This window comes from Oculina patagonica, chromosome 13, assembly GCF_052425735.1.
Source record: "Oculina patagonica isolate OP01 chromosome 13, crgOcupat, whole genome shotgun sequence".
NCBI lineage: Eukaryota > Metazoa > Cnidaria > Anthozoa > Scleractinia > Oculinidae > Oculina > Oculina patagonica.
Window position 1 is genome coordinate 9245564 of NC_135770.1, and position 57994 is coordinate 9303557.

General features: G+C 38.7%; 5 protein-coding genes across 6 annotated transcripts; 3 read left to right on the forward strand and 2 right to left on the reverse strand.

The window, feature by feature from the left end:
- Positions 1-1276: 1276 nt before the first annotated feature.
- On the forward strand, positions 1277-3391 carry LOC144634951 (kelch-like protein 40). Its single transcript, XM_078494001.1, has one exon. The coding sequence runs from the start codon at positions 1374-1376 to the stop codon at positions 3291-3293; it is 1920 nt and encodes a 639-aa protein (XP_078350127.1). The 5' UTR covers positions 1277-1373; the 3' UTR covers positions 3294-3391.
- Positions 3392-5087: 1696 nt separating this feature from the next.
- On the reverse strand, positions 5088-12861 carry LOC144635066 (release factor glutamine methyltransferase-like). The gene is made up of 2 exons (XM_078494136.1): positions 12770-12861; positions 5088-6369 (listed from the first exon to the last, which is right to left on the reverse strand). The coding sequence occupies exon 2, from the start codon at positions 6355-6357 to the stop codon at positions 5614-5616; it is 744 nt and encodes a 247-aa protein (XP_078350262.1). The 5' UTR covers positions 6358-6369; positions 12770-12861; the 3' UTR covers positions 5088-5613.
- Positions 12862-19883: 7022 nt separating this feature from the next.
- LOC144635018 (EGF-like repeat and discoidin I-like domain-containing protein 3) lies at positions 19884-46795 on the reverse strand. Of its 2 annotated transcripts, XM_078494087.1 has the most exons (11): positions 46505-46687; positions 43808-44040; positions 43616-43694; positions 41976-42078; positions 41784-41862; positions 26243-26317; positions 26099-26123; positions 25148-25473; positions 21324-21462; positions 20326-20651; positions 19885-20171 (listed from the first exon to the last, which is right to left on the reverse strand). In XM_078494087.1, the coding sequence occupies exons 6-11, from the start codon at positions 26312-26314 to the stop codon at positions 19926-19928; spliced, it is 1134 nt and encodes a 377-aa protein (XP_078350213.1). In that variant the 5' UTR covers positions 26315-26317; positions 41784-41862; positions 41976-42078; positions 43616-43694; positions 43808-44040; positions 46505-46687; the 3' UTR covers positions 19885-19925. The 2 variants fall into 2 exon arrangements, with proteins under 2 accessions (XP_078350214.1, XP_078350213.1); XM_078494088.1 differs by lacking the exons at positions 41784-41862; positions 41976-42078; positions 43616-43694; positions 43808-44040 and adding an exon at positions 46697-46795 and having other exon boundaries at positions 19884-20171; positions 46505-46583.
- Positions 34092-35759, forward strand: LOC144635043 (uncharacterized). The gene has a single exon (XM_078494112.1). The coding sequence runs from the start codon at positions 34164-34166 to the stop codon at positions 35097-35099; it is 936 nt and encodes a 311-aa protein (XP_078350238.1). The 5' UTR covers positions 34092-34163; the 3' UTR covers positions 35100-35759.
- A 2534-nt stretch (positions 46796-49329) lies between the features above and the next one.
- LOC144635091 (uncharacterized) lies at positions 49330-49976 on the forward strand. The gene is made up of 2 exons (XM_078494171.1): positions 49330-49650; positions 49771-49976. The coding sequence occupies exons 1-2, from the start codon at positions 49415-49417 to the stop codon at positions 49955-49957; spliced, it is 423 nt and encodes a 140-aa protein (XP_078350297.1). The 5' UTR covers positions 49330-49414; the 3' UTR covers positions 49958-49976.
- Positions 49977-57994: the final 8018 nt, after the last annotated feature.

The following is a 57994-nucleotide window of genomic DNA, read 5'->3' on the forward strand; positions in this document are numbered from 1 at the left end:
CGTGAATATTTCGTGGTTGAACACATCAGAGGTCACAACTTTGACTCGGTCGTCGACTCCATGCAGTTTTGCATTTTCAATGGCGTTTTACACAGCCGTTTCGTTGATATCCGTGGCCAAAACATGACATTTCTGTGAAGCTAATGCTGCCAGGATCGAGGTATAAGCCGCTCCACAACCAACCTCCAGGAAATCAAAGGACTCTTCCTCGGCTTTCTTCATCAAATCTCCTTTAAGCTCTTTGCAAGCGCAAAGAAAAACGGGATGACTTGGCGTATCTCGTGTTTGCTCCTACGGTAGAGCTTAAATGCGCTACAAAGAGAAGTGCATATTTGCAGGGGAGTTACAAAGTTAATTTCACTTCATGTAACAGAGGAATGTATATATCTGGGAGATTGCCCTATTCTATTTCTACAGGAAAATTCACGGCATCTTCGACGTCACAAACAGCGCGAATACATGCAAAATTGCGCGGGTTCTCGCGTGGATGTACCCGGAATTACGTGATCAGTGTCACGTGCGTCGCAAAAACATTCGAGTCTGCACAGAAAGTTGTGAACGAAAAAGAAGACAGTACAGTCAAGTTCTGTTCAAAGTTTAAATTTTGTATGGACAGTATCGTATAGCAAGGTGTGCAACTGCCGTGTCGAACTAAATTCGTCTCCTTAGTTGATGTAACGCTCAACATTAACTACCGTTGCAACTGCTGGAGCAGATTTCTGAGATTAAATTAATGATATATTAAAACATTATTTGGATTATTCAAAGCCATCGCGGTCTGATCAAAACTGCACAGTACCGCCAAAAATGCAAATCGTTATTATCAGTGTTACCAATGCAAGGCTGTTACACTTCTCTAAATTAAAGTAAACCACAAACCCACCTCTCCTTTAACGTTACACCATTCTCACCCTTCCGCAATCTGGAAACGAAACACTATTTCTTTTTGAAATAGCTGCTTGTTGTTTATGCCACGGGACAAGACTGCGACGGTTAGACTAGCGGGAATCCTGTTGCGCTTGGCGTAGCCGCAGACTCGACGACCGTGGGCGCCACGCGATCCTTGTCTCTTTTCCTTCTCGGGACTTCGGAAACCCGCCGCGATTGGGCAACAGACTTTTCCATTTTGAAAGAGTTTCCTGCTGGCTTATTAACCGAACAAAAAGATCGGATAACGTATGACATACTTACGAGTCGTGATGTCACATGCACATGACAGTCGCACGTGTAAAAATGTACTTAATTTACATTGTGGTTTCTGGTGGTGTTCTGATCTCGTCTTTGATTGATAGCAACGTGCGTAACAGCACGACTCAGCAACGAGTCTTATTTTTTAAAGTTCCGCATTGCATCATTTGGGAATTACTTGTAAGATGGCAGGCCTCATACAATCTGTTGATAATTCTGAGCAAGTTACTCCGAGTCCTGCAAAAGAAACTTTCAATGAAGTTTTTAAATCGCAACACTCGCCTGATCAGCCATGCGACGTTGTTTTGGTGGTTGAAGATGGCAAAGAATTCAAAGCTCACAGAAAAGTTCTTTCAGAGGCAAGTCCTTTCTTTGAAAAGCTGCTGAACAGTGGCATGAAAGAGTCTAAAGAAGGAGTTGTTCGGTTGGAGATGTTTAGCGAGTCTGTTACGGCGGCTACACTGGAGTTTATTTACACTGGTCATGTTCAGATATTGGGTGAAGACAATGCCCGAGACCTGATCGTTATGGCCGATTATTTGTTTCTTCCGACACTGAAAAATCTCGCTGAAGATGTTTTAACACTGAAGTTGAATACTTCGAACTCCATCTCAACGTATTATTTTTCTGAAAGATATCAATGCGAAGAACTTCTTTGTAAGACCAAGAAATTCATCCTTGCAAATTTCACCGCCGTGTACACAGCAAACCGGAAAGATATTTTGAAAATGTCGAACGAGGAAATTGAAATGTGGACTTCAAGCGATGAAATAAATGTAAGCGCTGAGGAAGATGTGTTTAAGATCATTCTAGCATGGATTGATCATGACAAAGGCAAGCGAAAGAAATATTTCGCCGAATTATTCCGTCAAGTTCGACTCGTTTATGTATCGCGTGACTTTCTAATCAGTGATGTCGTGACAAATGAGCTCGTGAATGACAATGAAGGCTGTTTGGACCTTGCAAAGAATGCTGTACACTCAATCGAATCTACAAATTTTGGTAACGTTTCTGTTTCACCCAGGAAGTCGCTTGAAATCCCTGCTTTGGTAGTGAATGGGGGCGAAGAATTGCTGTGTAATTTTATCGGCGAGAATAGCTGGTGGAAGTTAGGTGAGATACCATCTGATTATTACCATTTATATGCCTTTTTTCCTTGCAAAGGGGATTTGTACGGTGCTCAGTACTGCAATGTAAAATCAATTTCAATTATGGTAAGCTACAATCCATACACCAACAGTTGGATGCGATTACCGAATATAAGAGAAGGCACAGAGTGTTTGAACATATTTGTTGGAAATGACGAAGCGTACGCTTTGCTGTCTGATGTATGCTCATCTTGCCGAAACATAAGATCTTTGGAAAATGAACATGAACACAGCACTTTCATCTCAATGTATAAACCGGAGTCACAGTCATGGCCACAAATTCTATTTCTTGATGCTGTTTATCCGTTTGTGAGAGAGAAGTTTTGTATTGTAGCCAGTGAGAATTTTATATATTTTATTGGCGGCCTTGTAAAGGAAACAAACTCTGATGTTTTCCGTGAAAAGTACCTGAGCGACGTTGACAGATATGACCTTAGCAAACACCAGTGGGAGAAAGTAGCTGACATTCAAATTGCGAGACGACAAGCTCTAGGAGCTGCAGTGAACGGAAAAGTTTTCATTGCTGGTGGAGATCATCAAGGACAACGGTTGTATGATTCATGCGAAATGTACAATGAATCAACAAATCAGTGGCAGTTTATCGCGGGACTCAAGAAACCGGAAGCATTGGACGCTCTCTTAGCGGCTGATGGCAAGGTGTATGCTGTGAGCTGTCAGACCTATGGCGATGGTCGCACGCAACATGGTCGGGGGCACATGTTTACTCCGCCAAAATTCATTTTTAAAAAAATAAGTGTTGAATGTTACAATGTTGATAAGAACGAATGGGAGATGAAAACTGAAACAACTGTCAAGGATAGCTGGTGGGGTTCACCTTCCGCAGGAGCTTGTTCAGTAAGATTATTTAAAGGAATAACCAACATCCGTGGATTGGAACCTTTCGTTTCACATAGTCTTTCTCGCAAAGCAGACAAGCGGAAATGCTTTATTATGTGACAGAAAACGTCCTGGTTTCAATTTCACGGTTATAGTTAAGTGTGATTAAAAAGTTTATCTCTTTAGGGGAAGGTCAATGAAGTGTGTATTTTTTTTTTTTAATTGTTGTATTTCTATTAGTTTATCATCAACACGCGGCCTAATAAAGACGCTGACCTTTTCACTCCCATAAATGGGCAAAGTCAAAATTACAAAAAAAAAAAATGAAATTTCAGTTTGTAAAATGCTGAAAAACAAACAATACCACGTGAAAGGACTACGGAAGAGGTTTTATTTTAATAATTACGATGCAGGATTTCGTCCACAGACGCCAAAGTTAGAGCCACCTTCCAAGACTTTACCAATAACTCTGGCAGTGACAGTCGAGACATTCATCTCCATCCTCTGACTAACGCTTTATATCTCTCTAGCGCCTCTAACAGTGGCGGGTGTAAGGGAGAGGTCTGGGGGGCCAGGCCCCCTTGCCCCGTATGGGCGAAGATTTTAAGGCCCGAATGGCCGAAAACTTTTCAGGGCCTTCCACCTCAATTTGAGGCCCGAAGGGTTGGAAAATTTTTCGGGGCCCCACCTTAAAATGAAGTCTGCAGGACTTCAGATTTTTACAAACTAAAATTGCAGTCGTTTAGTTTGCTACGACTCGTGTTACTGATATAGGCACGACTTCAAAGATACACGTAATGACGAGCCGTGTGACATTAATACAAGTGCGATTCAAATGTTCTATACTTTATCTATGCATAGGTTAGTAGAATTGAAGAAGTGTAGGTTACGGTTCCTATTTTTGTAAGCTTGAGAGTAATGTTTCCTGGAATAAATGCTACGTGTGGATAAGAATGCAAATAAAAAATTAAATGACTTACCAGATGTTAAACTTGCGTTGTTTCGATGTCTCTGTGGTCCTGGAGTCGATGTTAGGCCATTTGGGCGAGTTTAATTTTCTGGGGTCTGCCTTCTACTAAAACGAAGCGAAATTTCGCTCAAGGTCACTGGAACACATCCAAGCGAAAGTTCGCTTCGTTTTAGTAGAAGGCAGTCTGGTGTCCGATTAAAACAGATTTCACTGTTTTACAAATTCATTCCCAGCTTACCTCACGCAAACAGGGATCTTTTGCAAAAGAGATACAGTATTATAGAACGAACTTCCACACTTCAAGTTGTATGTTAGATCTGTGTGTTACTGAATGCACACCTTGCACCTTGTGATACTTTGTGACGGCATACATAACAGGCGATTTGCATGAACCGAATTTTGTTGTTAGTCAGATTATATTTGTCTTGTGGGAAAATCTAGTGGAAACTGCCCATTTCAAATTCAAAACTACCAGATTATCCAGCCAGTTCTGACAAATGGAAAGCGTCCAAAGCAGAGGCGGCGGAGCATTCTGGAACGTGGGGGGGGGGGGGGGGGTCATATTTGGACCATTTTTTTTCGTTCTGGCAACTTTTAGATTTCTAAGCAGTTTCCAGACCGAAGATTTCCGAAGATTCTCCGATTGTTGTTCGAAGGCCATACGAACGTTTCCGATTGTTGACTTCCAAGGAAGTTTCTAAGAGTTTGAACTCACTCACGAGAAGGAATATCTTGACAAACCAGTTTCACACTGCGCTTGCGATATTTTCGGCACCAAAACGTGGGGGGGGGGGGGGCGCTAAGCCCCCCAGCTCCGCCGCCTATGCAAAGTACACAGAACAGGAGCCTTTTCTAAGGCAGTTCAGTAACGTTTAGAAGAGAGGAGCCTGGCGAGGAGGCAGTCAAATTTTCAATGCTTTAATACAATGCTAGAAAGATTTTAATTTCTCCTCAAAATACAAACTTGATGTGATAAATCAGCATATTCTCCCAAACAGTTTTCAGAAATCTATGGACAACAGAAATACCGTAAGAACTTTAATGTTAATCTTAGTGCTTCTGGATTGCTTAGAAGGGAAAGAAAACAACTCATATGGTATGAAAATGACTGAGGTTTTAACGGAAAAATACAACAAAACAATAGAAATACCCTCAGTAGAGTCCAGTTAATTACGCTATAGTCCAGAACGCGTCATATGAACGCCCAATCTTTTTTCTCATAAAACTTGACTAACACCTGGCCAAAAGATACCCTTAGGTTTAGTTTAAATGCTGATGATAGATCACTTGACATTTTTGTCATTTAACTGCTATTAAGAAGTTAAAGTAGTGTATTTCACATGTTATTTCTTAAGGAGGAAAACCGTGCCAAATTATACTTTCCCAGGAGCCCTAAAAAATCCTATGAAGTGAAGATGAAGAACGTAAACTTTAAAGTCACTTTCCTTTTCTTACATTTCATTGTGCATTTCATTCTTGTTTCAGAAACTCCACAATACATATATCTATTTCGTGTTGTTCGTCTGCTATCTCAAAGACAAAGCTTTTTGTTAAAAAGATTTTGTAATCCCATCCTGTTTCCTTCACTACTCTATCAAACAGCTCTTTTGATCCAATATTGAAAGAGAAGGTGACGAAAATCCTTCCCGTTTTCTTAAGATAGTTCTTCGCTTCAAAGAGGTAACGGCGAAAGCTCTCATATCCCGGATCAACTAAACTGCGCATGAGCATATCAACCTTGGTCCCAGGCTCTGTGTGATGGCCAGCCCAAGGGGTGTTCCAGTAGATCATGTCGAATTTTTTGCCAGTGAATATTTCGTGGTTGAACACATCAGAGGTCACAACTTTGACTCTGTCGTCGACTCCATGCAGTTTTGCATTTTCAATGGCGTTTTTCACAGCCGTTTCGTTGATATCTGTGGCCAAAACATGACATTTCTGTGAGGCTAACGCCACCAGGATCGAGGTATAGGCCGCTCCACATCCAACCTCCAGGAAGTCAAAAGACTCTTCCTCGGCTTTCTTCATCAAATCTCCTTTAAGCTCTTTAAGAAATTCCTTATTCATGACCTCTATGTAGTCAGACCAAGCGTCTGGGTGAAAAACCCCTGGAAAAACCAGAAACTCCTTTCCCGCGACATATGTTCGCGGCTTGGTTGTGGCCAGCGAGAGCATCCCATCTACTAAACATATGTGCTCTTCGACTTCGCTCATTGTACAATTCACCTGGTAAAAGAACGAGTAAATATGAGCAAATAATTTCAGGTTGAATTTTGCCCGTTCCCATTCCCACTCCCGGGCAATAATATTGCCAACGAAAAGTAAATTGTGTCTTACTCAAAAACGCAAAATTAACAAAATACAAAATTTCCGCAAAATCGCGAAATTTAAGTGTCGCGAAATATACGCACCTTAAAATCGCGAAATTAACGTGTCGCGAAAATTTCCGGTACCTTATCACATGAAATTTTCGCAACACGTTAATTTCGCGATTTTGAGGTGCGCATATTTCGCGACACTTAAATTTCGCGATTTTGCGGAAATTTTGTATTTTGAATCACTTTAATTTCGCGTTTTTGAGTAAGACACAATATACATTTCTGTGGTAGTATTATTTAAAATGCCCTTGAATTAAACAAAACGACTTCATCAAAGGAACAGTAACGTCAAAATTAACGAAAACGCAAGGGCGAGACTAAATCTCGGCAACAGCAACAACAAAGTTCTCACTATGTGTACAAGTAGGTCATGCTTGTAAGTGATGAGTTATTGTTCTTGAGTCAATTGACAACAACATCAATTTACATTGAAGATTCCTTTCTTCAGTGGTACTCAGCTTATTGTTTCTTGATTATTGACATAATGTGAGTCACTTAATTTTTCCATCCTGTTATGTTCGCGCCCCTTTTTGTTCGCGTCACTTTAATTTCGCGATTTTTATGGATTCGCGAAATTCGCGAAATTAACGTGTCGCGAAATTTTCATGTAATAAGGTACATCTTAATTGATTTATATGCAGCATTGAGACACACTGTTTTAACAGTAGAGTGTTTCTGTCGAGGAACTATCGGCTGATAGTTGCCCCGCGGAAATTTGATGTTCTTAAAACAAATATTAGCCCGAGAAGCGAAGTTTCGAGGGCAAATATGCTAGTTTTAAGAACATCAAATTTCCAAGGGGCAACTATCAGACCGATAGTTCCGAGACAGAAACACTCTATTGTCTTTATTGTTCACCACTAAATTTTCTTCCGCGTGCACATACAAAAACAAGCATCGTGAATTATTTTTACTTTTCAGGATAAAAAACTCAATTGAAAGCCGAAATTTAACAGACGAAACAAAACCAAACGAGAAACCCACTAAATGCAGTGAATTTGGTTGGGTGTTTTTGTCTGCAGGCAGCTTGTTTACAAAAAACAGTCACGGGCGGGCACTATCGATCCGGGCATTTTTCACGGGAGGGCACTATGGGCTGATAGCGCCCTCCGGCGGACGGGCACTATCGCGTCACGTGTTAAATTTAAACCAATCAGAATCGGAGAAAATTTAGTGGTGAACTATAACTGTCAGTAGAGTACTTCATTGTACATCTCAGCTGTATAGGAATCACTGTTTTCACACTAAAAATGTCTAAGGTGCCGTAAAGCGTTTTGTTTTTGTAACAACAAACAGGCAATACACCGATTCAGCGTAAGCCGGAAGTTGCATGGAAACGAGGCCTAAGGGCCCTCGGCGGCTAAAAACTATTAAGATTTTACTAGCGTGTGGGGCATTTCGAGTCGAAAGAAAGCATTCCCTTTACAAATTAGCCACGAATCTTGATCCCTATCAGTGCAAAAGTATAAAGAGAAGAAATGTTAATGTCTACCAGGCGACAGGCGAAATTCTAACAGCTTAGCGGTAAGATTTTGCTGCCAACTTCAATATTCCCTCGCCAGCATAGGCTGAATTTCATCCGTTCTCTCAGGTAGTTTACAATCAATTTTGAATTTTGTTGATCAATAAAATGAAACCACTTAAAAATCCAAAATACCTTTTAAAAAACAGGTTTTTCTTTCTATTAATGGCGAAACTCGCGTAAACATCACGAATACATCATTATAGACAGTACTGATTCTGTTAAAGAATTTGTTAGATTTTTTCAGTAGATGATTTGTGATTGGCATGAACTGTTTCAAGTGTAAATTGAATTGTACATGTATTTGAGTTGCAGATTCATACAGGTTAATAATAAAATAAAGCCAACTTTCATATCAAAAGAATTATATAATATAAAGTACACAACGTCGTTTTCGACGCCAATGGGTGAGTTGTGTGTATACACGGAAGGTTATTTAGTGTTTAAATTCATCGATGCTTTTTAATTAAACACACAGATTCTAGAGTGGTAGCAAAATGTAGCAGTGTACTCATAGCAGACTCGGTTGTTATTACCGGTAAAATTATACTGACCTGGAAGCTTACTCGAAGCTTACATGTAAACAATAAAATCTTCTCTTGCCGGTCAAATTCGATCCAGTTCAGAAATAAAGTCAGGTCCGTAAAATAATGGTAGTAACGAAAACGAAGACCCCGAAAACGAAGACCTAAGACCTAAGACCCATACGAAAACTAAGACCCATACGAAAACTAAGACCCATACGAAAACTAAGACCCGTACGAAAACTAAGACCCGTACGAAAACTAAGACCCATACGAAAACTAAGACCCATACGAAAACTAAGACCCGTACGAAAACTAAGACCCGTACGAAAACTAAGACCCATACGAAAACAAAGACCCATACGAAAACTAAGACCCGTACGAAAACTAAGACCTAAGACCCATACGAAAACTAAGACCCGTACGAAAACTAAGACCCATACGAAAACGAAGACCCGTACGAAAACGAAGACCCGTATATACGAAAACGAAGACCCGGCCAAAACCAGCGTTACCCAGAGTTGCGTGACCTTAATAATAGTGACAATAATATTGAAGCAGACTGAGCGTACTTAGAACGTACTACTGATCAAAAGTCTAGACTTGATCGAAAACTAAAACCTGATCGAAAACGGTTGCTTCTGCGTCACAGAAGAGACAGCCAAAGTCCCCCAGCAGTAATGCACCGTATCGAAATCTTCTCGCGCACAATACTTGCTTAAATAAACTTCGCTACCCGATTATTATTTCTCGCTTTACATCCGCGTAGAAGGGTGCGGAGAGAAAAAATTAATACAGGTGTCAAAATGTACTAACGGGAAACTGTGCCGATCTATCACCTCTTCACATCTGCTGAGCGGCAGTCTTTCGACTCTACTTAACCTAGCTAAAATCGCCTCCTTATAATACAACTGACAGAGCATAGTGCCCTTTCTAAACATCTTTGAGGCGTCAAAATAAATTGGACGACCAAATCCAATTTTACCGAACGGCTTACTTTGTACAAATTTATGTCACGAAATAGGAGTCTGTGTAGGCCTGTCATCTGTTTTTTGCTTAGTAAATAAAGTTTTTGTTAGTGCTTCTTATGTGTAGTCATATCAATAGTGACCTTTCATTCATTTGCCGGGGCCGACAGGCGTACTTGCCAAGATGTTTTAATTTTACTCATGTAGCGCGTAGCGAGGCGTACTCACTTCAAAATGTAGGATTTCGATGAAACTTGATCGATACGTTCTCAGTACTCGTCTGCTTCAATATCATTCCAATCCAACACTAATTCGTAGAGTACAAACATCGCGCAAAACGAGTACAAATGTCACACGATATTTGACCATATTTGTACTTGTCTCATTTCCCCGACCAAAAGATTAAAAACCTTGGCAAGTCATGTGTGACCTAGGCTCCCGCAGTGCTATCAGAATGGAATTTTCAAAAGGAACAGCATCTTTTCATTCCGTTTACGTGTTGAAGTAACTGTAACGTTCCATTTGTCGAAAAATTCTCACCGAAAACTCCATGTAAATGTAAAGCGCTCATTGATTTTCGATTTCAGTAGTACGTTCTCAGTACGCTCAGTCTGCTTCAATATTATTGTCACTATTATTAAGGTCACGCAACTCTGGGTAACGCTGGTTTTTGCCGGGTATTCGTTTTCGTATATACGGGTCTTCGTTTTCGTACGGGTCTTCGTTTTCGTATGGGTTTTAGTTTTCGTACGGGTCTTAGTTTTCGTACGGGTCTTAGTTTTCGTATGGGTCTTAGTTTTCGTACGGGTCTTAGTTTTCGTATGCGTCTTAGTTTTCGTACGGGTCTTAGTTTTCGTATGGGTCTTAGGTCTTAGTTTTCGTACGGGTCTTAGTTTTCGTATGGGTCTTAGGTCTTAGGTCTTCGTTTTCGGGGTCTTCGTTTTCGTTACTACCGTAAAATAATTCAGTGAAAGAAATCTGACATACCTGTATTTGACTGGGTTGACTGTACGCTTTTCGATTGTTGATTAATTATTATGATTGGGAAATGTTACAACAAACTGCGATACATGTTTACGTGATCTTTTCTGTCGAAACAAACTAACATAATTTTTAGATAACTGAAACTATTTGTGAGACATGTTTACGCGTGACTCTCTACGATTCTATGTCGATACATGCAACTTTTTATTCGGATTGAAAACCTAAGGGGCTCTCAAAACCAAATTAATTTTGTTCTTCAAAAGTTCCATTCAGTGAATCATAAGGTAGTTATTGATTAACAAAATCCAAAATTGAGTGTAGCCAGAGAGCGGCAAACATTCAGGCTATGCTGATGAGTAAATATAAAATATTCGATTCCAAAGAAGATGACAACAAAATCTTACCGGTAAGCTGTAAGAATTTCTTCTATAGCCTGCAAGACCTTAAATTTCTTCTTCTTATACTTTTGAACTAATAAGAATCAAGATTCGTGGCTAATTTGTAAAGGGAATGCTTTTACCAACTCAAAATGCCCCACACACTAATAAAATCTTTATAATTTTGAGCCGCCGAGGGCCCTTAGGCCTCGTTCACATGCAACTTCCGGCTTTCACTGAATCGGTGTATTGCATTACACACACAAACCATCATCACTTGATCACCGGAGTGTCCGTAATAAAGAGGTTAAGTTTATGATGAATTTTCTCTGGGTCGAGATTTAGTGTTCGCTGTCCGTATTAGAAAGGGTCCATATTATAGAGGTTTTTCCTAAAGAAAATATGTAAGAATTCTGTCGGGACATCGGAAATTGTCCGTAATAGAGAGGTGTCCGTATTAGAGAGGTGACCGCAAGGAAATGTTCGATTGTATATATTTCTGAATAAATTTTATGCTTCACCGTTCCCAAAAAGCTTGTTTGGATCAAGCGTCTTAAGTGCCAACATTATATTTGTTTGCCGGCGCCGCGCGCAGACGAGACTAACCCCTTAGCCAGGGTTACGTCTGCGACCCAGGCTAACATTTGTATGCTCAAGAAATTTGAAATTGCAAAACTTAAAACAAACCAAACTTTGGTACCTTGAAACTAAATCATTCCATTTGCGTGTTTGTAGAACAATGCACAGCTTTAAAAGTATTGTCATATATTGCTATCCTTCAAAGTTCAAAGGAACCTGTCAATGGAGAAGGGATTAAGAATCGCTCGAGGTGTTCTTCAGTCTAGTGATCAAACCAATAGGAAGCTAAGTAGTAATCAAAGCAATTTTAATTGCTAAATATTTTCAAGTGCTTTTTCACACAGTATGAGGTCAATGAGAGGTTTGCTTGTCTTTTAAAAGAAAGAAATGTGTATTTCGAACTTGCTGCCATTTTGACTCACCTATGCCAGTTTTTACGTTCGTCGACTAATGAATAGCAATTTTTTTTCCACAAATTGTCCGCGAAGTTAATTGTAAATTGACGACGCCACATGTCATCAAAGACGCGACAGGCTAACTGTTTTAGACATTTCATAATCAACAAGTTATGAAAACTAGGATTTGGGCTTCAACGTCTCTAACCTACTAACAGAGGTGAAATCACGCAACTCAATTATAGTCTCCAGAAAGCGCATCAGTATTTGATAGCTAGTTGTCGCTTTTACCCCTTGAAAGGTCTCAAAGACGAAGTTTATTAATACTGCCCGCGCCGTAAACCATAGACTTTAATTTCAATAAAGTTCTTCGTCCTCCATGTCCCGCCGGACGCAGGACGACCTCTCGCGACTTCGGCCGCCAGCTCGACTGCTTTGCGACCTACTGTACTTGAGAGGGCGACTTGTGGACTCGAGAGGTTGACTTGTGGCAAGTCTGATCTAAACATAAACCGATAAAATTTCCCTGTTTGTTCAAGCTATGCCACTAACTGTTTCCTAATTAAATCGCGCTAGGAATAGTAGGCTAATGGCCCGGGTGAACAGACTTCAAGTCCGGGGAAACTAGTCAGACGGACGAACGGCCACAAATCAGTGCACTTCATCGATGGCCAGCGAGAATTTATAGTAAATAAGGGAAATAAATTTTGGGGTAGCCTGAGTGGCAGGTGTTTAAAGCCGGTAGGGAGAGCGGAAAACGAGAAGTGCTAAGCGCTTGTCGCTTGCCCTTCTCTCTCCCTTTTGAACGCCTGCCACGCACAGTAATTTAAAGATGTCCGCTTAATATGATGTCCGATTGAAACAGGTCTCACTGTTTTACAAATTCATTCCCAACTTACCTTACGCAGACAGCGATCTTTTGTAAAAGAGCTGCAGTACAATAGAACGAACTTCCACACCGCAAGTTAGGTTAGAACTGTGCGTGTACGACTGACTGCACAGCATGTGACACAAAACCAGACATTATGGCCAGACATAATGTAATTTATGTCAAGGCATGGTGCTCACATGATAATCCGTTGGGTAAGGTTGTACCAGGGACGCTAAATCTAACCAATGAGATTTGGGGGCGTTGTCACGGTTTCGAGGGAACCTTATTACATGAAATTTTCGCGACACGTTAATTTCGTGAATTTCGCGATTCCAAAAAAATCGCGAAATTAAAGTGACGCGAAAAATAAGTGTCGCGAACATAACATGACGCGAAAATTAAGTGACTCAGTACGTCAATAATCAAGAAAGAATATGTTTAGTACACTGAAGGAAGGAATCTTCAATGTAAATGGTTGTTGTCGTCAACTGACTGAAGAAAGATAACTCACGGACTTGCGTTTTGTTGGTTTTGACGTTATTGCTCCTTTAATGAAGTCGTTTTATTTATTTTAGGGCATGTTTAATAATATTGCCAAGGAAATCTAAATTGTGTTTTACTCAAAAACGCGAAAATAAAGTGATTCAAAATACGAAATTTTCGCAATATCGCGAAATTAACGTGTCGCGAAAATTCCATGTAATAAGGTTATGCTATTCTTCCCCAGGCCGGGGGGGGGGGGGGTATGGTATGTGCCGCGGGATAGGGTATGGTTTTTGAGGTCATCGGTCATTAAATAGGGTAGTCATTTTTGCTCCTTTAATTTTGGAATTGTGTTCCCGGTGTGATCTTTAATTAGGGTACCTAAATTCTATCAACTAAAAAAAGCGCCCAGCTAAACGAAAAAAAAAAGCGATTTTCTAAAGAGTTGTGTTTAGCCGTGCGCGGTTGGCAGTTATTTGGATCGTCACGGAACGCTTCTCCTCCCCTTGAATAACCTGCTATCAGGCTTTCTTTTTTCGCGGCACCGCCGCGAGAAAAATAACGCCTGATCGCAGGTTACCCCTTGAATAGGGTGTCATTTTTCGATTTTGGGCCTTAAAGAGGATATCAATTTTCGCTTTCTTTATCCTTAAATAGGGTCAGGGTTTAAGAACCTTCGCGGCACACACCTATCCGAAATTTATGGGAGTACCCCCCCCCCCCCCCCGCCCGCCCCAGGTATTCTTCCTTCTCTCCTTTGCCATCGATAAGGACGGGATCACCTCAGAGTTTTTTTTATTGTTGCTTTGTTGTTGATTAAAATGCTTTGTTGTTTTGTTTAACAACAGCCTTGCTATTTTGCTCAAATGTTGTCGGGTATTTTGTTTCCCAAGTGCCAGCAGGCTTGTTCTTTTGCTCTGTCACGATTTCCATATCTGTTCATTTATACGGCTTTGGTCATGTTTATTTGTGCTCTTGCTTTACCATTTGAGTGTACAACCCCTTTTGTCCGCCCCCTTTTTGGGAGGTTTGGCCAATGCACTCGGTAATAGTGATTTTGCACGTTCATGTTTATGGAACTTGGCGCTCTTTATACTGTACTGCTCCATTGTTCATTTGAATTATTTGCTTTCTCGTATATATCTTGAACCGCCTCTCTTTAGTACGCCCCAAATACAGTACGATAGACAACAATGGTAGGTCATGTGGGCCACCTGCTGTTTGTCTTTCTTCTTTATTGCAAAATAGTGTGTCACTGTGTTTTTCGTTATTCTGCCAGTTACGTGTGGCTATATCCCGGAGGTGGGGGGGGGGGGGCACTCCCCTATATGGCCTATACGGGGACGTGCCGCTGGATACTGTTTTTTGACTCCTCCGGCCCTGAACAGGGTATATAATTTCAAGCTCCTCTGTCCTAAACAGGGCCTGAACCTGTCCTAGACAGCGCATGGCTGCAAGACTGTCGTCGATGATTATTTACATTGTTTTCGCTTTCGCTTCAACGAAAAGCATATTTTTATTTGCTGGGATCGGTGTTCGCATGTCAATGCGTCGAACATCGCGTACGGGACGCAATCACATTAAAGCGTAAATAATTGTCGATGTTGTCCTTTGTCCTAAATAGGGTCTTAAAATAGGAGGTGTTGTCCTACACAGGGTAGGTATTTTAAGTTTTTATTGTCCTAAAAAGGGTCAGGGTTTCAAACCCATCAGCGGCACCCCTATACCTAAACATAGCTAAAATACACCCCCCCTGGGGGGGCTATTTTTGATTCCGTAATAATGCCTCCGAAAAAACGTGCAGCGAAGCAAGTGTCCAGTCTCTCTCCCGAATAAGAGAGCCAAACGGGGAAGACCGGGAGAGACTTCGCCCGGACGAGCATGACGTGCCAATCGCCTCCACAGCAATTGAGCCGGCAAAGGGAGATTCTCGAACAGCTCAGGGAACCGTGTCAGTGGACGTTGATGCCATTTCGTCCACCATCTCGGCCGTTTTAAGCCAGGCCATTAAACAGCATTTGCCCCAGAGAATCTGGCTTCACTTATCGGCGGCAATGCCCAACAACAACAACTTTGGCGCAAGACGCCCCCGAACTTGTTGACAGGGGGGTGTTACGAAAACTAAGGCCCTCGAAAACTAAGACCTAAGACCCCAGGTCTAACCGTCTTACTTTTACGTACTACGAAAACTAAGATCCCAGGTCTTTCTTTTCGTACTACGAAAACTAAGACGTATACTGAGCACTAGAAACTGTTATTTTAGCTTTTGAAATGTTAAGACACACTGGTTGAGACACTTCGCGCGTGGTGTTTTCTTGGTCTTTCTTCAGTCATCACTCCTTTTGGCTCTTGGCTTTGTTTTTCTATGCGATCACGTGCGATGTGTGCAAGTTCGCAACAAATATCCCCGTCGAAAGAACGATAGGAATAGGTTAGGACCTCAATAAGGTTAAGCAAGCTGCTCCCATTGTTGGCCTAACTATGAACTAACTATAATAAGTTTTTTTTTTTTTAAGACACTTTATTTCAAACACATAGCACTACATTACAATGGCTGCGGTCACATCTACGACGTAACCAAAGTTTAACTATAGTTAGTCTCAAGTTACGTGACGTCATACCTAACTATAGTTAGTGCTTTCGGTCGTCTAAGCGGTCACACCAGTGCAGTTAACTATAGTTAGTTCTGATTAGCTTTTGAATTACTTCGAATTTAAAATAGTTCATCACAGCCCTTGTTGTTGATCAGTGTCTAGTTGTTCCTCTATTTTTTTCTATTTTTGCACAGCATCTCGACGTTGAAAAAAATGAAATGAAGTAAGGATGCTAGACGCCGAAGAATTCAAGCCAATTTCATGACCGGCTTCAAAAGTTTAGGAGAAGTAGAGGGAAGCTCGCATCCAAACGTAATGGCTCAACCTTTTTTGAAAATATTTTTACTGAAATGAAATACAAGTGGAATGAAAAATCACGCAACCCCGAGATGAGCTTAATAGGCCTTCGAACAACTGGGCCCTGCGTGTTAATAGAGGTTTTATCGGGGGAATTAGATATGCGAGGATCCTCGCGAGGTGCCAATGACCGAACCTCAGCGGTTACTCCCGTACCACCTGTCTGTAGTGTGTACTTTCTACGTTGGCACGAGACAGGGAAGCGTTGAGTTTATCAGGCAATCGTCTCCTCTGTATCACAACAGTTCTTAGGATATATTTTCAGTATATGTGATCTGAAAGTCATTATTATTTATTATTCTTTGGAAACAAAATTTTAACTTCAATTTTGAAGTTATACTAATTCTAGAGGGAATTAAAAATTGCACTTATGGAAGACTTCCATTAACTCTTAAAGTGCAGTGCTGTCGCCAACTGTTAACTGGAAACTTTAAGGGAGATCTCAAAAGGGTCGAGTTATCAGGTCCGGATTGTGAGTTATCGAGGGTTAATTGGAACAAAAAATGACTGGAGGTAAAGCAAATGTACCTCGAGCTACCAGGAGGTTCAAGTTATCGAGAATTCGAGTTATCTGAGTGAACGGGAGTTGATTGTTAAATGAACTCTAATTTAGTTTGGTTTTGAGTTAATGTAGAAATGAATATCTTACTACCAAAAAGAAGATTTTAAGGCCTAAAATGTAAACGTTTGGACTCCATGAAAGGTTGAGCAAAACCTGAATGAGGAGCATGTGAATGAGAAAGGGAGCCATTTGCAGTGAACATCCCATAGACCTCAGGTTTGGGGATATATCGTTACTAATTTCATTGCAGATTCATTGCGCCCAGTTTAAACTTGTTTCTCCTCGTACACCTGCCTACTTAATTTTGAATGATTCTGCTTATATTCATTCAAGGTTCTCATTCAAGATGGCCGGACAAATGCCAAAGTCTGTTCTTTCCTTTGGAGTTAAATATGAATGTATGTACTAACCATGTAATGCGATATTGCCCCTAGTAAGCACTTACATAAAAGTCCACACCACATTTATCTCCCACATTTATTTATTTTTTCCTTGTATTTGTACTAAATCTAAATAAAACTTAAATGACACCTGTAATAATAGCCTCAATATAATAATAGTAATCTCAATCAAATAAGCATAACTGCTTAGAACCTCTTCTTTACTGGCCTGTGTCATTAGTGTAGAGAATCACATCAGACACATTAGAGCAGCAACTGAGACTACATGGTAGTGACTAGAATGGATACTCCAAAATCAAAACTCCGATGGGAGACTGGAAACCAAGCACTTCTGTGTGCTTGCGGTTAGTTCCACCCCGGTTTGCTTGCGGTTAGCTCCACTCTGGTTTGCTTGCGCTTAGCTCCACTCTGGTTTTCTTGCAGTTAGCTCCACTCTGGTTTGCTTGCGCTTAGCTCCACTCTGGTTTGCTTGCGGTTAGCTCTCATTTCTTGGTGAGGGTAGCACAATATGCCGAAATAGGTTCCAATCTCCCAGCGGTTTTCTGATTTTTTAGTATCCATTCTAGTCACGACCGAGAGTACATATGGACTTCAATTATCCAAACTAGTGGTTATTATCTTCCCCAAACAGATTTCATGATTTTACCCCAAATTAATTTAATTGTTAACACAATAGGGTCAAATGTCCCATCTCTTTTCAAGAGTCGGAAAAAGTCCCATCATAAATTGTCCAAATTTGCACCCAATAAATTTCCAGCGTCAAAATATAAGGTAGCAAACACATACTTTTTTGTATTCCATTTCGATCGGGAATTCGAAGGCCACAGGTTTGTCAGTCGCAAGACTGTTACGTGCTACCCTCGTTAAACAAAGTCGATTTAGAAAGTGAAATTAATGTTAGAATTTCCCATATTTTCCAAAGCAGTAATGGTGACCTTTTCCAGAAAAAATAAACAACTTTCACCCTAAGAAAGCTCTTAGTCTCATTTTCCACTGATTCAGGTTAACATACACCATAATTTTATCTAGATGATTTTTCCATTAACTTCTCAGAAAATCATTTCTCAAATACAAATAAATTTCGGAAAAGTGAAGTTTGGTTAATTTGAAGATTCCCTATACTTTCCTTAAGTAAATGTTTGATGTTTTTTCTAAAGACAAAGTTGTTCTCAATTTCTTGTCCAATATTTTCCCTGAGAAGGAAAATAATGTCCCATTAATTTCTTCGCCGAATTTGGGTAAAATCCTATAATTTTTCCTATAACTGAGTTGTGGAAATATTTGTATTTTTCCCAAAAAAAGTCCCTTTCTGAGGACAAAAAGGTTTTATACGTTATCACAATTTTCACAACTTTTGAAATTTTCCCAAAATTGTTCCAAACGAGGAAAATTTCTTTGAATTTATGCAGAGTTCCTGTGAGTGAAAGCTACTCTTTTAGGCTAATTGAACCTGGCTTTTCTAGTTAAACTGAAAAGTGAAAATGTCCCTTCGAGAGGGAGTTATTTTGAATCTTAAATCTTGGCTCCATTTTAGCATTTCTAACTTTAGGAGAAGCGAAAAATTTGTGTATGGGAAGAGTTATATTAACTGCATTCAGCGCACGGCTCTAATTTAGTTGTAAAGTTTAAGATCTGAAGTTAATCCAAAAAGAGAGCTATCTTGGACCCAATTGCTAACTTAATTTTTAAAGTTATATATATACCAACTCTATGAGGAGTAAAACGTTACTCCAAAGGAACAGTTTTACACCCCTAATTCCAACTATAGGCATCTCCAGTTTTTAAGCTAAATATAGGACCTAAAATCACTCCAAAAACAGAAACTATTTTGGACATAAAATGTCTATTTTAAAATAGTAGTAGTAGTAGTAGTAGTAGTAGTAGTAGTAGTAGTAGTAGTAGTAGTAATAGTAGTAGCAGTAGCAGTAGCAGTAGCAGTAGTAGTAGTAGTAGTAGTAGTAGTAGTAGTAGTAGTAGTAGTAGTAGGAGCAGTAGCAACAGCAGTAACAGTAACAGTAACAGTAGCAGTAGCAGTAGCAGTAACAGTAGCGGTAGCAGTAGCAGTAGCAGTAGTAGCAGCAGTAGTAGAAGCAGTGGCAGTGGCAGTGGCAGTGGCAGTGGCAGTGGCAGTGGCAGTGGCAGTGGCAGTGGCAGTGGCAGTGGCAGTGGCAGTGGCAGTAGTAGTGGTAGTGGTAGCGGTAGTGGTAGTGGTAGTGGTAGTGGTAGTGGTAGTGGTAGTGGTAGTGGTAGTGGTAGTGGTAGTGGTAGAGTTGGTGGTGGTGGTCGTGGTGGTAGTAGTAGTGGTAGTAGTAGTACGTTAGTGTTATTGGTTAAAAATTCTAATTTATAATTGAATACCCCTCTTAACTTACTTGGAGTAAAACGTTACTCTAAGGGAACAGCTTTACGCCCCTTAATTGACGATAGTAATCTCCAATTTTAAAGCTAACTATAGGACCTCAAATCACCCCAGAAAAGAAGCTTTTCTGGACATAAAATGTAAATCCATTGCAAATTATCATTATTATTATCATTGTTATTATCAGTATCATTATCATCTTTATCGTTATCATTATAAATAACGCCGCACTGTTTCCATTTTCAGCATTTTGTACAATGTACAAGTGTTGTGGCAAGCATATGTGTGCAGCCGTCTTCAATAGAAACATGCACATAAAATTATTTTTTGCAGTTGTTCCATGACGCTGCACCACCTAACAGACAAAAAAAACGTTGCCAGCTAATGATTTGTTACTCTTGATTATGTATTCCATTGGGAGAACAGACTTAAAAGTATATATTGTGGCTCGATGATAAGTATCTCCGTGTTGGGCAAATGACAGTAACACCTATGGTACAAGTGAATGGGGGATGAGTACTCAAGTTATAAATACCTGGGCAGCCATACAGCTCCATTCTCATTGATATGTGATTGTGCCACGCTGCTGGCCTAAGTATTATGAACCGGGCGACAATTGGTGGGTTGAACTGGTGGTAAACAATAGTATCACTGTCCTGATTTGCATCAAATTCCTGAAATTAAATAAATGATAAGCATGCATTTCTAGTTGAATAGGAGATGTACTTTTAGGCATCAGAGAATGCGAAGAGGCAATTCTGACAGCTGCAGTAATCTTTACAACTGAAATTCTACTGGTTTCTCTAAATGGCATATGAATTGCATTACCTTGGGTGAATTCTGGCCTGCTTCCACGTAATAGTCAAAGTTCACTCCATCCTCGCTGTACTGCAGTTTGTATTTGGTTACCCACTGGTTGTATGCATTTCGTCCTTGTGTAGCTATACCTGTTACTTTGGTGTAACTGTCAAGATCGATCTGAATCCATTGGTTGAGATCATTTAGTAGAGCTGACCATCCTCCTGCTTTGCCTCCACCTGCCAGAAAGTTTAACCTGCCCTGGATAGCGGCATGATTTGCATTCCATTCTGTCGAGGATGTAATTTGAGCATCTGTAATAAGACCGCTTTCCATACCAAGAGGCTCTGCACATGCTGAATGAAAGGAATTAGGAATTAAATGTCGACTTGAAGTACCGCGGCAAGTTTGTCTAAGTCCCCGCGTTTATTTGAACCCAACTGCATGTAACAGATCTTCATTTAACGATGGGTGTACTAATTACAGTAGGTTCGTGAACCTAAACACGGTTAGGTGAGGTTCGTGAACCCAATGCACGGAAAACTGAGACAAGATCAGTCTGTATGCGCGACAACCGAGAACACTTTTGGTGCACCGTATGTTCCACTCAGCACCAAAGTTGTTTTTAATTTCGGTGAACCTAAGCAATTTCAATGAGAACAAATGTGACTGTCGCAAGTAATAAAAAATAAAATAACTGTTTGGTTCAATTTAACGCGAGGCGGAGGGTTAAATCACACCACTCTCGGCATTGAAACAAGGGATTACAATATGTCTGACAACCAGATTTATTTTCCAGAATACATGCAAAACAGTGAAATTAATAGTTGGCCTTTCTGATGATCAATTTAAACTTGTAAGATTTCACTATCTTCTTATAAAATACTTCTACAAACAATCATTTTATCATTTTGCCCTCCTTCCCTCGCCGTGTTGCTCACAATGTACTGAAGCTCGACGACTTTATTTTTGCCTTTCGGAACCGCTCATTATGTAAACAAATTAACAGTGTATGATAATGTTAATACCTGGGCACCCATAAAGCTCCATTCTCATTGATGTATGATTGTGCCACGCAGTTGGACGAAGCCTGATATAGCGTGCGTTAATCGGCGGAGTGAGTTGATGGTACACTTTAGTGTCACTGTCTTGGTTAGCATCAAATTCCTAGAAATGGAATAAAAAGAGATCAAGATCGATTACAACTCATTCACAGACTGGAAGCTTTCGTCAGGTATTTGGGTCTCACAACCTCACAAGCTTCTAGTAATTGGGAACCTGCGATGGAATAGCATCCCATCCAGGGAAAGAAGCACAATACTCTTAGTTGTATGCCACAGAAACTTGGATAAGCTCTGACAGTGTGGGTCAGTTTGGCCCGAGCTTGGTTTTACTTTTTGCAAGATAACGATTAATCAGAATCAGATGCCTAACTACAGGGCTGTAACTAGCAAGAGCTGAGTCAAGAAGAGGTATTTGTCTCGTCTAGATTTTGAACCAAAATTAAACAATATGTTTTGTTGGAAAAATAATCCCAAGTTGGACAAAATTAATTTTTTTTAAGAGATACCTTATGAAAAATGTTGAACAAAGAGTTTCAGAGCCGCTTGATTTTTAAAAATTTCTGAAGGGCATGCCCCCAGACAGAACCCCCTAGTAGCAAAATCTTCCCTCCTCTATGTTCCTGAACAAGAAGCTTTAGAAGCTTGAGAAGCTTAAAATCGGGCGCTTAATAATTAGCTATCTGTTTTGACTTGAACGGCAGGGTACAGTACAGTAAAAATCACTGGAAAAACAGTCACTTAAACCTATTCAGGCCGGAGGGTGGCTTTTGAGGCCCGCGCTGACTTTGGACGCTTTTAATTTTTTCAAGATTCAACCAAACGCTGCCAAACTTTGCGTGTTTATCTAAAATTTATCTTGCAATAATTTGGTAGGATTAGTTATTGGTGCCAGTAACTTGAAATCACCATGGCAACGTCATTTTGACAGGCTTGTTTTCCCAAATTTGTAATTTTCGTGTTTCTATTTAATAATGAAAATCTGGAATGTTTTCAAGATTGCATTATTACTTAATGACATAATGGTCTCAATTTATAAAAAAATATATTTCGCACAATACAAATAAACGATTGAACTAGACGTCTAGAAAATATAAATTTGTAACACTTAGCAAAGTGCAGCCTTTTCACAATACTTAATAAAGGCGGGGTTTTTACCTGAAGACCGATTTTTCCAATGCTTTAGGTGGCTGACGCATTTCAGTATTTTCCAGCCCTTACACTTTAATGGAACAGTATACAACTCCTAATCAGGTTACTATTGTCAATAGAGACTCAAAGGAAGTAAGTTTGGTTGTTATTTTTGGTTTTTTTTTTTTTTTTTTTTTTTTTTTTTTTTTTTTTTTTTTTTTTTAAAAAAAAAATGATCACAACTTATTGACCAATGATTAGGTATTTGTTTCATACCATTACTGTAATAGCAACTGGTGAAGAATAGTAGTACTGACACCAAAGTATAAGGGCTGGAAAACACTGAAAACCATTTAAGCCGCGTTTCAAGGAATCCAAAAAAGCTTTACTTATCCCATATATATTTGTTTTGCAGTATTTTGTTAATTTTTGGACGATTTTGGGGGATGTCTGAGAGGCGATAGTTTTTCTCAAAGGATTAGTAAAATTTAGACAAATAAGAAATATTGGAGATTTTATGTGATTTTAAAATTTGAATTTGAAGTTAAAAATTGGTGGACGGACACCAAACAGTCTCCTGACAACCCGGAGTGCTCTTGCGAGGGGGTCAGCTGTTTGGTGGTGTTTCCATTCTTATCTTCAATCCCTTCTTTAAATCTCTTAAAGTTCCATTCAAATTCAGGTAGAACCCCACTTTAAGTTTTGTTCTTGTGAGAAAACAACAGAAGTCAAAGGTTGCGTGATATAACCAAGCATGGATTTTAATTCTCCCTCCCTTTCCATCTCCTTAGCCTTTCACCCCCACCTGTCCCTCCCTTTCTACTCTCATTCATTCATTCATTCATTCATTCATTCTCTCATTCATTCATTTATTCTCATTCATTTGTTTACATTTCCTAACCAATTCAGTATCGTACTAATCTGTGCCAAGCAATCAGATAATAACAGAAATTTGCCTTACTTTTGATCTCCCATACCAAGACCTTAGAGTATAAACCGCTAATAAAACAAAACACACTTGATAATAATTCTCTGAGGTTATACACCTTGCAGTATTAACGTACTAACGAACTTGATAACAAACCCCATGTCGTACTAAGGATTTTACTGATCAACATAGAAAATAAGTTCACAATGGTTTGTTCCCAAAACGTTTTGTACTGTACAGAGGGTCTGTATATTGAGCTGTAACTTGTATACCGTATTGAAAAATTCAGAACGAACCGACTTCTGCCCACTACCATGATATCATGTTGAAAAATTAGCTCGTTCGAAACCGTAGCAAAGTCGTTAGAGACAGACAAGAAACAGCCGTTTACTGGCAGTGTTTGAAAATCCTGAATTTCGTCAAAAGAGCCAAAATAAAATTTTAAAATTTCCTTTATCAATATGGTTCTTATCTTTTTATTCAATTCTATGAACTGCTTTTATGCAGTACTGTCCAACAAAGATTTCAATTTCCTCAAAGTTTCGGGACAAATGGATACAAAATATTTCGTGCAGAATGTAATTTGATTAAGCGAATGTTTTCACGTCTATAAATACTTCAAGCAGTGAATGAAAAACCGTTTTGTTTTCATCGATGAGAACCACTTTCAAATAGTTAATGCATAAAAAATAACAATCAGATCAGAATACAATAATTATTAATGCAAGGTCTCGCTATTATGTCTCTGCAGAGATACTTCTTTTTTGCAAGTTCAAATGTATGCAAATTTCGTGTGAAATGTAATTCGATTCCATTGTCTTGTTTACAAACTCTTTCTTAAGAAAGTTGTATTTTCGTGAATAAAACCCATTGGCCTGTTTTGTTTTCCTGATCATGTTTGTCTGTGATTTTTACAAAACATGTGGTCTTTTTTTCGGAACTTTAAGTTGTACAAAAATTCCTATTTTGAACACAGATGTCACTTCCGGAATTTCTCATCTAAAATTCAATTGGTATTTAATTATAATTATTCGAAGTTTTCATTTTCAAGTCATCTTTTCACTCGATAGCTTTACTGATCTCGTAAAAAATTCCATTCAAGTTCACACCAATACTGTACATTGCCAATATTTTGCTGACGTCTTGAGAAGTGTCTTACTAACGTCACTAGTCAAATCTAAAATACTGTATATCCAAAACAAGTTGTGCAAACATTCTACTTTTTGTGACAGGCGACTTTGACGCCCAACTGTGCGGAAATGAAAATCGACATACTTCTTGCTAAATATATAAAAAAATAGTTTTAAAGTGGAGTCCGCCTCAAAAAAATGTACCGCCAGATCACACTGCTATTTGTAAAAACCAGCAAAGCGTCTAGTTTCAAAGTTTCCCACAAAAACATTGCGTGACATGAATGACGTTACCCCTTTTATTTACAAAAATAGCTTCAACTTGTCAAAGCAACTACAGTTTCACAATGGTGATTATTAGTACTTTACCCCTTAAGTTTTTTTCTCTGTCCTCCCGCCGAAGCAAAGAAGAGAACCAGATTGCAGATTAGCCCAAAAGTCGACCCAGTGTTCCTACAACGATTTACTGTCAAAACTGAAATGAAACCGATTGGCCCAGGCTATCCCCGTCATTTTTAGCCGACAGGAGACTATCGTCTAGGACGACCAAAGGGTAAACTATAAATCGGCCACGCCCGATTAATTACAATCGTAATACTTACCTTGGGTGAATTCTGGCCATGTTCGTGATAGAAACGATAGTGTAGGCCATCTTCACTGAACTCCAGTTTGTATTTGGTTACCCACTGGTTGTATGCATTTCGTCCTTGTGTAGCTATACCTGTTACTTTGGTGTAACTGTCAAGATCGACCTGAATCCATTGGTTGAGATCATTTGATAGAGCTGACCATCCTCCTGCTTTGGCTCCACCTGCCAGAAAGTTTAACCTTGCCTGGATTGCAGCATGGTTTACATCCCACTGAGAAGAGGCCGTGATCTGAGCATCTGTGATGAGGTGACTTTCCATGCCAAGAGGTTCTGTACAAGCTGTATTGTGTAGAGAAGAATATAGTTTTCGTACCATTATTAGTTAGGGATAAGTGCACTGCATCGGGTTTAGGAAGTAGTTGTTCATACAGTCGAAGTCTGCGTAAGCGGAAATTGGGGGTGGAATCTTATTAGCGCGGGGCAGAATAAATTAACGGCGATGACCTCATAGACTCGTGAATGAAATGCGGTGGATTTAATTAAATTGTGGATGATGTAATGTTCTATTATTATCTTGGCTGGTATAACCCGTTTGACAGGATTCACAGTATCGGTTTAGCGTATCGTAATCACTAAACCATACAGACTAATTAAGCAAGCCTCTTTTCGCATAAGTTTAATACCACCGACATTACTGTTTTCGAACCACGGTTTTATACTCGATACTCTTGAGTGAACTCATTGATAAAAGCGCTTAAAAATTAGAAATAGCAAAAACGTTTGTAAAATTTTTTCTCCTTCACCACCACAATTTTATTGTTTACCTCCACCACCAACACCAACACCACAATTCTTTTGTTTAACTCCACCACCACAACCACCACCACCATAAGAAGATGAAAGAAAAAATTGTTCTGCATGCTATTAGTTACAATTGCTAAAAGAGGCTTATAAAAAGACTAACCTTGGTCTCTAGATAAGTATTCGTCCTGTTAAAGAAATAAATTGATCATATCAGTTTTACAAAAGGCAGCAATTTAGAAAATGTAATAGTTTTTCCTTAAGAAATTTAACAAAGTACGGATTGGTACTGAGTTAAAAGACTCACCCAATCTTGAGCATCGCGGGCGACTGACACCACCAAGGCCCAAGTAAATATGAAGAAAACAAAACACTTCATAGTCTACGAGTAATGAATAAAAGAAATCAGTGCATTATCTAAAGATTTTTGTTTCTAAGTGCGTGCTGAGTCATGTTAAAACGTTTCAAGGCAGATATAACCCGTGTTTACGCAATCACGCTTCCGGCGTTAACTTAGTAGCCACATGGGCTATTCCACCGCAAATAAGAATCCCATGAGAGATGGGCAGCAATAAAGAGCAGAGTTACATGGGTTGATGTTGTCTAATGCTACAGACCCAGACCCTATGACACGAGGCTGCTACGCTTTGTACCTGTGGAGGCCTCCTAAAATGCCTGAACAAATAAACACGGGCGATCGAAGCGATCGTGATCGCCCCAATCGTCGCAGACGTTAGCGATCGCCTCTGTATTGTTCTCATATAATCGCCAGCAAACTTTTGGAAGCGACAGAGGCGATAGAAACGATTGGGACGATCATGTGAGAACCAGTCTTAAGAGGTTGTCTGCGTTAGAACGGATAAGGCAAATTTCGGACCTTCATCGGTATGTGAAATATTTTCAGTAAAAGTCTATCATTACATCCCATGAACAAATATCGCATTTTTTGGATCAAATCTTTTATTTTTTGCGAGACGGTTTTCACTGTAACTTCAAAGCTATCTAATTTGCATTTGTAGATTTTATAATTTAGCAGTAAATGTCGGTTGCTGCCAAATCGTATTCCTCAACCAAACAAAAATCGACCCAACGGCCTGAAATTAAAGGGGTTTAGGGTTAGGGTTAGGGTTAGTTGTTATTTTGATTTTCCTAAGCGAAGGAATAGTTCCAACGCTGTGGCATGCCATTTATGATATTAAAACCAAAAAGTTTCGGAACTCTATAGGTTTTAATATTTCGGCTTTTACTGTTCATGTAAGTAACGGATATGAAGACTGCAGAAACAACGATTCGAATGAACTGCCGAGTGAACAGCCAAACATGTGCGTAAGCACCTGAAAGGTCTGAACAAACTGACTGAGCAGACGAAGGTCGAAAGTGCAGAAAACCATCCATAAGACTGACTGACTAGAGAGTTTACAGACTAGATGGTAAAGAAAAGTCCTAATAGTTATGCTTGTGTAAGTAACAGACTCAATGACTGGCTATGGTGGTTTACTTAGTAGTGATCTGTTGTCTTTATTTAAATTTATCGCTTAGATAAATTACTATTATAGTTTAATTAAGGAATTTATAATAGTGAGCTCACTAGTAAGTTTTCTTTGATCGGAGTAGATTGTCATGAAAGCTCAGAAAGTCTGCCATTCTCGTCAGGGGCGCAGTGACAGACCCTTTAGAGAGATAATTAATTCGCTAACAGTAAAGCTAGAAAACAGGATAAGCGCGCGCGGGAATACGTTACATTGATCTATTTTCCGTATTGTAACGTACCGTTAACTAAAAGCCAAATCAGGGTAAATCTCTCTAAAACCACGTTTCAAACTGTGGTACCACAGCTGGCCCTACGTGGCTGAGCTAACTGTTTACAATCTATACCGATGATACGTTTACAAAAAGTTTAAAACTGGCAAAAATCTAATGACCTAAGTTAGGAAAGTTCGTTGGATGTGCTTTACAAGATTGATGATGAGATTACTTTACTAAAAAATGCCGTAAATTAAATAAGCTTTCGCAGTTATGTTTTAAACATTGTTATTAGGATTTAATTTCGGCAAATTAAATCTTTTAAAAACAAAAATAATTTACTCACCATCGGAAAAAGCTGAGCGCTTGGCACGGAACAAACTCGCTTGGTCGTTTTCATTTGTTAGCTCGCGACGGTTTGTTGTACACGCGTACTTTAAATTTGAACGCTCGCATCATGCGTGCGCGCGCAATCTGGGCACCAAAAAGAGTGGGTATTAGCATAGCACGCGGTTAAAATAAGTGAGGGAAAAGTTTTGACGTCTCAGGACAATACCTTAATATTAAAATCCAAGAATTGTACCAAGTTCGGCTATGTTACTTGACGACTGGCTATTGGGTTTTACTTGGTAGTAACAGGTTGTCTTTACAAAAAAAAAAAAAAAAAAAAAAAAAAAAAAAACTGTTTCTTGTTATATTATCTGAATGGCAGACTTTCTGAGCTTTCATGACAATCTACTCCGATCAAAGAAAACTTACTAGTGAGCTCACTATTATAAATTCCTTAATTAAACTAAAATAGTAATTTATCTAAGCGATAAATTTAAATAAAGACAACAGATCACTACTAAGTAAACCACCATAGCCAGTCATTGAGTCTGTTACTTACACAAGCATAACTATTAGGACTTTTCTTTACCATCTAGTCTGTAAACTCTCTAGTCAGTCAGTCTTATGGATGGTTTTCTGCACTTTCGACCTTCGTCTGCTCAGTCAGTTTGTTCAGACCTTTCAGGTGCTTACGCACATGTTTGGCTGTTCACTCGGCAGTTCATTCGAATCGTTGTTTCTGCAGTCTTCATATCCGTTACTTACATGAACAGTAAAAGCCGAAATATTAAAACCTATAGAGTTCCGAAACTTTTTGGTTTTAATATCATAAATGGCATGCCACAGCGTTGGAACTATTCCTTCGCTTAGGAAAATCAAAATAACAAATCGACCCAACGGCCTGAAATTAAAGGGGCTTTGTCACGGATTTCACTAGATTTTTGAACAGGCAAAATTTTTATTTGTGTCGTAGGAAACCTAAAAATAATGGTCAATTTTTATTTAAAATTGCTATATTAGAGCATTGAAACTGTCAACAAACGTCTTTGGCTGCAGATGACTCAGATGGAAATGGATTGAAGTGCCTATAAATCCCCCAAAAAACTTTCACTTAAACAAATCTCTGTCCAATTCTGAGCAAAATGGCGCAAACATTTTTGTTTTTTGGTTAAAACCGGAATTTTTTATGATTTTTTGAAGTTCGGTTTGTCTGCCCCACGACCGGGTTGAAGGGAGACTGGGACTAGTGACGTAAAACCCAAACATTAGCAACGATGAAAACAGAGCAACAGAGCAACAACAAAAGCGGAGACAACTTTTATTCTTGGATTTTTTTCAGACATTTGTTTTTAGCATATGCGTCGATTTAGAAATGGCCTCGAACGACTTCAGTTTTTCCTGCCTTCAATTCTGATTCTGAAGTCGCAAAAAAGGACGAGTACGAGCAAAGATTCGAAGGTTCGCCAAACTCTGGCTTCATAGTAGCGATAAGAAAGTTCGCGGTTGTTTCGATACAAGTCGAAGTCGATTCGTTATACATGTAAAGATGTTTTGATACAGAAATAACTTCGTGAAAAGTCCAGTTTAAGCGTTTTAGTTTTCATATTTGATATGTTTCGACAATTTATCCTACAATTTGTAAACGCGACTCGATCGAATCGAGACGCTCGATCGACACTGACACTACCGACTTTATATACTCGACAAAATTGATCTTATTCCCTGAGTTCATATTTCTTGATGGTAGGCATTATATGCGCTGCTTGAGTAGGGTTTGAATAATGACGATAATATTCAACAAAAGATCATCAAGAGAGTTCCGCTGATGAAATCGCTTTCTCGAGCTTATGACTTCTTCACGTCTTAAAGTTTGCTTTCAAAGGCGTCAAAACACCAACAAAGAAGCCGTGGTAACATAGTCGACAGCTCGTGTTTTCACAGCTTTTGCACGAGTTTTGTTAATTAGATACGAAATAAGTCAGAGAGAGAGAGAAAGTAAAAATTAGAAACAGCTGTTGTTACAGGTAATTTTGATTCTAAGAAAAAAAAAGTTATTTTGTAGTTGCATTATTGATGACGATCATTACAAAAACGATAAAAAGAAACCACTATATTGGACTTTTGAGTCATTCTCTTCTTACGGTTACATAAAAATAAAGCAAAACAATTTTAACAGAAAGTGTATTTTAAAATCATTTATAATTTGTGGTGGCTCAGTTTAAAACATCGGGCCTTAAGTTTTTAGTTAAGGACACCCATCTATGGTAGGTATAAAGTGGCTGTAAACAGTTTTCCATTCTTTGAAGTATCTATCCTTTATTTTGCTTTGACGTCCAAACCGTGGCAGCTGACGATCTCGAACCTGGCAGGTTAGAAGATAAGCTGCTGAAGTTGTAATTTTGCCTTGTTTCATGTTGCGATATAATGGCAACCCAGCTAATTATAATTCAACCCAAAAATTTGACAAAGCTGACATTTAGAGTTTCAAATGTTGGTCCTTGTTGGAGATATAAATATATTATACTCGTTACAGACAAGGAGAGTTTTCTTATATTGTGAAGCCAACTAAATTTCCAAAAGAGATATGACTGAACGGAGTTGTCTTGACTTGCAGGAGATATCGCGGGTAAGCCAGCTATAGCCTTTATATCGTCGAAACACGCCCTTTAATCACTGTTTAGCTAAAAACTCTCGCACGCTTTCATTGACCCTCGCCAACTTTTAAGTGTCTACAATATGTTTCACTCATCCATCTAATTGAAGTTACTGACATTCTCTGTTTTCGTTAATTCTCCGTGGTCCGTAGTTAAAGAAAATACTAAAACACTAATAATTTAACTGCAACATTAATTTTTTCTTTGTCCTGAATGAACTCTTGTGGTTTCCGCATGAGACGGATCGTGGCGAACAAAGGTCTCGAAAGCAAGGTTCACCAACTTAATAAGTATTCAGTGTTAACTATACTTACCGATGGCGTTGAATGTATATAACGGCTACGTTTCTAGCGAGATCTTACACCAGAATAAAGGTTTAGGAGTTTGAATAATGACGCTAATATTCAACAAAAGATCATCAAGAGAGTTCCGCTAATGGAATCGCTTTCTCGAGCTTATGACTTCTTCACGTCTTAAAGTTTGCTTTCAAAGGCGTCAAAACACCAACAAAGCAGCTGTGGTAACATAGTCGACGGTTCGTGTTTTCACAGCTTTTTTACGAGTTTTGTTAATTAGATACGAAATAAGTCAGAGAGAAAGAGAAAGTGAAAATTAGAAACAGTTGTTGTTACTCGTAATTTTGATTCTTAGAAAAAATGTTATTTTGTAGTTATATTAATGAAGTCGATCATTGCAAAAACGATAAAAAGAAACCACGATATTGGACTTTTGAGTCATTCTCTTCTTACAGTTACATAAAAATAAAGCAAAACAATTTTAACAGAAAGTGTATTTTAAAATCCTATATAGGTTGTGGTCGCTGAGTTAAAAACATCGCGCTTTAAATTATTAGTTAAATACACCCATCTATGGTAGGTATAGGGTGGCTGAAAATAGTTTTCCATTCTTTGGAATATCTATCTTTTATTTTGCTTTCACGTCCAAACCGTTTCAGCTGACGATCTCAAAACTGGCCGGGCAGGTTAGAAGATAAGCTACTGTAGTTGTAATTTTGCCTGTTTCTTAAAGGACCATGTTGCGTTATAATGGTAACCCAGCTAATAATAATTCAACCCAAAAATTGACAAAGCTGACATTTTGAGCTCCAAATGTTGGTCCTTGTTGGAGATAAAAGTATATCATACTCGTTACCGAAAAGGAGAGTTTTCTCATATTGTGAAGCCAATTTTATTTCCAAAAGAGATATGACTGAACCGAGTTTTCTTGACTTGACGGAGATATCGCGGGTAAGCCAGCTATAGCCTTTATATCGTCGAAACACGCCCTTTAATCACCGTTTAGCTTCAACTAGTTCTGGCACGCTTTCATTGACCCTCGCCAACTTTTAACTGTCGACAAAATGTTTGTCTCGTCCATCTAATTAAAGTTACTGTCATGCTCTGTTTTCTTTAATTCTCCGTGGTCCGTAGTTAAAGAAAATACTAAAATCGCTAGTAATCTAAATGCAAATTTAACTTAATATTTTTTCTTTGTCCTGAATGAACTCTTGGGGTTTCTGCATGAGATGGATTGTGGCGAAGAAAGGTCTCGAAAACAAGGCTCACTAACATATTAAGTATTCAGTGTTAACTATACTTACCGATGACGTTTAATGTATATAACGGCTACGTTTTGAGCGAGGTCTTACACCAGAATGAAGGTTTAGGTTTTGAAAAATGACGCTTATATTCAAAAAAAGGTCATCAAGAGAGTTGCGCTGATGAAATCGCTTTCTCGAGCTTATGACTTCTTCGCGTCTTAAAGTTTGCTTTCAAAGGCGTCAAAACACCAACAAGGCAGCTGTGGTAACAGAGTCGACGGCTCGTGTTTTCACAGCTTTTGCACGAGTTTTGTTAATTAGATACGAAATAAGTCAGAGAGAAAGAGAAAGTGAAAATTAGAAACAGTTGTTGTTACACGCAATTTTGATTTTAAGAAAAAATGTTATTTTGTAGTTATATTATTGAAGACAATTATTGCAAAAACGATAAAAAGAAACCACTATACTGGACTTTTGAGTCATTCTCTGCTTACGGTTACATAAAAATAAAGCAAAACAATTTTAACAGAGAGTGTATTTTAAAATCCTTAAGTCAATATATAGTTTGTGGTGGCTGAGTTTAAAACATCGCGCTTTAAGTTTTTAGTTAAGGACACCCATCTATGGTAGGTATAAGGTGGCTGAAAACAGTTTTCCATTCTTTGGAATATCTATCCTTTATTTTGCTTTCACGTCCAATCCGTTGCAGCTGACGATCTCAAAAATGGCAGGTTAGAAGATAAGCTACTGTAGTTGTAATTTTGCCTGTTTCTTAAAAGACCATGTTGCGTTATAATGGTAACCCAGCTTATTATAAATCAACCCAAAAAATTGACAAAGCTGACATTAAGAGCTCCAAATGTTGGTCTTTGTTGGAGATATAAATATATTATACTCGTTACCGAAAAGGGAGTTTTCTCATATTGTGAAGCCAACTTTATTTCCAAAAGAGATATGACTGAACGAAGTTGTCTTAACTTACAGTAGATATCGCAGGTAAGCCAGCTTTAGCCTTTATATCGTCGACGAAACACGCCCTTTAATCACCGTTTAGCTTAAAACTCTTGCACGCTTTTATTGACAAAGCTGACATTTCGCGCTTCAAATGTTGGTCCTTGTCGCAGCAAGGTTGCCACCGATGAAGTGATAGTTATCGTTTCTGAAATAGATAACTTTTAGCGCTGAATTCATAAACGGATCGTTATGCCTCATTTCTGTCAGAGATATTTAACTCGTTACCGAAAAATAGCCTGTGTACGAAATATCTTCCGTGAAATTGGTCAAATCGCTACAAAGTTTCCACCACCGTAAGTAACAATATCGCCATGCCCCTCCACCGCTGAGGTCAATTTTGTCTACCTGACGCCATTTTGAGAAAAGCAAAAATCGCACTTTGGAAGAATTTTCTACGCTTCACCAAAGCACTCAGAACCAAAGCGACAACAATAGGAAAGAGAAATTCCCGGAGATTACGGTGGTGGAAATTCTGTAGTGATTTGACCAATTTCACGGAAGATATTTCGCTTCGAGTAAGATGCTGTCGAAAATAGTTTCCAGCCTTGGGAATATTTAATAAAGTACACGTGTTCAAAATTTCGCAAAGCAATAACTGATCCAAATCACTTCAAATTGGCTCGAGGGGCAGGCAAACAAGAAAGAACACGACACAGCAACAGTGTTAGTCAATTTATAAAACGGTCGAATTTATACATCGTAAATCAAAATTGTTTCATTCCCATACAAATCCTTATAAATTGAGTCTAAGAGTACTGTGGCTCTTGTCGTTAGCTTGGGCTGCCTGTGGGCAAAGTTAGAGGGTAAACGTTTTTCCAACCAGAAATGCGATGGACCGCTTTTAGAGACATTGCCACCTAATAATTTCCGGGATTGGGCCGAGCATGGGTTGAGTATAGACGTGTTTTTGCTAGCTCCGCTCAAAATTCGTATATGGAGGCCTCTGCATGGCAGAAAAAGGAGAAAAGTTCAGGCGAAAAACTCGTGTAGAGAGAACCGGGCCGGCGTGGAGAAGTGTATCAAATTCGTCGGAAGAAGAATCCCTTTCACCGTTGGAGAAGAAAGCCAAAGTCAAGTTGCACATGTCTGACACGGAGCAACCGAGCGAAGTAGACGAAATCTCCGCCGCCTTGGAGTTGGCTAATTCTGTAATGCCGAAGCTAGACCTTGTTCTGCAGAAGTTAGACAACATGGAAAAGAAATTGGACAACCTTGAAGACTTTGTGAAAGTGGTCGATGGAAAAGTTAACAAGTTACAGGATAAAGCTGAGCAGTTTGAAAGCTTCAGCACGGACGCCACAACAAAGCTAAAGGTGTTAGATGAAGGAATGTCGTTCGCGAATACAGAGATAGAAAATTTAAAGAAGAAAGTAAAGCTTCTGGAACAAACTATCCAAGAAAACACAGTAAACACCGAAAACAAATTCAAAGGAAAGATCGAGGCTTTAAGAAACGAGAAGTTGTACATGGAGGTGTACCAAAGACGGGAAAACCTTCGCTTCTACGGCATTGCTGAATTTTTCGACCTCTTAGAAGAAAATGTCAAAGAGGTGTTAATTGACGTTATACAGAAGGAACTTAAAATCAGTGAGGCGGATTCTTTTGAGTTTCAACGAGTGCACCGCATTGGCAAGCGTGATCCATCGCAAGAAAAACCAAGGCCAATAATCGCACGCTTTCTGCGATACTCCGACAGAGAGCGAGTCATGTCGATTGCAAGAAAGCTGAAAGGAACGGGTTTTGGAATTTCGCCAGACCTCCCGAAAGAAATTGTGGACCGCAGAAAGGAATTAATGCCAAAGTTCAAAAAAGCAAAAGAAGACGGAAAGTCGGCGTTCTTCAAAAGATCAGAGCCGGACAAACTTTTTATTGATGGTATTTGAATCTTCTAATTTCCTTGGAACATAAACTTTCTATCAAGGTATTCATAAGCTTAACATGTAAGCCTCATTCATATTTGTTCATAAAAATGGAGCTGCATGCGTGTCATTTAGTTATCGCAATGCGTGCAAGACCTATTCCATTAGTAGCGCAATTAACAGCTTTCATCGCTGGCTATTGTTTTACATATATGTTCAATTGTAGTTGTAGGTGTTATAAATGTTTTTCTTTTGTTTCTTTTTCTTTTTCAATGTTAATTAGCTTTACATTTTTCTTGTTTAAAAGACATGCAAATTTTTTCGTTAGCTCAATTACTAAAGATTACTATCTCATTCTCTGCAATTGCTCGCCCTTTCACTTTTATATGCCCTTAAAAAGTCACAAAACTTAATTTAAATTTTGGTATTCTATCTTTAAATGTTCGGGGGATAAGATCTTTTGATAAACGAAAAGCACTTTTTCATTGGTGTATGAAGGATAAAGCTGATATAATTTTTCTACGAGAGACTTACAGCACACCCGAGGTGGAAAACACCTGGAAATCCCGGTGGAGAGGAGATTTGTTTTTTGCCATGGTTCTGAGCGCAGCAGAGGTGTCTTGACACTAGTCAAAGAAGGACTTGACTGTAAATTTGAGGTATGTAAACAAGATAATGAAGGTCGGTATATCATTCTAAAAGGTCTCGTTCAAGGTCAGTCTTTTTTATTTTTGAATATCTATGCGCCAAACAAGACCAACGAACAATGCATCTTCTACTTCTACGACGAAATACAGAATGAATTAGATAAATTGGAAATTGACACTAAAAAATCGTCCAAAAAGATAGAAAATCTATGTTTATGTATTGACCTAATAGACATTTGGAGAGTCAGAAACCCAAAATTAAAGCGTTTCTCCTGGAGACAGAAAACTCCAATGATACAACGCCGGTTAGGTTATTGATTGATATCAAATAATATACAGGAAGAGGTTGATAAGGTTGATATTATCCCTGCTATTAGATCTGATCACTCCGCCATTACCCTATACATCAATGGTATAGAGAACTCGGCTTATGGACCGTCGTTTTGGAAATTCAATGCAAGTTTGTCAGAAGATAAAGAATATGTAGACTTAATTAGGAACAAAATTGGCGAATGGGTAGACGAAAGTAGGGAAATCGAAGACCCGCGGGTTACCTGGGATTATTTAAAATACAAAATACGCTATGAAACGATTGGTTATAGTAAGAAGAAAGCTAAAGAGAGAAGGTCAGAGCTGGTAAATTTTGAAAGAAGACTAAAAGAGTGTCAGCAAAAATGTGACGAAAACCCAAGTACTGAAAATATCTGCGATTTAGAAGTTCTTAAAACAGAATACGACCGCCATTATGATTATATAACACAAGGAGCAATCATAAGATCTCGGGTGAATTGGTATGAAGAGGGCGAAAAGAATAGCAAGTACTTTTTAAATTTAGAAAGTGCTAAAAAGAAAAAGACATGTATACGGAAATTATCCATGGATAATGATTCACACATAACAGAGCCAAAAGAAATAATGAAAGAGATCCATGATTTCTATGCCAAACTCTACGATAGAGACTCGTATAATTTAGGTGAGAATTCAATTGACCGTTTCCTTAATGAAGTGGACACTAAAAAATTGTCGGATGAAGGGAAAGAGACTTAAGATAAACAACTTACTAGATCCGAACCGTACGAAGCTTTGAAGACATTTCCGAAAAACAAAACACCCGGAAATGATGGTTTAACTGTGGAATTTTACTTGGCGTTCTGGCACTTGGTTGCAAAGTATCTCGAAAAGTATCTAAACTTCTCTCACCAACACGGGCAATTGTCAACCTCGCAAAAGCAGGCAAAGATTACTCTATTGGAGAAAAAAGATAAAGATAGACGATTTATAAAGAACTGGCGACCTATCTCACTGATCAACGTAGATGTTAAAATTGCATCCAAAGCGTTTGCTAGAAGGCTGGGGCCAGTCCTTCCAGAACTTATTCACCATAACTAAAATGGTTTTATCAAAGGAAGGTCTACATTTGATGCAGTTAGAACAATCGACGATTTACTTGAATTGGCAAAAATCACCAATAAAACAGGTATTCTAAGGGCAATTGACTTTGAACAGGCCCTTGATTCTCTGGACCATACATATCTATTTAAAGTATTGGAAAAATTCAATTTTGGACCGTACTTTTTACAATGGGTAAAAACATTTTATACAAACATATCCAGCTGTATCTTAATTAAGAGCCCGGAAGGGCAGAACACGCCGCCCGACGCCCACACATGGGAGCAACTGGGACTCAACCCCCCGGCCATGGCCACACAAAGCCCAGCAGAGACCCCCACCACCCCCCCGCCCCCCCCAGCCACGCCGGACCCACCCCCGAGCGGCCGCGCCCGCGCGCGGCGGGCGGGGGGGGGGGCTTATTTATGCTTGATTAGCTTTTCGTACCGATTTTGTGCAGAGGCTATGGCCTGTTGGTGGTGTAGGATCGTGTCGTGTGTTGTTTATAGATATGGATCCCAGACATTTGTGGTTTGTGGTTGATGATCCGGAGTGTGCGGAGATTGGGGACGTAGGCTCAGGATGAGGGGCTAGAGGAGGGACCAGGCAGGCGAAGTTCTTGTGGACTGTCAAGTCAGCTTGCTGTGATGGCCGCAAAGGGCCGAGGGTGAGCTTTCGTAAATGCTCCTACCCACATGCTGTTGGGCGAATCGGTGGTTCATGTTCCTGTCCTCTATGGATACACTCGTAAATAATGGCTTTACTACAGGTTTTTTCTCTGTCCATCGTGGCGTACGACAAGGTGACCTTCTAACACCTTCATTATTCATTTTAGCTTTGGAAGTTCTCGCATGTCAAATCAGACAAGATCTAGACAAAAACATACAAGGAATAATGGTCAAAAATGTGGAGATCAAACTGACGCTTTTTGCAGATGACATGACTTGTTTTCTAAAAGACATAAACTCATATTCGCGACTTTGTGCTACTTAAAAGGTTTTTTTTTACTGCATTCTGGTCTCCGAGTTAATGACGATAAAACAGAAGTTTTTGCTATCGGCCCTCATAAACTAGCACAAAATGACTTAACTCGCAACGTGCGAAAATCAATCAAGATATCAGGTACCGTGTTTGACTATCACAAACCATCACGAGACAAAGCAAACTTCGACTCAATTTTCCAATCTATTAAAAAAACGTTGAGTATGTGGAAGTGGAGGGGTCTTACCCTGATTGGTAAGATTCAAATAGTTAAGACCTTCATTATTCCAAACTTTTTGAGTAAAGCGACTGCAATCTCAATATCAAACGATCTTGCCAAGGAGATAAACAGACTGATTTTCAGTTTCATTTGGAAAGGTAACGATAAAATTAAACGGACCGCGCTTATTAACGATATTGAAAATGGAGGACTAAAAATGCTTGATATTGAATCGATGATATCGGCTCAAAGAGTCATGACCTTAAAAAAATATCTAGGTGAGAGCAACAGCACTTGGAAAATTATTTTAGATGATTTCTTTTTTGAAAATATAGGTGGAAAACTCATCCTGTTCTGTGATTTTGAAACTAGTAAACTACCGACTCATCTTCCAATATTCTACAAAGAGTGTCTAGAGGCATTTCGCAATTTAAAGAAATCAAAGGTAGCCACTTATGAGGATGTTGTAGACCAAATTATTTGGAATAATAGAAATATTTTGATGCACGGAAAATCTCTATTTGAGAAACATTTGTTTACTAAAGGAATTGTTAAAATTGGTGACTTGTTATCCGATACGGATAAATTTCTTGAAAGTCCTAAAGTGTTGGAAGCGAATCTATCTCCAATCCAGTATTTCAAATTAATAGGAATTGTCGATGCCATACCAAACGAATGGAGACTAATTATCAAAGAATCACATACAGTCGACTCCCGATAACTCGAACCCTCGCTAACTCGAACCTCGCGCTAACTCGAACCAAAATCGATTTCCCCTGGATTTCTGTCATACATTTACTGTAATTTTACCCTCGGTAACTCGAACCCTCGATAACTCGAATCTCCCGCTAACTCGAACCAATTTTCGTTTCCCTTCAGGTCATTTTCTATATAATTTTACTCTTGATAACTCGAACCATGTCTGTCAATACTTAAAAAGTCAAAACAAACAGTGTTCTGTAGTCCAAAACGTTATATTTATTAGCTATTAATTTTGAAATAACATCGTACACGAGTCAGAGGTAAGGTAAGGTAAAGTCTGTGTCCGAGCCTAAGTGGCCCATACAACCGGAGCTTATCCCGGTTTCTGTAGCATTAAGCGAGTCAGAGTCAGAGCCGTTCCCGAAAAGCCCCTAAAACACAAACTGTGCCACGCCATTGACGTAGCTTCACGTGCTACAGACGTTCAGTGTGTTTGTGGAGGTTGATGCCTATTCTTTCAAATTAACCTTCGAAAACGTTTAAGGATTATCGCCAGGACGAATTAACTTACCATTGCTCGAAAAAGTAAATCGTATAAACTCTACAAAAGCAGCGTACAGCGTTGTTCTCTTTGCACATGTTTAAAACCTTCAACGTTTGCAGCTGATTCGGTTTTACGTTATGTTACGTTCTGGTTTATACAGTTATTTAGAAATATGTTGTTCCTTTTTCTTTTGGCTTCTCTATACTCGAATTAAATTTGTTTAAAATCTACACTGGCCAACACGGTATGAATAGAAAATCAGTAAACACAGTTTTTCCCTTTTTCCGGTCTTTTTCTCCTTCCGTTCTCTCCCTCTTTTTTTTTTTCCTTTTTTCGGGCTTTTCTTTTTCTCTAACAATTAATTTTTTTTTTTTTTAAAACAAAACGATTAAAAACCCCTCAAAACTTCTATAAAAAAAAATTAAAAAAAAAAAAAAAACCCCCCCACCCCCAAAAAAAAAAAAAAATTCCCGTGTTTATAGAAGACTGGAAAAAAATTTATTCTTTACCATTCACTGTCACAATTGAAACAAAAATTAGAGAGTTCCAATATAAATTTTTAAACGATATAATTTTCACAAATGAGAGGTTATTCCGTTTTAAAATGATTGAATCACCAATGTGCACCTTTTGTTTGAAAGAGGTCGAGTCCCTCGAACATTTGCTCCTTTACTGTGATATAACAAAAGACTTCTGGCAGGCTTTTTCTTCTTGGCTTTCAAACGAGAATATATCTTTAGATACTTTGACACTTGAAAATATACTGTTTGGAGTGTTCAAAAACAACGAAGATTTTATTATCCTGAATCACTTGTTACTTCTAGGAAAGTTCTTTATTTATAAATGTAAATTAAATAAAATTAAACCAGCACTAAAAATTTTTTTAGCAAAGATTAAAACAGTATACTACATTGAAAAAAAAAATAGCTACCAAAAATGGCCAACTTTATAAACATTACAAAAAGTGGGAAAAACTAATGTCATCTCTCAATAATAGTTGAGCTTAATTTGTGTAATTTCCTTTTCTCAGCATGTCACTAGCTTCTAGTTTTCTTTTATCTTTTTTTCTTTTCTTATTTTCTTTGTTTTCTCTTTTTTTTAAATAAACGCATAAATAACGCATTGTATATTCTATAGGTATAATTAAGTTACTGTTAGTATTTGTAATTTGCCGTATGCAGTCTATTGTAGTTATAGCTTATTGTAAGTAGTGTTATGTCTTGTGTTGTATTGTACGTAATATAACTATATGTCAAAAAAAAATTAAAATTACAAAAAAAAACCTAATAATTTCCATTCTTGTTTTTGTTTTTGTAAGCTTTGTGCATCTTGGTTAGTCTGCAATGTATTGAGTTTCATAGAAAACAGTAATGAGCGAATTTGGTTGTTCCTTTTTATCGCGTCTTGCTTCTTCGCAATTTAAAAGAACTTGATGCTAATACATTACGAACAATTTTTACCCAAATAAGCAAATTACTTTATTTCCTCGCAACTTAATGTTAAAACTTTTAAATGATTCCACCTTGAATTAAATCACAAAATTTTCATCTTCAAAAATATCCATCTCGAAGAAGCGCGTCCCTATAAAATTCATTACAATCACGCTTTTGTGCAAGCTGGTAATTAGCATACGAGAAAAACATCAGGAAATTAATATTCAAAGCATATTAATTTTTTAGGGTAGACACAGTTGTTTAAATTGTGAAATTGATACCGTGTACTCTTTTCAAAAACATGGGGAACCCAAAAACTCCAAGGAAGAGAAGAATTTGTTAGAAATTGCACGATGTCTACACGTTTGGTGACTAAAGGGGTTTATGTGTTTCTGCCAGAAAACATCGCGTGATCAATTGGATTTAAGGTAGACGATGATTAGTTTTGACCAAAATTCTTGTCGTTAGCTGGGGAAAAAGAACAACAGAGCACGATTTTACTCGACCTGACAGCACGAAATTGCAAACAGAAACACCCCAAAATCATTTAAATGTAAGTCACAAGTGAAAAAAACTGGAACTGCGCCCTATCAGTTATTAACCTATACGCATTTCAACATAAGCACTCCCAAGTGAAAAACACGAATCTTACACTTACAGCAACGTAACTTTTAAAGCAAATAATTTTGTAACATCCTAAGTTTACCAAGAATTCAAAGTATACGTTAACGATGGTCTATTTTAATTAGTCGGTAAAACTGAAATACATATACTGGCATTCTCCCTCCCTACCTTGGATATTCGCGGCGAAAATGTATCAACGTTTCCTGCAGATGGACAATGATAACGTCTTAACTCAAGTGATGAAAACCTGCAGAAAATAAATACATGAGAATAAACGGTTGGCTTTTCAATTGCAGCTTCTATTTGAGTTCAAAAGAGGACTAACTGAAAAAAATACTAAGTCTTGTAAACTGATCCTACCTGTCTTCCTGTGGCAAACCTACAGCCTGACTGAAATGGAGAGACCGTTGAAAACCACTTGTCGGCGTGGCACGAGCACGTTGGAATGTGATCTTTCTATTGGCTGTTGATGACAGAATGAGTAAGGTGATTGGCTGAACTGAAATGGCAACTTCTGCTTATGCTATTGTTCTACCATGAGGTTATCCTTGACAACGCTCACTGCTCGCAAAAATTACGAAAGCGGTCAAGGTCTGAAATTTTCATATATATAAGTTTAGATGTCATTAAACAGAAATAAATGAATTCTACTTTCTTTATTCTGAATAAAACTTCTAAACTAAACTTACTTTAGAATTTGCTTTCCCAATTTTTCTAGCTCTTCCTCACATTATACCACTTGTAACGTTTGATCAATAAACGATTAACTTCCGAATTTAACTATCCCCGGAAAAATTCGTAAAAAGCGCCTCCTCCGAACAATTTAATAAAAATAACGTTTGTGGATCTGTGTTCACATATAATACCATTTTATTTACTTTTAATTGAATTAGCCCACAGGCGTTACACGTTTCGCTCCAGAAGATAGCGACTCCGTGAAAGAAGCAAGCGATTTTTTAAAGAAAACTTTCGCAAGATGACAACTTACCTAAGTTAAGTTAACTGCAAAATTCGTCAATGAAAAATGCGAACTAACTGATCCTACCTGACGCTTTTTTGCAAACAAGCTGCCTTACTAAACAAGAACAGTGATTGAAACATAATGACTGGGTGGGATATTCAAAAGTGTGGTCTTTCTATTGCTTTTACAAGAATTCAAAAGCTGTCACGATCTGCAAAAACTGTTTATATCTATTTCTTATATCAATTTCTCGCTTTTGACTCTTTTAGTGACCTTCTGCTTTTGTCATAAACGAACTGAAATTCTAAGCAATTCAAAGAGTATGTTGAAAAAATCACGAAATTTTTATCTGCAAAATATCCATCTCGAAGAAGCACATCCCAATAGAATTCACCACAATCACGCTTTTGTGGAAGCTGGAAATTAGCATTTGAGAAAAACATCAGGAAATTAATATTCAAAACATATAGATTTTTTTGGGTTAACACAATTACTGGTATCCCAGTAGTTTAAATTGTGAAATTGATACGATGTACTCTTTTTGAAAACGTGGGGAACCCAAAAACTCCGAGGAAGAGAAGAATTTATTAGAAATTACACGATGTCTACACGTTCGGCGACTAAAGGGGTTTATGTGTTTCTGCCAGAAAACATCGCGTGATCAATTGGATTAAAGGTAGACGATGAATAGTTTTGACCAAAATTCTTGTCGTGAGCTGGGGAAAAAGTACAACAGAGCACGATTTTACTCGACCTGACAGCACAAAATTGCAAACAGAAACACCCCAAAATCATTTAAATGTAAGTCACCAATGAAAAAACTGGAACTGCGCCCTATCAGTTATTAACCTATACGCATTTAAACAAAACCACTTCCAAAGTGAAAAACACGAATCTTACACTTACAGCAACGTAACTTTTATAGAAAAAAAATTGTAACATTCTAAGTTTGTCAAGAATTCAAAGTATACGTTAACGGTGGTCTATTTTAATTAGTCGGTAAAACTGAAATACATATACTGGCATTCTCCCTCCCTACCTTGGATATTCGCGGCGAAAATGTATCAACGTTTCCTGCAGATGGACAATGATAACGTCTTAACTCAAGTGATGAAAACCTGCAGAAAATAAATACATGAGAATAAACGGTTGGCTTTTCAATTGCAGCTTCTATTTGAGTTCAAAAGAGGACTAACTGAAAAAAATACTAAGTCTTGTAAACTGATCCTACCTGTCTTCCTGTGGCAAACCTACAGCCTGACTGAAATGGAGAGACCGTTGAAAACCACTTGTCGGCGTGGCACGAGCACGTTGGAATGTGATCTTTCTATTGGCTGTTGATGACAGAATGAGTAAGGTGATTGGCTGAACTGAAATGGCAACTTCTGCTTATGCTATTGTTCTACCATGAGGTTATCCTTGACAACGCTCACTGCTCGCAAAAATTACGAAAGCGGTCAAGGTCTGAAATTTTCATATATATAAGTTTAGATGTCATTAAACAGAAATAAATGAATTCTACTTTCTTTATTCTGAATAAAACTTCTAAACTAAACTTACTTTAGAATTTGCTTTCCCAATTTTTCTAGCTCTTCCTCACATTATACCACTTGTAACGTTTGATCAATAAACGATTAACTTCCGAATTTAACTATCCCCGGAAAAATTCGTAAAAAGCGCCTCCTCCGAACAATTTAATAAAAATAACATTTGTGGATCTGTGTTCACATATAATACCATTTTATTTACTTTTAATTGAATTAGCCCACAGGCGTTACACGTTTCGCTCCAGAAGATAGCGACTCCGTGAAAGAAGCAAGCGATTTTTTAAAGAAAACTTTCGCAAGATGACAACTTACCTAAGTTAAGTTAACTGCAAAATTCGTCAATGAAAAATGCGAACTAACTGATCCTACCTGACGCTTTTTTGCAAACAAGCTGCCTTACTAAACAAGAACAGTGATTGAAACATAATGACTGGGTGGGATATTCAAAAGTGTGGTCTTTCTATTGCTTTTACAAGAATTCAAAAGCTGTCACGATCTGCAAAAACTGTTTATATCTATTTCTTATATCAATTTCTTGCTTTTGACTTTTTTAGTGACCTTCTGCTTTTGTCATAAACGAACTGAAATTCTAAGCAATTCAAAGAGTATGTTGAAAAAATCACGAAATTTTTATCTGCAAAATATCCATCTCGAAGAAGCGCGCCCAATAGAATTCACCACAATCACGCTTTTGTGGAAGCTGGAAATTAGCATTTGAGAAAAACATCAGGAAATAAATATTCAAAACATATAGATTTTTTTGGATAAACACAATTACTGGTATCCCAGTAGTTTAAATTGTGAAATTGATACGATGTACTCTTTTCGAAAACGTGGGGAATCCAAAAACAGAATTTATTAGAAATTGCACGATGTCTACACGTTCGGTGACAAAAGAGGTTTATGTGTTTCTGCCAGAAAACATCGCGTGATCAAAACGGCTTAGAAAGTAAACTTTCGATCAATTTTTTACAATATTAATGGAATGGGCATGATTTTTGACAGATTTCATGCCATCGTTTTGTGAAAGCCGTGCAGCGAGTCGTAAAAAGCTCTTTTAAAGTGTTGATGGCATGGTCTCATGCCAAGTGAGAAGAGTTTTCCGGTAATATTGAAAAACTGAAGCCAATTTTTAAGTTCTCTGGGCATGCTACTGGAAATACAGTACTTACAACCGCCGATTCCTCCTACCTGGGCATGGAGCGTTTTATTTCATGCGCGTTGTTGAACAAAACGTTCCGAGGTAATTTTCAATCCGGGTGACTGGTAAAAACCTCTCTCATAGCATGCTTGTGAAATTCTCATGCCTCCCGTGCACGTTTTTCGCGCGGCGGCCTCTGTCAAGCGACCGAGCAAAGTCTGGGTACGACTTTCAGGCACCCGAAGAATTTGTCACGCCGGGCATGAAAAATGTGTTTTTCATGCTGAGCATGAAAACAGCTCATTTCCGGTTCATGCCCAGCATGAAAACTGAAAACTGAGTTTTTCATGCTGAGCATAAAAATGGCTTATTTCCGGTTCATGCCCAGCATGAACCGGAAATGAACAGTTTTCTGCTGGGCATGAACCGGAAATAGGCCGTTTTTATGCTCAGCATGAAAAACTCAGTTTTCATGCTGGGCATGAACCGGAAATGAGCTTTTTTCATGCTCAGCATGAAAAAACGCAGTTTTCATGCTGAGCATGAAACGGAAATGAGCGCTTTTCATGCCCGACACGGGCGAATCCCAATTCCATGCCAGGCACGATAAACAAATCCCAGGCGCAAAAATAAAAGCCCCAGGGCATGACGCTCAATGTTTCATGCCCTAACGATGAATTTTTCTTGTACTTAATATTTCCCAGTAAAATACATGCCCAGAGCACGCAAAACAACGGTCTACGCAAAAAGCATCCATATAACTCCGTTTTTGGACGAGCTGGGCATGGAAAAGAAATTTTCATGCCATCAACATCATTTACCATTTTTTTTCGTAAATGTTTACTTTCTAAGGCGTTTCAATTGGATTTAAGATAGACCGTGACTAGTTTTGACCAAAATTCTTGTCGTTAGCTGGGGAAAAAGAACAACAGAGCACGATTTTACTCGACCTGACAGCACAAAATTGCAAACAGAAACAGCCCAAAATCATTTAAATGTAAGTCACAAGTGAAAAAACCTGGAACTGCGCCCTATCAGTTATTAACCTATACGCATTTCAACATAAGCACTTCCCAAGTGAAAAACACGAATCTTACACTTACAGCAACGTAACTTTTATAGAAAAAAAATTGTAACATTCTAAGTTTGTCAAGAATTCGAAGTATACGTTAACGGTGGTCTATTTTAATTAGTCGGTAAAACCGAAATACATAATTATACTGGCATTCTCCCTCCCTACCTTGGATATTCGCAGAGAAAATGTATCAACGTTTCCTGCAGATGGACAATGATAACGTCTTAACTCAAGCGATGAAAACCTGCAGAAAATAAATACATAAGAATAAACGGTTGGCTTTTCAATTGCAGCTTCTATTTGAGTTCAAAAGAGGACTAACTGAAAAAAATACTAAGTCTTGTAAACTGATCCTACCTGTCTTCCTGTGGCAAACCTACAGCCTGACTGAAACGGAGAGACCGATGAAAACCACTTGTCGGCGTGGCACGAGCACGTTGGAATGTGATCTTTCTATTGGCTGTTGATGACAGAATGAGTAAGGTGATTGGCTGAACTGAAATGGCAACTTCTGCTTATACCATTGTTCTACCATGAGGTTATCCTTGACAACGCTCACTGCTCGCAAAAATTACGAAAGCGGTCAAGGTCTGAAATTTTCATATATATAAGTTTAGATGTCATTAAACAGAAATAAATGAATTCTACTTTCTTTATTCTGAATAAAACTTCTAAACTAAACTTACTTTAGAATTTGCTTTCCCAATTTTTCTAGCTCTTCCTCACATTATACCACTTGTAACGTTTGATCAATAAACGATTAACTTCCGAATTTAACTATCCCCGGAAAAATTCGTAAAAAGCGCCTCCTCCGAACAATTTAATAAAAATAACGTTTGTGGATCTGTGTTCACATATAATACCATTTTATTTACTTTTAATTGAATTAGCCCACAGGCGCTACACGTTTCGCTCCCAAAGATAGCGACTCCGTGAAAGAAGCAAGCGATTTTTTATAGAAAACTTTCGCAAAATGACAACTTACCTAAGTTAGGTTAACTGCAAAATTTGTCATTTAAAAATGCGAACTAACTGATCCTAGCTGACTCTTTTTTGCAAACAAGCTGCCTTACTAAACAAGAACAGTGATTGAAACATGATGACTGTGTGGGATATGCAAAGGTGTCGTCTTTCTATAGTTTGTTGATATGACATTTTCTTCAGTGACTGATTGTATCGAAATCGTGAATTCTGTTCTTTTTAGCCTAGGGTTATGATCACTTTGCGAAAACTCAGTTAACAGTCTTGACAGCCGCCATTGCTTTTACAAGAATTCAAAAGCTGTCACGATTGCAAAAATTGTTTAAATCTATTTCTTATATCAATTTCTCGCTTTTCTCTTTGTAGGGCTGGTTTTCATATGATCGCCCCGATCGTCTCTGTCGCCTCTGTCGCTTCAATCAAAGGTCTCTATGAGACTACGACTATTTTGCTATGGTCTATCTGTTGGCTGTCAATTGTGGTATGGAGTAGCGTTTTGCTAAAGGGTGAAAGACGCTTTTCATGTTGTTTAGGAGTGGAAGTCTTGAAAATAACTTAGCTTACCTGAATACTTTACACTTCCACATCACATTCTAAATTAAAACTGAAACCTAGAAGTCAACAACGCGCTGTTTACAAAACTCAACCGCAAATTAAGGAGCCAAAGAAAACCCAATCGAAAACACATTGAATATACTGTAGTACTCGTGTCGCGTATACGCTTATTCCGGCCTACTAAAGCAAACAAACAGTTCAGCGGTTCAATACATTCTTCATATATACCCACACCCCCGGCCCACACCGAAAAGAAATCCCTAGAATTGAGAACGCGAATAAATGATTATTTACTCGTGTTTAGCGAGACTAACGCAATCGATTGTCGCGAATGTGAAAGACTTGTAAAAGTACAAATTTGCGTTCTTAATCGTTTTAGGTTAAATATTAGCGCTCCTTTAGTGTGTTAGACGCTTGTACCAGTCCCGACGTTACTAATCGAACAGTTCGGTAATCGAACTTGATCGAACTGAATCGAACTTAATCGAACGATTCGGTTCGATTAGTTCGATAATCGAACAGAATCGAACCCAAAACTTTGTGTGAGAGAGTTCGATTCCGTTCGATTTCCGAACTAATCGAACCAAATCGAACTTAATCGAACACAAAAGACAAATCTTAAATTCACCCTCATACAACCAGATAATTGAACAGTCTGTCTAAGTAACAGTAATAAATGAATAAATTTTTTATTTATGGACTTTCGGCAAAAAAACCCGAAACGCAAAGTTCAACAGACAATAGAAAATAAATCCTCCTTCACTCTAGTTCTATTTCATGTTATCAACCTATGGAGTCCCAAGTAGTCTGCGTAGCTGGCGATTTCGTCGGAAAGCACGCGTGGGAGATTACTGCGAAGACTCGCCTTCTTTCACTTTGCCGATTGTTTCTAGCGACCTTGCCGCTCACTCGCTCCCCAACAAAACCGTCAGCTGCGCACACTATAACCCAAGCAAAATATTATAAACTGAAACAATGCTAAAAAACTGTTTTCAAGTTATTTGACATAAGTTAACCTAACTGCAAAAAACCCGTCCTTGAAAGCGGAATTCGTTACTTAAGATTATGAGATCTAGATAACGTGCGATAAATGAAACCGCCATATTTGCAAGGAAAGCAATTAAAATTAGCAACAGAGTCGTTAACAGTATGGCAATCTCTAAAAAAAATTCAGCGATTTCAGCACATAAAAGGTCGCTCAACAGCTTAACACATGCAAAAAATCCTTCAATGAACTTAAACATGTTCACATCTACAGAGGTGGCTAGAAAAAACAATATAATGATCAATATCTTTAGCAAGCGATGCCGTCTAGAATCAAAATAAATAACTTGAAAACGGCATTCTGTTCTAAGGACACTGTTGAGCAACTTCTCTGAGCCATCAGCTAGGTCGTTTCCTAGTCTGTCTTCTTCGCTCAATGTTTGCTGTTCTGTGAATTCCTGTGTTTAAACCACAATTACGTACGTGACGTCTCGTCAGTAACTCCCGCAGTAACTAAACATCAAGGTCAGATCACGCGTGGGAGAAGTTTTGAAGATGTCGGAAAGCCAAGAGCACGAGAAAAATCAAATAGTTCGAGTTGAAATTCGGTGTGTTGCCAAAGGTTATCAAGAATGCCCTTTTGTTGTAAATGAAGGTGAAGAGTTTGTGGCACAAAGGAAACATGGGGCAAGAGGAAGAGCGTTCAAAGTAACAAATGCACGTGGTCAACTGGGGCATCTCGAACGTGTGCTTGTTGCACCTTTCTGGCCAATTCGGGAGGAACTAAAATGGTAAGCAGTTTATTGTAAGTTTGACATTTGACACAAAGCTTCTCGGCCGAACAATTATTTTCTAGGAGGTAAATCCTAGAGTTAATCACTGTTTTAATCCCGTACATTTTAAATTTTTAGTGTGGTTACTGGACAACCATTTGACGATCCCAGAGGACGCTGGCGGGTTGGCGGGGGAATAAATGTTCCACTCAAGGTCCAAGTGCAGATGACGAGAACTAAAGCCAGAAACCTATCGAGAGCCTTGAATCAAATTGGAGTACAAAACACGTTGAAAGAATGTGAAGAAATAAGCGACAAACAGTAATAAAATTGACATCAATTTCCTTTCTGTTTATTTATTCGTTGTTCTGGGCTAAACAACCGCGCCTGTGACACTCGTATTCACACCCGTTTATTGGGAACATACCGCCATTTGCAGCCAAATGTAATTAGACCGTGAATTTTACGACCGTTGTTTTTTAATGAACATCCATTTTCCATGATTTTCAAATCGAACCCAGTCGAACTTAATCGAGCCTAATCGAACTTAATCGAACGTTCGATTTAGTTCGATTACTCAAAATTTTTTGTGAGAGTTCGATTCTGTTCGATTACCGAACTTAATCGAACCTAATCGCGTGATTACAGTTCGATTCAGTTCGAGTAAGTTCGATTAATCGAACGTTCGATTTGGTTCGATTAGTAACGTCGGGACCAGTCCAAACTTGCGTTCTTACGTTCTTGGTTACATATTAGCGTCGCTTTAGTCTGTGAAAGACTTATACATTGCCTTCAAGTGTTGGCTGACGCTTTGTTCACCCACACCGAAAAGAACTCCCTTGAATTGAGAACGCGAATGATTATTTACTCGTGTTTAGCGTGACTAACGCAATCGATTGTCGCGAAAACAAATCCTTTAGGTTAAATATTAGCGCGACTTATACGTTGCCTTCAAGTGTTGACTGACGCATTGTTCACCCACACCGAAAAGAAATCCCTTGAATTGAGAACGCGAATAAATGATTATTCACTCGTGTTAAGCGTGACTAACGCAATCGATTGTCGCGAAAATATCTGATTTGAGATACTCACGCATAAAAATAATTGTTATATAACGTTTATACATGTGACAAGTCACGTTTTTAACACGAGATAGCAAGTGTTGACGCAATACTAATGAGATACCCTTTCATCACCCACAGCGGCTAATGGAGTTCAAGTCTAATTTCCGGTCCAAAAATATCGCACGTAGACAAAAACAATTGTTATCATGGCGGGTGTTGAGCGCAGGTTGAGCGGAATGAAGTAGAAAGCGAGTTCTTCTAGGTTTTAGAAAATCTCTCAAGAGTTTTGTTCACAAAACATTTAAAGACGAACAAAGGGAGTGTATTCGACGAATAGTTTGTGAAAGAAAAGATGATTTGGCGGTGCTTCCGATGGGATTCGGTAAGAGCGTGATCTATCACCAGTGGTGTCGAAGAGTATTACATCACACCACCAAAGACGCCAGACGATCGTGCCAGTGACAAAAAACTACGACCTTTAAATGACTGACCCGAGCCTTACACAAAATCAGCCTTTGCAGAAATCAAATTTTAAAAACCATCCGATCAGCTCGTAATGTGAGTCTTATGCGTATTTTTCTCGTCTTTTGCCCGATAAAATGTGCGAAACATTCATTTTTCCGTGCTACGGCGGAATTTTAAAATAAATAAATATTATCGCTGAAAAGGGTTTCTTGAAAGTTGGGACAAGCATGTTGCCTCATCCTCGGTGTAAGAAGAACGCGAATAAATGATTATTTACTCGTGTTTAGCGAGACTAACGCAATCGATTGTCGCGAATGTGAAAGACTTGTAAAAGTACAAATTTGCATTCTTAATCGTTTTAGGTTAAATATTAGCGCTCCTTTAGTGTGTTAGACGCTTGTACCAGTCCAAACTTGCGTTCTTACGTTCTTGGTTACATATTAGCGTCGCTTTAGTCTGTGAAAGACTTATACATTGCCTTCAAGTGTTGGCTGACGCTTTGTTCACCCACACCGAAAAGAAATCCCTTGAATTGAGAACGCGAATGATTATTTACTCGTGTTTAGCGTGACTAACGCAATCGATTGTCGCGAAAACAAATCCTTTAGGTTAAATATTAGCGCGACTTATACGTTGCCTTCAAGTGTTGACTGACGCATTGTTCACCCACACCGAAAAGAAATCCCTTGAATTGAGAACGCGAATAAATGATTATTCACTCGTGTTAAGCGTGACTAACGCAATCGATTGTCGCGAAAACAAATCCTTAGTTGTGTCATATCGGATTTGAGATACTCACGCATAAAAATAATTGTTATATAACGTTTATACATGTGAAAAGCCACGTTTTTAACACGAGATAACAAGTGTTGACGCAATACTAATGAGATACCCTTTCATCACCCACAGCGGCTAATGGAGTTCAAGTCTAATTTCCGGTCCAAAAATATCGCACGTAGACAAAAACAATTGTTATCATGGCGGGTGTTGAGCGCAGGTTGAGCGGAATGAAGTAGAAAGCGAGTTCTTCTAGGTTTTAAAAAATCTCTCAAGAGTTTTGTTCACAAAACATTTAAAGACGAACAAAGGGAGTGTATTCGACGAATAGTTTGTGAAAGAAAAGATAATTTCCGTTCTTAATCATTTTAGGTTAAATATTAGCGCCCGGCTTCAGTGAGTGAGACGCTTGTACTAGTACAACGCTTTAGACTGTGAAACACTGAACCACTCACATTCTCGATTAGTTGTGTCATATCTCATTTGAGATACTCACGCATAAAAATAACTGTTATATAACGTTTATACATGTGACAAGTCACGCTTTTAACACGCGATCGCAATTGTTGACGCAATACTAATGAGAGACCCTTTCATCACCTACAGCGGAATATGTGACAAATCACGTCTTTAACACGAGATCGGAAGTGGTGACGCAATAATAATAAGAGACCCTTTCATCGCCCACTAAGCGGAAAGAACTCCCTTGAGAAATTAAAACAGTCCCTTGAGAAATTAAAAAAGTCCCTTGAGAGTAGACAAGAATGTTCCAAATTTTGCCCACATCACTCCTAATCTCCTACTTCTGCTTGTAAACAAGCAAATAGTCGAAAAAAGTTTGCTTGCGATCGGGGCGATCATATGAGAACATTACAGAGACGTCCGCGACGATCGGGGAGATTGCGATCGCTTCGATCGCCCGTGTTCTATCCAGACTACTGCCACAGAGGGAGACGATCGAGGCGATCCTAACTGTCCCATGGTGCATCAGTATTACCCAGAACTACGTTTCTGTTTTGCCTCCCTTTTGCTTTTTTGCCGCAAGACGGCAATAACGAGAAGATAAGAGGCCACGAGCCTGTTTGCCTTTGCATCGACGGCTGCCATAAGCGATATCGGAGTTTTGAAAAACACACGTGCGTCGATCGGAATAAAATCGAATATTCATATGCGGGAGCAAAGAAAAGATCATAAATTATTATCTTGTTTGATTAACCCTATGTTGCATAATTTATACCAGACGATCGGCGCGATCATATGAGAACCCCCTGATCGCTTCCAATCGCTTCGATCACCTACGATCGTCTCAGAATTTGCAAACGACAGAAGCGACGAGACGATCGGGGCGATCATATGAGAACCAACCTTTAGTTACCTTCTGATTTTGTCATAAACAAACGGAAATTCTAAGCAATGCAAAGAGTGTGTTGATTTTTAACTTTAAAATGATTCCATCTTGAATTAAATCACGAAATGTTTATTTTCAAAATATCCATTTCGAAGGAGCGCGTTCCAATAGAATTCACCACAATCACGCTATTGTGAAAGCTGGAAATTAGCATTTGAGAAAAACATCAGGAAATTTGTAAATAATAAACATGGTAAATTTTAAGCTTGGTGATAAATAATGAAGATGAATTTTTCAACAATGACACGAGCATGGGACAAAGAAAAATTCTGAGTCCCCGACGGGAATCGAACCCATGGCTTCCCAGATACCGGTTGGGCGCTCTAACCAACTGAGCGACGAGAGACTCGTGGTGAGCTGGGCCATTTACTAGGTTGATATGTGGCACGCGTCCTGCATACTGCTAGGATCAGCAATGTCGAAATCATCAAGTGTGTTGTAAATAATAAAGATGGTAAATTTTAAGCTCGGTGATAAATAATGAAGATGAATTTTTCAACAATGACACGAGCATGGGACAAAGAATTTGTCCTTGATGCTTACAACGGTAACTTTGCCATTACTCCACAACAATACCATTTGATCACCTGCTAGAGCACTTCTCAAGTAGAACATTGCCAAGCTCCTCGACATTTTGACCTCTTGATCGTGAGAGGTCGACGAATGAACCTGCCATGTACACAAGCGTTGTAATGACCCGTGGTCGCAAGTAATGCCAGTTCGTTCAAACTGTCTTGTCGACTACTCAATCTTACAAAGGGTGCCTTTGATTCAGAAAAAATTTCACTCAAAATGGTTTGCAAACTGTTTTTAAAAAAGCTTTATAGATTGTGCTAGATTTGAACGCTTCGATAGTCTTGCGATTGTTATGTCAACATGCAGCGTTTGTTGACAAAGTAACATTAAGCGGCTACAAGTTGACCCGACCCTAGATTTATTTAAATTTACGGCTAAAAATGACTTGTATCGCTTTCTAAGACCTCCAAACATATTGTTTAGATACAAGTGGATATCTATTGCGGTCTAAAATACAATTCGATGGTGTTTAAATTGATTTTAGAATTTAATCGGCAAATTGAAAGTGACAACCTCGATAAATCTTGTGTCATTTGAGCTGAACATACACCAGACATCTTTAATTTTCTCAGCAGGAAGCGTTTCGAGTTCGACCTTGAAACTTGGCATGGTGAATGTTTAGTGATTATACTTTGAGGCTATAAATTCAAATTGTCGGGAAAATGAGGTACCATGGGTATTTTTATGCTGTTGAATATGGCCTATATTTCGCCGCCATTTTGGGTGCTCGTCAGAGCGGTTTATAAAATGGCTTGCAAAATTTATATCATCAACGTATTTCGAACTTTTAACAGTTGAAGAGTTTGTTCCGCTTTTGTGTGAAGTTTGACGGCAATTGAAGTTTTTTTTGAGACTTTGTCGGGACTTCGTTCTCGCAACTTATTTTGGGTCTTCGATTGAAAGCAAAACCGCACTTTGACCCCCTTTTCCAATTTTCGTTATTTTCTGAAAAATAAAAAATCGCTGGAATTTTTAAATATGATTTTTAGGCGGTGACGCCTATATGCTATGGCCCGGTGGACGGCCGTGTGAGGAGTGAAAGATTACTCCAACCGAGTAGCACTGGGAACTAGGCACTTTGTTGTTTACTCAGTTTCGGTACGCCATCTTTGATTGTCAATGAGTATGAATCAACTTTAAGAGCATCCATCGGCAAAACGCGTTTGATTTCTAACGTACAGTTAAACGGAGTTTTGGGGTCAGGGGAGAATGATGTACTGGATAATTGTGAGCTCGCTTAAAGAACTTCTTTACCGATGTACGTGTATTCGAAGTCGGCATACGTGATGGCAGACTAAGTTGACTGATGTTGAATTTGACGAGTGAAGGCCGGTTAGTGTCATAACTTTTGAAACCTTTCCAAAAGGGAGACCGATGGCAGCAGTATCTTGATTAGATTGCAAAGGTGAGCTATCTGAAATCATTGTTTGCTTTGATCATGACGTGCATTGTCGATAATATTTAACTTTTCCCTTCGCGACTCGCCATCTTCCTTTTACTGCTTTTGATCATGATATTTATTCGGGTATTTATCTCAATCCATTAAAAATAACACAGTGACGGTATCCGTATTCCTATTTGTACGACAAGCCAGAGTTTAGAGAGAACTTCTACCCTATTGCTGATTTAGCTGATCTAAAATGTTTTGTTTGATAAGTTGCATAAATGCATGTATAAAGTGATTCTAGTTAGCGGTGTTGACTTCATTAAATTTCAGACCATTTTAATCACAGGCGGCCCAAGCTCTCTATCAGATTACCTTTGGACGTGACTCTTGCTTACGAGCGGTGTTGTGTTACAAAGATTCGATTTATAAGGGTTTGTATGGGAAACAACGGTTTTGCTTTAAAAGTAAAAAAAAATGTATATTTTGTGAACAAAGTTGACTTACTCTGATTCGTTGTTTCATTCTTTGTTGTCTGCCAGATTCTCAGGTCGATACAACGCGTTTTCGGCGAGTTATCGTTATTTAGGTGTCCACTGCTAAAATAGGACACCTAAATAACGATAACTCGGCAGGACCGAATGCCAAAAGTCTGTTTGTGCCTGCAGAGCTAAATATTACTATATGTACTAATAACCAAGTAATGCGATATTGTCCCTAGTAAGCACTTATATATTGCATTTTTTGAAAACTAACAATGGCATATTGCAAATCCAGCGTTTTGATTGGTTAACAGGCAATCGTATATGAGCTCATATACCATTGACCACAAATATATTAGCAGATACACGTCAACGAAAACAGCTGGGGAGCTAATATTTTGCAATTCTATGGGCGTTTTTAATAAAACAATTATTCCACTCGCGCCTGTTGGATGTGATATTATTATAGCTAACTCGGCGCTATGCGCCTCGTTGGCTATCTACCATTTCATATCCATCGCGCACTCGTTGAATAATTGTTAAATACAAATTTCCACACCACATGTATCTCCAAAATTTACGTTTATTTTCCTTGTATTTGTACTTAATCTAAATAAAACTTTAATGACACCTGTAATAATAGCCTCAATATAATAATAGTAATCTCAATCAAATAAGCATAACTGCTTAGAACCTCTTCTTTACTGGCCTGTGTCATTAGTGTAGAGAATCACATCAGACACATCAGAGCAGCAACTGAGACTACATGATAGTGACTAGAATGGATACTCCAAAATCAAAATCCGATGGGAGACTGGAAACCAAGCACTTCTGTGTGCTTGCGTGTAGTTCCACCCCGGTTTGCTTGCGCTTAGCTCCACTCTGGTTTGCTTGCGCTTAGTTCCACTCTGGTTTGCTTGCAGTTAGCTCCACTCTGGTTTTCTTGCAGTTAGCTCCACTCTGGTTCGCTTGCGGTTAGCTCCACTCTGGTTTGCTTGCGCTTAGCTCCACTCTGGTTTTCTTGCAGTTAGCTCCACTTTGGTTCGCTTGCGCTTAGCTCCACTCTGGTTTGCTTGCGGTTAGCTATCATTTCTTGGTTAGGGTAGCACAGTATGTAGAAATAGGTTCCAATCTCCCAGTGGTTTTCTGATTTTTCAGTATCCAACCTAGTCACGACCGAGAGTACATATGGACTTCAATTATCCAAACTAGTGATAATTATTTTCCCCAAACAGATTTCATGATTTTCCCCCAAATTAATTTAATTGTAAACACAATAGGGACAAATGTCCTATCTCTTTTCAAGAGACGGAAAAAGTTCCATCATAAATTGTCCAAATTTGCACCCATTAAATTTCCAGCGTCAAAATATAAGGTAGCAAACACATATTTTTTGTGTTTCATTTCGATCAGGAATTCGAGGGCCACAGGTTTGTCAGTCGCAAGACTAGTACGTGCTACCATCGTTAAACAAAGTCGATTAAGAAAGTGAAATTAATGTTGTGGCAGTGGCAGTGGCAGTGGCAGTGGCAGTGGCAGTGGCAGTGGCAGTGGCAGTGGCAGTGGCAGTGGCAGTGGCAGTGGTAGTGGTAGTGGTAGTGGTAGTGGTAGTGGTAGTGGTAGTGGTAGTGGCAGTGGCAGTGGCAGTGGCAGTGGTAGTGGTAGTGGTAGTGGTAGTGGTAGTGGTAGTGGTAGTGGTAGTGGTAGTGGTAGTGGTAGTGGTAGAGTTGGTGGTGGTGGTCGTGGTGATAGTAGTAGTGGTAGTGGTACGTTAGTGTTATTGATTAAAAATTCTAATTTATAATTGAATACCCCTCTTAACTTACTTGGAGTAAAACGTTACTCAAAGGGAACAGCTTTACGCCCCTTGTTTGACTATAGTCATCTCCAATTTTAAAGCTAACTATAGGACCTCAAATCACCCCAGAAAAGAAGCTTTTCTGGACATAAAATGTAAATCCATTGCAAATTATCATTATTATTATTATCATTAATTGTTATTATCATTATCATTATTATCATTATCGTTATCATTATCGCTATCGTTATTATTATTAGCATTATCATTATTACTATTATCATTGTTATTATTGATCAAATAAAAATTTTATACTCCTCTTCATCTCTAACAGCATCCCCCGTTTACACAATAATACAGTAAAATCTAGGAATTGAAGTCACTCCAAAAAGGAAGCTAATATGACCT

Coding starts and splice junctions, on each gene's coding strand:
- LOC144635091 (XM_078494171.1), top strand. CDS start 49,415: ATGTCGGAAAGCCAAGAGCACGAGAAAAATCAAATAGTTCGAGTTGAA. Junction 49,651..49,770: donor ATTCGGGAGGAACTAAAATG/GTAAGCAGTTTA, acceptor TTAAATTTTTAG/TGTGGTTACTGGACAACCAT.
- LOC144635066 (XM_078494136.1), bottom strand. CDS start 6,357: ATGAGCGAAGTCGAAGAGCACATATGTTTAGTAGATGGGATGCTCTCG.
- LOC144635043 (XM_078494112.1), top strand. CDS start 34,164: ATGGCAGAAAAAGGAGAAAAGTTCAGGCGAAAAACTCGTGTAGAGAGA.
- LOC144635018 (XM_078494088.1), bottom strand. CDS start 26,314: ATGAAGTGTTTTGTTTTCTTCATATTTACTTGGGCCTTGGTGGTGTCA. Junction 21,463..25,147: donor ATGGCCAGAATTCACCCAAG/GTAAGTATTACG, acceptor TTCCATTTCTAG/GAATTTGATGCTAACCAAGA. Junction 20,652..21,323: donor GGAGCTTTATGGGTGCCCAG/GTATTAACATTA, acceptor CCTTTCATTCAG/CATGTGCAGAGCCTCTTGGT.
- LOC144634951 (XM_078494001.1), top strand. CDS start 1,374: ATGGCAGGCCTCATACAATCTGTTGATAATTCTGAGCAAGTTACTCCG.